General features: G+C 43.3%; 1 pseudogene; it reads left to right on the top strand.

The window, feature by feature from the left end:
• The first annotated feature begins 27,817 nt into the window (after window positions 1-27,817).
• LOC122401965 lies at window positions 27,818-58,202 on the top strand (annotated as a pseudogene).
• The last annotated feature ends 2,746 nt before the right edge of the window (window positions 58,203-60,948 follow it).

Raw genomic sequence — 60,948 nt, forward strand, 5'->3', positions numbered from 1 at the left:
ATCGAACGTTCCGCGTCTAGATCGTACAGCAACGGACGGATAATCATAATGGGAAGATTTTCAGGGATAATGCGCGTGCATACGAGATGCACTTGGTATCAGTATGCAAAGCATAGACGGAGAGTTAAATTTTGTCATCGCCCTGTGTTGAATACGTATTACTCTTCTTCCTACTGTCACCGGCGTTTGCATGAATTATTATACCGAGGTTTTCTAATTTAAATTACGTCACGCGATATAAAAATATTTTAAATTTTAATAAACGTTCGTGCTTCATGTAAAATTAAATATCTAGTAAAGAAACGATTACCAGAATGATTCCCAAATAATTTACGAGTAAATATAAAAACTGAGATACCGAAAGATTTTTGAAGATTATGACGGTGTTAAAAGATTGTGTCCTAATAATTCCAACATTTGTCAGAATGACAGTAAAAAGCACGATGGTAAGGCATTAAGCAAAATTCCACGCGGTCAAAATGTTAAATCTTGGTAATCGATGGGTAAAGCCGCTGGTATCCCATCGAGCATAAAGGAAATAAGAGTATCGAAAGGAAGAGAGGTACTCTTACCGATCACGTACAAAGCTGAGCTCAATCGAACGTGCCACGAACATCTGGATCGTAGAGTAACATAATCATAATGGGAAACGCTTTGCGGATAATTCGTGCGCGTAAGTACAGAGGATGTATCGATCCAGGTATACACACCGACACGCGTGCAACGAATAGTTCGAAGACGAGCGGTCGAAGTGTGCGGGATCACACGTACAGGTGGCCGTGGGGATCGGAAATGATCGTCATTCCCCGTGCCCCGTCCTTATTTTATTCTTTTTCCGTTGGTCATTTTATTAATCATCTCAATTGAAGATGAAGTCGGGATATAGACAAATAAGTTAGCAAAAAGTGTGAAATGATACATCGGGGGAGAGGAAAGTTGCTAGGGCGTGCAATGGCGTAGCCTGGAATTTAACTCCGCGGCTGTATCGTAACACCTTACGTATCGTATCGAAACTTATTTCTCTGAACACAGGTGTTACTGCGTTACATTATTACTGTATTTCACTCGAGGGAGTGGCGCTATACGTGTCTTGTGTAAACCCGAGTCTACTGATAAGAATCAATTTACAACTTCGTCGAACTTATTAAATGCACCGGTTCCTTGATAGCGGTGCTCTCAGATCGAGAGAAACAGCCACGCGAAACGAAATTAGAAGCTATCCAGGTGTTTACATTTTACGCGAGATCGCTCTTCGCTTTATAAAATTATAATGGACGAAGACATCTTTGACTAACTGTGCGTATAAACAGCTCCGCCATTTTAGGTTCGAGGTCAGAAAACAAAATGGTTCCGTTGAACCGTGAGAATACACGAGGTTCTATTCCAATAATTATTGAGAGATCCTTTCCTTCAAATTCATTTTTTAATTCGATCAAAACAAAAAACACAAAGGACAACAAAGAACGATCCCACCTTGAATGCCACCTTGAAAATTTTAATTTCGATATAAGGAGAGAACAACGATCTGGAATTAACGTCGATTCCCGCGAACGAGTCGCAGGATCGTTTAATTCCCAGGCCAGCTTAGATCCCTCAGCGAGGATTTACTGCGCCGTATTTTACATCGGTGGCAAGAAACTTCGGGGGTTAAACAAACGAAAAGCTACGAGCTTATAAATATTGACCGACGGCGCCTTGGGCCGCGTACGATTCCGCGCGCGTATGCGTGCACACGCGGAAAATCGCGCAGCGCCGTTCTCCCGCGCGCTCTCCCCTCCGCCCTTCTCGTCCCGTCGCCACCCCCTCCGGACTGACACGATGTGCACGTACGTTCCGCAGATGCATTGCCGTGCACCGGTGCACATATAAATAATTTGATATACGATTATGCATGTACGCCACGCGCAATGCCCTACACGCACACACGTTCGCTAATGGAATATTCGCGGCGACGGTGGAACGAAGACGGAGAGCAAAAGAGACGCGCGCGTCTTTACATTTCAAATAAGTCGACGCTCGTACTCTCTCGGGCTTCCCTCCCCCCCTCTCTCTCTTCGTCGCCGCGGGAGGGATGAGGGGCGAGAGGGGGGGAGTCAGGGGGGTTCCGTCCTCTTCCTTATACGTATTCATTATTGGTACGCGCCTGGTTATACCGCTCGAAACGTGCGTAGCCAGCCCGAATTCTCTTATTTGTCATAAATCAACGCCGGATCACGCAACAGTCCGAGAATTCGTGATTTCGGTCCGCCGCTGACGTGGGACGGATTTGCGATGCGAATTCTTACCGGCCAGGTATTCGATTGTTCTTTTTTCCTCCCCGCCCGCCCGCCCTCCCTGCCTCTCGCCCCCTCCTCGTTGCTCTTTTTCATTTTGATCGCACAGGAATTCGCGCGGTGCCTCCTCCTCTCCTCTCCACGCCATTTTATTTACCCTGCTCGAGGCTCCGCGTTCGCGGGACGGGCACCGAAGTGACGGAATGTCGAATTGATTCGACCGTAAGTGTTCGTCGATTCGTTAGGTTGACGAAACGGGATCGGAAATATGGGTTGACGGTCAGGGTCGCGGGTGCATTTTACTCGAAGAACGGATGAAAATCAGGAATAAATAAATCGAAACCAATGGGAAATTGTTTATCGGCTGAACGTAAAATATTTGTTCAAACTTTATCCTCGAAGTCTCGTCGTGTTTGCTTTTACGATTATTTTTTGTTGTTTACGAGTCGAAAATTAATCATTTCTCGAAACTAAATGTAGAGGAAGTGTTGACTTTTACGATTAACTTTTTTGTTAGATCGAATCGTTCAGTCGAAAATTAGTAATTTTCAAATAATCTCAAAATTAAATCCAAAATGCATAGAATTACGCTTCGATGGAACAATGCAAGAGAAATACCGATCTGCCCACGCGGAACCAGCGTAAAATAAATCTGTTGACTACTGTGTTCAAATGAACACGCTACTATATCGTAGATTCGTTTCGAAAGGTTCGCTTCTAACCGTTCTAGGAATTGTTTAAATCAGGGATTCTCAACGGGAGCCGCGTGGCCCCCCGATGGGACACGCTGTAATTCTCGGGGGGGCCCACGACTGAAAGATGTAAAAAATGGGAAGCCCAGAACTTCTGAATGGGCCACGAAAATTATTACCAAAATATTGTAAGAATACTATATACGCGAATAAAAATAACATCGTTTGGGGTAAATGCAGTCGAAGTTGACATCACGTTACAAGAATAAAAAACGTAATGCTCGACTAAAAGAATAATCTTAGTATCTTCGAATACACGTAGCAATTAATAATTTGAACTTTGAGTACACGGAAGGAGCACTGATTGAAAAAGTTCGAGAAACACTAGTTTAGGTTGTTTAAACGCGGTGTTCGGAAAAGTAGCGTCGTTTCTGTTCAATTTGGAGTCGACGAATTCCCGTCGTCGTTTCTTCCCCGCTAGTTGTTCGAATAAAATTGAAGAACTCGTGAGAGGGACTTGGTCTAACGAAGCCCAACCCAACTACCGTCGCCAAGGGTTGTCTCTTTATCTTTAACAGATAGCAAGCCCACCTCCGTACCCTCTCGAACCTCATTCGCTTTCCACGTGGAAGAGTCAGCTCCATAATCACGGGAATCCTTATTTATTGGGAATCGATCGTATTCAAATCCCCCCAGGTTCCTCCACGGACAAGAACTGACGGGAACTTCTTTCTACAGCCGGTTAAGGATTGTGGACCGGAAAAGAGATTTATCTTGTACCATAGCAGCCATTCCGGCTTTTCCCAAGCCCAGTCCAGAAGAAAAAAGTCTAAATCCACGTTGTAAGAGAGTCGATTCCAGAACGAGATCAGATTCCGCTGGTACTTCATCGATCGTTGGACAAACGACTGGGAACCGTCGAACGGTTTGCAATTTAACGCGACGTTTTAGGCGATCTGAGACAGAATCGAGTAGAATTTTACTCGGACAGGCAACCGACAAGGAACAATAACAATTTATCAGTAGTATTTAATAACGAAAGAAAAAAGGAAATCGTTCGAATGACCAGGAAAAATGTAAAAAGTTGGCGATTCATCTTTCGTTTGTCAATATTCGAATGATCTCGAATACTTCTTAAATCGTTCCCCTTCTATTTGAGACAACGTAGGCCGGTTCAAAGCCTTCGGCAATTCCCTACCACCTGATAAAATGCTTAAATTACTCGAATCGTAAAAAATTTCCTGTTTCGTGCAAATTATTCCATTTACCCCCGACGGACCTTGAAACCTCGATGCGACAAGGAACACAGCCGTGTCGTGGAAAAGAGCCATAAAATCACGTTCGCGCGGGACCGTGGAAATGTAAAACATAACGTGTTCGAGCCTGAAACAGAAGAACCGAGGCGGACGGCCATAAAACGTGATAAAGAATCCAATGTTATCTCACGGATTGTCGCTGTCCGGTCTTTTTACAGACTGGTAACGCTGAGGAGGCGCCTTTAAACGCGAATCTTACGCTTGAGCGACCGGATGACTGGTAAAGCAAAAAAAGAAACAAGAAAATAAAAAAGCACGCGCAAATCTCGGGGCATAATACGTCTATAATTGCGGTTTCTGTCGGGCCGGGTCGAGGCGAAGAAGAAATATTTTCACTGCACTCGGGACCCCGTAATATTTCGTAACTCGCCTTTGTCGAGTACGATTACCTCGTAAATGTCACGAAACTCCGCCGGAATACACCCGGAGATTCGTTAGGTGTCGCTTTTACGAGCTTTTCTAGAACGATTTTTCGAAAACCGGATCAACCGTGCTTGATAATTTGTTATCGGTCGAAATCTAATAAATTAAATCGGTACACGACTGTTTCTATGTTAAATACAGTCATAAATGAATATAAATGATCGGTATAATTAACAGTTTTCTACATACGTGTGGCGTAAAACGGAGAAGATGAAAAATTCCCGCCAGATTTCTACGATACTGACGCTATTATTCACGACTTGGTACGATACGAGATTCACGGAGAAAGTATCATTAACTCTACGAAACACGGTTCCCGTCTTAACTCTTCCAGCTGCAGTAAAAATTAATAAGAAGTTGATTTGTAAGTAACGTTTAACGTTGATAATGCTATTAGAGTCCCGTCAGTCGGATTAAAACTAATGGCATCGCAACAGCATCTCTATAATGAGATTCGTTACAGCGGTGTATAGGACTCCTCCGTTAATATGATATCGTAAACTATGGAAAACATTATTTCCGCTAATAAAGAATCAAGAATTTCCTATAATTAATATTACGTTTATAGAAATCTCTTATAAATAACAGTGTTTTCCTAGGTACAACTCTTAACTCACAATGATTGTCATTTAAACAGTCTTTGAGAATACTTGGCAGATTATAGTATAGATTCTGAATATTCTTATTGTTAGTATTTTTACGATTCGTACGGTAGAGAGACTCGTCTTTCGTTATTAGGCGAAAGTGAGTTTCGACCTTTTATATGGCGTAGTAGAGCCATTACTTGGCGCAACGACGTTCGCGAAACCCCTCGTCGCGCGTGGAAATATTATAAAATGGAGAAGAGGCGGCCGGGGGTGGGAAAGGGTCGCGAAAAGAAAATTGACTGAAGAAAAGCCGCGCTCGGAAGGCAGTCAGCCTCGGGACTCGTGCGTAAACTTTTCTGAATTTCTTCGGGCAAATATTGGCTCGACGCGCGTACAGGGGCGTAAAAGACGGCGGTTCTTAGGGGAGCCTTTAGGGCGAGGAAAATGAGATTTTTCTCCGAGAGCGGGGCTTCTTAGAGCGACTCCGTGGAAAGAACGAATTTGAAATTAACTCGCATCGTCCTCCGACGAAACGCATTATTCACGAGGCACGCGAGATCGGCGGTTCCTTGGCAGCGATCTAGACGTTGCACCCCTAACCACGACCACCTTAAAACCTCCATTGTTTGAGCACGAAAAATATATAAAAAAAAGAAATTATTCCAAAGTGTTCGTGCAAAGGTATTTTTGATTGGAATGAATCAGGTAGCAGAGGGAAGTAAGGGGCCATTCTACCTTGTAGGAACGAAAAATACGTGTTCTTTGTGATTTTTTTTTGCGGGCTATTAAAGAGCGATTAATTCCGTGTTTTGTAGATACATTTATTATATATTTAGCTATATTTACGAATTTTTGCAACGCATAATATCTATTGATTACGCTGGTTTTGTTGATCAACAAACAACAGTTTTTACGACAACGATACAACGATATTCTTAATGTAGATGAGTGTGGTTATAGCATGATTTAGGATCTTTTCAAAAAAAACAAAATATGGCAAAATGGCAGCTATTTTACGAAAAAATACTGAATATTTTCATATATTCGATTGCTTGTTTGTTAATAAAAGGAAAAGTATTGCATATATTGCAATTATCCTAGTTCATGCTACAAGGAGACCAGTTCTAAAGATACTGTATAAATTTCATGTTGATACCTTGAATAGTTTTTTCGTTATCACATACGCATTCGTTAGATTTTCAAATTTCAATTTAATATTTGGTAGATATATTTTCGAGACTACGTATTAAATGAAAACGCAAAAAAAAAATTCGATTTTTTAAATCCCACAAGGTAGAAAGGCCCCTTAAATCCCAAAATTAGAAACAATGTTCTGGAATTTATTTCCCTAGGAATAATCCTCGGTATTCTCCGCGTCCCTCGTGATCCACTCCATCGTTCACCGAAGGTTTTCTTTCATTATTGAAGGTCAACATAGCGAAGATACTTGAACAATAACCCGTAGGCGAATTTCTACAGACACGGGGAGGGGGAGGAAAGCCTGGATGACAGACAGGGAATAGCGTAGTGGCCGTGGTGGCTCCCGTGGGTGAGGGTTGTTGGTAGCTCGCCGTCAGGGCGGAGGGAACGGCAATCATCCCTACTTGATGAGTTTTTCTTATTTTCCCGACGGAGTTTTAAAAATGGCCGTTTGGCATGCAAGCCCGCGCTCACCCTGGTCTCCTGGATTTATTTCGATTACTTTTTTTTCTAACCCCTGTCGCTTCTCCCTCGCCGCGTGCCCGATCGAGAATGAAAGTTTTACTATCCGATCGGTTTGTCGAGGATCTACGTGCTCCCCCGCAGTTTAACGTCTCTCCGTACGTTTTTCACGGTGACGTATTCTTTCGTTTTCGTTTAAAAAATCTTCGAAACTTCTAACGTGACTCTTGTCTTTAAAAAAACTAATATTAGGATAATTGTCCTAGATCGAAAGTGAATTAACAGTTTGTTCCAAGTCAAAGTAAAAGGAGGATTTATACAATTTTAAGCAACGATATCATGGTATATTAATATATATAAAACCGTGTGTACCGTAGAAGGGGTTGATAAGTGATTCTGTGGCACCTGTGTAGACGTAAAAAAAATAAAGTTTCTCGATCATACATTCGTATCGAAGTGCAGAGCTCGCGGCTGTGGCCTGTCTGGCAATCATCGAGCATTGAACGAAAAATTACATTAGTAATAAGGCATTGATATTTCATAGGGTTGGATCCTGTAACGTGGCCCACATGTACGTACCATCGGCTCGCCGAACCTGCTCCCAAGAGATCTCAATCAAGGCGAAAAATAATTTTTATCCCAACCCACGCGAGGCAGCCTAATAATCTTCAGTGGGTCTGATCGAATTTCGTTGCGCGTTCAATGAAGCTTTACCGCCTGTTCGGAGAGGATATTTTATTCCCTTTTCTTTTTTTTCTCTCGCTCCAAGATGCCTTATTTACAGTTTCAAACCTCTCGCGTGCCCCGATACCCACTGCGTTTAGGAGCGCCTTGCTCCAAGTAGGGTCGAACAAAAAAATTTTTAATCCGATCGAGTACGAAATTTCCTCGCGAAAAATACCTCGCAACTTTACTCGTGAACGATTTTTACTGACCTTTGGAAATAATGAAAGATCTACTTATCTGATAGAAAAGAGATTGAAGAATTAGCTAAGTATCAAAATTCTAATGGACGAGCTTCGACTAACTTGACATGCTCAGAAAACAAAATGGTTCCGTTCGAATCCAGAACAAACTCACACAGTCGACATATATGAACACACGCGTTGATTTGTTTTGCGTTTAACCCTTAAGTGGACTCTCAATCTCAACAGAATTATTATACTTAATGTTGATTCTTATCAAATTGGCAAATGGAAATCAACTTTCCTTCAACACTAGATTTAACACTAGATTTAAAATACGATTTTTCTTTTAATTAGAATATGTATTCGTGCCATTGCGTCAAACAAATTGAACATAAGTTGTTAAAAAGTAATATTTACGCGTTCTGCAATTTTAAACATGGAATCTGACATCCGTCAAATTGACGGCTTCCGTAAATCTAGTGTTAAAGCATTTAAAAAATAATGAACTAACAGAGTTTCTTTCGATCCGCGGTATCGTGAAAATCCGACCCCGACGAACGCAGCCTCGATCTCAGCTGGTCGCGTACTATCCAATCAAGGAACATGACGGAACTATGAAATTGGATGAAATAAAAAGGACGTAAAAGTAGAGAGAGGGGGGGAGAGAGAGAAGAAAAATCAGGACGAAGAGAAAAAGGACGAATTTTCGAAGGAGCATTCTGCGTAGGTTGGAAAAAGCAAAAGACGCCAGAGGAAGGCGGACGGTTCCGATGGGTTCTTTCTCTGTTCCCTCTTCAGCCTTTCGTCACACCTCCACACCTCCTTTGTTTTAGCCGCTTCGCTTCGGTTTCGGCGCGGTTTTTCATCCGGCTTTTTGTCCGCGCGTTTCGCCACTTAACTCCGGTAGTGTCACGTCATCGCCGTGGCTGTCCAACAGCTACTAAGGACTCTGTGTGGAGATATTAAAGGTATGCGGACAGCGGCTGCTCCATCTCCTCCTCGAATTCATCCTGTCTTCCCTTCTTCATCTTCTTTCTCGGTTCCCTGTCCCCCCCCCCCCCTCTCAGCCGGGCCACTCGAACGATCCTAATTCCACAAAACAATGCCGATCCCCGGCTCGTTCCTGCCGATTAAACGCGATCGAGTCTTCCTTTCCACTCCCCTGGATTAAACGCATTCATCCAACAGTTGGGAGGAACTTCGATTTGACTATGAAACGACGGCCGATGGTTCCAAGAAATTTTTTGCCCGGCTGGTCGGTTTCCTGTTAGTCCCCGGTCCTCCTCAGGGTCGATATTTTTATTAGATTCACTTTACAAAGAAACTTTTACACTGCTTTTAGAAATCGTGTACCATATTTATTAAAAATCCGAATTTTTAGACTCGATGACAACTTAGATGGTCCTAACCCTTTGCACTCCTATGTCGAGTGTGAGTCGACATCAATTTTGATCTCAGGAGCTCACAAAATACAACAACAGTGTAAATAAAACAGATATTCTAACAGGTAAATTTCAAATAAAACACTTAAAAGCGTTGAGAGCTGCTGGTAACAAAATTGAAATATAATTCGGAGTGTAAAGGGTTAAGTGGACTCTCAATGTCAACTTCCCCTCAAAGCATTTAAAAAATAATGAAGTAACAGAGAATTACATAAATTTTCAAATAATTATTATTTCAAACTTTCCCAAACAATTCACAAGCCCCAATAAATAAGGGTTAACAAAATTCTATGGATGCTGTAGAATCCCATAGTTCAATTCATACAGTTTCGAAACTGTCGTTCGTTACGTGGCTTTATGTTATCGAGTAACGGAATGGGTGTTTGTTTAAAAAAAGAAATCATGGAGACTACATACCAAGAGCCCGGGACAGTTAGCTTAAGAACTATTGGCCTGATTGAGAAAAGGTTCGTTCAGGCGTTTGTCTGTCTGTTTGTGGGCATGCCTGACAACGTCGAGCATGGCCGTTTGAATGGGCCCTGGAATGTGGCACCCACATCACCGGTGTATTCCCTTTATACGCAAACACGTATGGCCGCTCACCCACGCCATCAATAAGTCCTATCAGCTACAGATAAAGACAAATCCTATCCACATGTTTCTTCCTATTAATTAATCAGGCTAACAAACCATTTGTAAAACGAAATTATCAACGATCAGTTTTATACGATCGATCGAGTCTACAAAGTAAAAATTTAATCGTGTGCGATGCAAAGTTATTTAATTTGCAATATAAAAAACGTCCTTCGTCTCTTGCAACTTTTCTGCAACTCCAAAAAGCTTAACTTCGTATTCCAGTACGCGTTCTAATACAAAGGAATCGAATTTCAAAGGCACCTTGGCTTTAAAAGTTTTTACAACTGGGCCAAAACTATTAGGGTACGGTAAATTGTTATTAAACTCTACTCGTTACCATCTCGTTTCGACATACAGCTACTTTTCCCTCGGCAAGAAGAAAATTAAGTTATTAGATTCGGTAATTTAGTAATTGTATAATGAAGGCGCACACGCATGTGCTTAACTTTCTAACTGTATAATGATTTTCAGAGGAAATACCATAATTTAGGTTGCAACGCAACCGCCGAAAGATTAATGTGCAGTTCTGCCCAACTTGAAAGTTTAAACGCAGCAATTGGACCGAACAGTTTAACTTGTCAAATAGAAAGATAATTGTCCTTCATCAAAATGATAGGCCGTCGCACGTAGCGATAAGTGTTCGAAAACAGTTCTACGAATGGAACTGGACTGTGCTGGATATATTTCTCTGACGGTTTGAAAAGGCGCGAAATATTACGAAGTCGTTCCACGAGAATTTTTTAATCCAATATCGCAAAGACGTAATGATTTTACTCACGAAACGATAGTTTTCGAATTTATGGAATAATTTCTCTTACTGCAATATGATTTGAAGAAATTGGTGTACAAAACTGGTGATCGTGGAGCAAAATAAAACGAACCACACGTTTGTACGGATGGTTCTCGTCGTATCTTTGATTCGCGGCAGAAACGAGTCCCACCCTGTATTAAAACGCGCCTTTGGAATGACGTACGAGTGGAAACGAACGCGATTCCGTAAAGAGATTCCAGTTCCCCGGCAGAGATCGAGTATCGGAACCCGAATACGTGCTAAGCCCGAAGCCGGATAAAACAAAACCGATTAGTTTTTTCGACCATGTAAATCGCAAGGTAGCCGCGTTTGATAGTGTGCCACTCGTTCTTCCCCCGTTCGTGCAAAACATCGACGGAGTAAGGGCAATTTTCACGACGCGTACATCCTGGGAAAGGAGGAAACTGCGCTCGTGACGACCGGCCAGACCAATTTTAGCAATGATCCTCGACTCACGGCGAATGGTTTCGCATTCATCGACGAAGATCGGCGTGGCCCGTCCTCGTAAAGCTGGGAACTACGGAATGCCGGCAGTCCTTTATAATAGCCTCTGGTGGCGCCCTGCGTGCCCAGCAGTCTAGTCCTTGTTGCGGCTTACCTTCGGGGTCCAGGAGGAAGCCACGGACCGACTCGTAACGCAGCTACGGGCACAGGGTTATGGTAGCCTAACCACTCTTCTTTTATCCCTTTGGACGCACCAGACTCCGGCAACAGATCGTTGCTACTTCTTACCGATTGAAATTTCATCCAAGAACATCTCGAATCAAGAATTCTAAAACATGCAGAGCCAAACTCTTAAGGGGGGAATATTTTATAATACATAATTATTTTTAAAAATCCGTAAGTGCATCTGAACCTACTGTCTCACAGTTTAAGAAAATTACATGATTTCTTGTTTCACAACTTGCAGTGAAAAATTGCACGTTTAATTTTTCGACGAAAAACAAAAATTTCAAATCGTTTTGGAAAAATTATTTTCAGTTGCAGGGGTCCATTACAATCATTTTTGGTGAATAGACATACGCCCGAAATCCTACGCAGTTTCGAGGAAAAAATTCAGGAATGTGCACAGATTTTTCGTCGAAAAAAAAAATTTCAATTCGTTCTGGAAAAATTATTTTTGGTTACGGTGGTCAATTACAATCATTTTTGGTGAACAGAGATATCCCCAAAATCTCACGCACTTTCGAGTAAAAAATTCAGGAAAGTTATATTATTTCAAGCCAGAAATGTTGCTCTGAAATTTCATGCCTGCGTTAAAAACATCATAACTCCTGAACGGATTGGACGATTTTCATTTTTCAAAATGCAAACGACGCGTATTTTGGTGAAGAATATGTAGAAATTCCAAGAATATTCAAAAAATTGTTCCTTAACCCTGTAAAGTGAGAAAACCCCCATAAAAGTTGTCCAATTTTCAAACGGCCATAACTCCTACAATAGTGAATATATTTCAATGAAATTTGAGGGGGAAGTAGGGCACATGGGTACCTATAAAAAAGTACGAAATAACTTTTCGGTAGATAAGATATTTACTTTTCGAGAACAAAATTTTTTATCGAAAATATACTCTGTAATCAGAAACGTTTCTCCGAAATTTCATGCGTATTTTTTAAAAATCATAACTTTTGGAAGAATCGAAGGATTTTAATGTTTAGCAGCAGCCCCAATGATCCACTTAAGGGTTAAACAATAATTTACATATCCCTTCGCTAGACGAATATAAATATCTCAACTTTTTCTTGCTTATTATCGATAATATAGTTAAATCTTGCCATGCTGAAAAATTCATATGCCCATTACATACGATACCATTTAAATAGCGATTGTTCCGTCTAAACATTTTGCGTGGAGAGGTTGTTTTAAAGTTTCGAAAGGTTGCGTCGAGTCCTGTTGAAAATCAGCGTTACAGGATTACGCATTCTTGGTTCCAGAACGTCTGGTCTCTTCCAATTATCCCGAAACTTTTGTCCTTCCGCTTCGGGGAGCCCTTGGTCTCGGTCAATACCTTTCCCAGCTCGGTTCCCCGCGAAAGGAGCACAAAGGAGCTGGTTCGTTCACGGTGGACCTACGATGCACTGATTAAAAATTATCACCCAACGGCTACAAAAGGGGCACTTGCCTGCTTTACGCTTGTCCTCTTTCTTGCTCGTCCGCCCGTTCCCCGTCTCTCTTTCTCCCTCGCGTCTTGACTCGCTCTCTTACACGATCCTTCTCTTTTTCTCGCCGTGACTTCTCCTTATTTATCTCCAACGAGTCCCCCGAAAGCTAAACACGCTGTAGTCGAGTTAGCCGGCGAAGAAACTTTTCGAACCGAGCGAAAGTTACCGCGGCGTACCGGTGGTTTCGAGGAGGGATGGAGGACCACCGAAAGGGTCGCGAAACGGTGGACAAATTTATGAATTTTACCATGTTTCAATGATTATTCGAGAAAATATCAATTAGAAATAAGCGACGATCATTTGGACAGAACAGTCTGTTTCAAAGAATCGTGAGATTAAAATTGTCTATATGGAACACTCGAAGAATCCCATAAAGTTGACCAAAATCATCCAAAGTATGTTATCGATTCCTTTTTTCCCTCGAAATATGAATACGTTGTATAAACGAGCGTTTTGTCGTCCAACCAGCCCCCCTGTTGATTCGGGGAATGGTTCTAGTGTTTGGCTGAAACAGTAGTATTTAAATTGCTCGCGCAAATGACGTCGGTCTTTTCCTAACACGTTGTTACGCGAACAATTGACCACTCGAATCGCGAACACACGACTACCTTCTGCCGCGACGTGATTCGAAATTTCAAAGTCCGCTCGAACGGCTGACTTTTACGCTCACGGAGATGATTACAATGTTACGGTCCCGCCTTCGGCAGTCCCTGTTACCGTCTGCTTAAACCACTCGCGCACGAACTTGCGCGTCGTTGCATTCAAAGAGGGGCATGTAAAAGTTCTGAATCACGTTACACTTTCCCGTCCCATCGTCGGGCTCGGAGCTTACCGTTGTCCTTCGATTGTTTCGGATGCGATTCAAACAGGGCGCGAACGGATCGCGAATAATAAAACAACGTCTCGTTACTTAACAACAACAACGTTTCTCATTGGATAATCTTTCAAATTATGTAAAAAATCAAACATTTGCTCCGTGTTTGGTTTGTTAAGTAATAAGAGAATTAATTTTTTAATTTACAAAATATGAACTGTGATACTTCGTAACGCAAATATGGATCCAATACGATCTGGTCTTCGAGTCGTTCTCGTGTTCCAATAAACTCAAAATGGCCGCCATCTGTCCTAGCGTGAGCCTGCAGTCGTCGAAGAGTTTCTTATGCTTCGAAAAAATTCTAGACGTTTGTCGCCTTGAGCGTGTTTTTTGAACGAACCCGTGTCTAAGAAGCGTTCATGTATTCTCTGAAACGTCCTCTCGTCTGGCAGACGTCTATCGGGGAGAAACGATTCGCATACAGACGCCATGCTTCGACTGAATTACATTCAGCGATTCTGTACACCAAATGCACGCCTGCCGTTTCCTGGTTTCGATGCTCATTGTCCCTTCTAACGTGCAACATATAGATGAATTACATTGTTTCCGTCTTCTTTGGTCGGCTCACAGGGGTGGATCTAGAAGACATAGAAATATATTCTTGAACCTTCTTTTGCTCCATTTAAAATTTCTCTCTGATCAAATATGTGAACTTTCTTCTCTGTTTTTATGTTTTCTCTACTACAAAGCACACTGTATAATCTTGAAACTGTTGTCACGTGTGTCACGATCTCTGTGTCGGTGCTTCTGGCTTGTCTATTACTCGTACGATGAAAATTTTCGTAGACGATCGTCGCAACGCTAAGTCTCGATCGATGGTTGACCGAAAACAACCGCGACAGTCTGTGAATCAATAAAAGAGGAGGGCCTAGCTACCACTGCCTCCGTAGGGATACTCGGTATTCGATCTTTTCAGATCGATTCTTCCTTTCGGACGTATACACGAATACGCCCATCGGCATTCACGAGCGCCGGTCACGAAAGGGGCCGTGACTCGCGACGTGATTCGCACGTATCGTTGCCCTCACGATAATCCCAATGCCAGTGAACTTTCAATCCCGAAGAAGCTTCGGGCTAATCTACGCTGAATTCTCGCGTCTCGGCCGATAGGTTCCTCCGTATGCTTCCTAAGTGGTATGATCCTCACGGCCGCTCGGCTAGGCACGATTCAATCGCGAGGATTATTCAAAGTGACCGTCCGCTAGCCAATCTAAAACTTTCTCGTCTGTTATTTTTTACACGGCCGCTGCGTTTCGAGCTGAAGAAGACAAATCTGATTCGTTATTTTATCAATTGTGCACCCCTACGAGAATCAACTTGAAAGTTCGATGCTGGTTGCTTGTTTTATTTTATTTCTCTTTCCTAAGGAGAACAACTATTGGTAACAGGGTAGTGAAGGAGGTAGATTGAGGGAAACTCGAGTAAAATGCTAACACGAGAAGTGATCTTTGGCAATTTTTTTTTATAACAGAAGACATATGTTCTTTAACCTTTCAAGATACAAATATTTCTTTTTCGTTACGTTTTATCGACTTTGGATGAAATAATTTTTACTTTGATCTAGAATAAAACATCGAACATTTTGTTCGTAATAGTAAAATTGTCGAAGATACACGACTTTGAACACAAAAAACTGATCCCTGCAATAAATTTCTAATTTTATTATGCAATAAACATAGTTTAAGTAATTATTATTGCAGAATTTAGTTACGCTGCACGCCATTAGATCTCCATAAATAGGCAATAAATGTTTGTGCACGTTGGGGAGGAAAGGAAGGGGGTGTCGATATCTTTTTTCATTTCCCACAGAGAGAATTTCACTTTGAAATTTGTACACAACATTCTCGAGAATGCAAAAGAATAAAAATTTTTTCGATCCGTTGCTCGAGTCTGCCCCCATAAACAGATCGTTCCGTGTCCCCCGCGCTTCGTCCGGCTCGGGGGCTCACGGAGCACGTGAATTTATTTCGGCGACTAAGTTTCGGGAAGTTGGCAGCCAGGAGATTTATTTTAAGAATCTCCGGCCCGGTGACGTGGAAGGACTCACTGACCGTCGGAATGTCTTCGGCGTGGAATTATCCTCCCGGATTGAAATGAGTTCTGGGAATCGGGGTACGAGAGCTGGCTGGCTCCGGGTACCGTTGCGGAGCCTAGAAAATTGATGGCTTCTCTAGTACTGCCCGGCTCTATTGTTCAACCTGCTAATTTTAGACGGGCGATTTGCTAGAAATATTTTTTTCGCGTCTCCTGCCCGCGGGCCGTAGGGTCGCCGCTTTTCGAACCGGGAAACGCGCGGAACCGCGTCCCGCGGAGGAGGTGCAGCGGCGGAAATCGCGGTACCAACGGTGTCAAATGCAAAGTTCTCGAGGCGGAGGATCTTAGCGCGATTTGGCAATGCGCGAGTCCGCCGCCACCTGGTCGCACTATAAAAATCTTATCGGGGATCTTCGTGCAGCTCGGGTGGGGACGTTTAATATTAATGTCTCCTCTCGCGCGGTGGTATCCTCGCATCCTTGCACACCGGGTGTCTAGGAAACGCGTTAACCCTCTTTTCCACAAACTTTCGTCTTTATTTCATCGCCAAACCTTACAGCAGCCTTCCTTATTCTACTCTTACAATTATTTGACTCTTTGCAAATCAAATTAAAAAAAGAAACTTGCTTCGATCGGAATAAATTAAGCGTAATGGGATACCAATCACGGCTCGACACGATTTTTCCCCTTCGAAAGTACTAACGATATAGAAAACAGATCGAAACCATTATCGATCTCCTGTAGCTTTGCTCCTCGAGCTCCACGCTCTGTCCGTTTAGTCCGCATGACTTTTACCTATAATTGCGAGTCATCTCGCCCAGGGAGTTTTCACAAGAGGGATCGTTGCACGCAAAGGTCGCCGTGTAATTTGCGAAGGAGCAAACATTCCTTCCAACCGGGATAATGAACTGGAAGAGCGACGCATGAGACACGTATTGGGGACGCGAGGTATAGCGCAGGGGCTGCGATCGACGAGGAACGGAGTCCTAGTTTCCTTTTCTCTTTTAGAAATCCATCGCATATATCAATTTAAACTTCATATATTTATTTGAAATTTATCATAGAAATTTGGGTAGAATAAAGGTGGACGATTCCAACGTTGTACCGATTAAATTAATTCCATCAACTTTGCCTTCCACGAGAATCTTTTCTCATGGTGAAGGAACGCGGATGCTCAGCGTCGCGTCCGGAACACCCGTTAGAAAATGTTAAAGACGAGCATGTAGGAGAACCGTGCACCAGGTACCAACGTCCCATATTCCCCGGTATAAAGTATGAACACCACAGGCTCGAGGTGGTATAGGAGTTTAATTGGTGGTAATATGAATCCGCGTAATATAAACCGCCATCAGTCTCTCGCCGGGAGAGTAAGCGAGCGAGAAACCCGGCAGAAGGCGAAAAGAAATGACGGAGATGAGAAACGACGGGGATCGAGGACGGAAACGATGTCTCCACCTTCGTAATACCGACGACTCTTTTTGTCACTGTCGCGAAACACGGTGCCCTTTGAGAGTGGCCCGGAGCAACGGGAGGACCGCTCGAAAAGCGAAAGTAACGGGGGCAATTTAGATCGGGCCGATCGCCTCCTCCGGGTCGAGAATTAGGCGTTCTTGTAGAAACGAAACGGGACCCGAGCTAGAGAGGAGCCAACAAGGTTTTCGAACGATTGCAAATCGATTCGCAATCGGAATCGTCCAGATTTATACGACTGCCACGTAATTCGAGCTCTTCGGGTTAGGGTGCCTCCTCGAACCGCTGATCAAATTGTTTTATTAAACCATTGCCGCGCTACTTTTTCACGATTCTTCCTTCATTGCATTTATTTTTATCGAACCCCGTCTTTTAATTAGAACATATACTTGTTTACGAGCTCTCTAACTGTTCCAGACATGTTGTTATTTTAGTTGCAACTGGTTTGATACAATTTTACATTGTATTTTAGTTTGTTCCCATATCGATGTCAAATTGCTCAACTTCTTCAGACAGTGGCATACATGCATTTAGTGAATGATACAAAAAATTGGACCTGTCATCATGGTGTACAAAGAAAATATCGGAGATCTTAATAACTTGTAAATGCATCAACGTTGGAAGATTAAGCCCTATTCGTGTATCAGTGTTACAAGACTAAGTCTTCTTCGTGTGTCGATGTTACAAGACTAAGTCTTCTTCTTGTGTCGCGAGACTTAGCCTCCTTCTTTCTTGTGCTTGATCTCGTAAGTACTGCAGGACAAGAACAGATTCAAAATATTCGCAATACACTTAAGAAGGTAATTTCCTTACTAATTTCTTGGGCAATCCAATAACCCTGTATAAGCTATTTTACACGCTATCAAAGTCAATTGTCAGTCTTCGTGAGCCATTAATTGAAGGTTCTTACGAAACGTTAAGAGAATTTCAGCCGGAATTCGGGCAAGGGTCGCGTGGACTTCCCGCAGCTGTAGCTTTCGCGATCGTAAGATAAATACTCGGTCAGAGGAGGATTCCAAAAGCGTTTCCCTGAGGGAACCGATCCCACCATCTCTCAGAGTCCATCTTTCCGCCCTCTTAGTTCCACGGCCACCCCTGCGCATTTTCTCTAATGTATTCACAAATCTTCGTTCTAGCGCGACGTTATCAGTCTCCGGGCAGCCCCGGGCATCGCTTCGGGAACGCCGATGTATCCGTGCATACGTGCGCGCGATAGAGCATCGGCGCGAGTGTGCGCGAGAGGGTGCTTCTTTTCTCCTCCCTTCGGTGAAGGGTGGAATTCATTTCGCGGCCCAACGCCCTCGTCGCCAGCTACCAGCGCCGTTCGATTGCTTCGATTATCCTTACCTTATTCCTCGAAGCTCACGGGCCCCTTTCCACCTTCCACCTAACTGCCATCAACCACCTTGACCCGGCAATCCTCTTTTTCTTCCTCGATCCTCGATTCTCCATTCTCGTTTCCAGGACGCCGACGGCCTATCGGTCGCGGCTCCTCACCCACCCCCTCCCCCGCCATTCTTACCGTACGACTTGGAAATCTATTCTTCAGGAGGGGGGTGCAGGTGCCCCAAAATCCCGGATGGCTCTCACCTACGTCGAAGGGCTGATTTTCTATCGTAAAAGATCCGTTCGAGCGACGAGATCCGGAATAGGGTTGAAATAGAAATCGAGGAACGAGCGTGATCCGAAAGGGGCGTAGACATTAGGGTGCGTCGAAATTCTTAGATCTCAGTTGGTACGAAGTAATTGTTGAATAATTGCATCGAACGTTTCGATCAATTTTCTGGTTGTGTTACGTTCCTTCTTATGCTTTAATTTGCCATACAGTGTTCTACACATGAGAACAATAAGAAAAGTTCATATAAACATACCTCCTATTCGACCTTGTTCTCGAGCTACGACAAGTCGTATGTTACTAAAAAATAGCGAAAGATTCTAATTAAAGTACATATTTTGTTGATATTCGACGATAACAAAGAGACTGAGAATGTACTATTCAGGCTCCCCTACTAATCTTCCGGCTGCAAGCGTGAGATTGAAGCGAGTAGCGCGTCCCGCTGGCTATAAAGCGTGAAATAAAGTAGCAATTTCCTCCGTTGGAACGAAGAATCTTCAAATTTCCACGCGGAGTGTCATTGAAGCCCGAGAAACGGGGTGGAAATTTATTCGTAATCAACGCGCGGACGTCGTCGGCCGGATCTCGAATATTTCGATGTTAGAAAGAATATCCCTCGCAAGAGCGGCGAGGCAGGGGTCGAGGGGTTGAAGTCGCGTCGTCATTCCAGAATATGAGATTTTCAGGAGCGTTACCAGGGTGGGGGGATGGTCGTAGGTAAGATCCGGGGTCAGGGGACGAGGGGGGGAATGTCCTAGCGAGAATTCGCGAGCGTGCGTCTGTACGTGAAAGGGAAGTTCAGGGGCGGGTAGAACGGGCGCCAAGGGAGCTGGTCTCCTCTGTACACCGCGTGCAACGCACACGTGGACGAATCTGGTGGCTCGTGCGGGAGAAAAAACGCGTACTCGTACGAAGAAAGCCGCTCGGGGACATTATTGGATTCTGAGCATTCCCCGAGTTATTAAAATTCGAAGCGAACCGCGAGCAAAGGACAGGAACACGCGGCCAGAACGAAAAATCCCCCGTCAAGAAGAGGGGTGGAGGAGTCTGTCGAAGAATATTAAAGTCCCGATACCCTCTCCGGCGTCCTTCCAGGAAAAGACGATGGTTTTCCTGTAAACCGTACCCCCGGGTTTCCTTGCGCGGTTTGTTAGCCACGAGGAGGGATGCACGAGGAGATTTTTCTGCTTCGGGAATTTCCATCCGAGGGGTTGCTAACACGAGGTCGATACGAAACATTCGGAAGAATGAAAATTTACTTGGGCGAACGCTTGTTATTGAAAACGTAGGACAGAAATGTTTTTTAATCTGCGATGGTTAGTGAATTTAAATATTGAGTTTTAGGGTGCAGAATTTGTGTTTTATCCTCTGTAATAAAATTATAAATCTCTGTAATTTCTTTTAGTAAGATAGAGAAGAACTTTTGTCAAAGAGAATTGCACGTAAGGGCTGAAACGTGCAATCTTTACTTCATCGAATTTTTCACTCGATTTAACGAGTACATTTTCCAAAGGTATAACTCTTATATCGACGCTCTGTATATTATTCTCTGTATAGATTTCGTGTGCTAATTTCTCGAGGAGCGCCCGTAATATCGCAATCGTTTTATCGGCCGTCTCCGCCTACCCTTTGTCGATACTATCAGGCGCTATTATCAAATCAAAATGATCAATCATCAGGGTCAATAACAAATACACGGCAAAAGTGGCTTTTTCGCCGATGTGGCAAACACAAAAGACGGCAGCCAGTTTTCAAGAGGGTCCGGTGAAAGGCGATAGAAGTCATCCGAGGGCGGATTTAGAGAGGGAAAGGTGGTGGCTTGTTCTCAAGCTCGGCCAGGGGTGTCTGTCATACGTGAGCAAATACAGGGATCGTCGACGTAATCTGTATAATCGTTCGCCCGGCCATCGATCACACTTCAACAATAAACTTAATAACATTTTGCGTCGAACAGCCTCGGAAAGTTGAATGCACTGAACACGATCTCACGTTACGCGCCATAGGAACGAACAATTTAACAAAATTTAGATTTTCTTTACCTTTGTAAACGTTAAAAACTTTTTATCGTCAAATTGCCAAGTCTAAATGAAAATTAGATGGGAAATAGTTAAGGGATGATCCTTTTTTAATGGAACAAATATATATATACAGCTATAAATGCTGTTCAAAACCTACTCTCGATAATAGACTGTACACAGTGATCCGATGAACTGTGTCGAGATATAGCTCTGTTCCAACTATAAAAAGAAAAAAATCACAGAGGAATATTTTGTATGATTTAATGACCTTCATTATCCTATGTTACGATCTCTCCTACTCTAAGTAAATCGGTGCACTTGCAGAATGCAATTGTACTTTTATGAAAATAGAACTACGGTACTTTTTTTCCATAAATCGATTCCTTGGGTCAATCAATGCGTAAGAGGTATATAAGCTACGATTATCGAAAATTCAATAATTTCAAACAGTCAAACATCGATTCCCACGAGTACGTTAATGATCGAAACTTAATAATCCCAGGAACACAACGAAAATCAAATATCTCCTACAATATTAAGTTTTCGATAACAATAAAATGGTTCCGCTTCTCACACGAGTGCAATCGCCCTTTACGAGTACCTCGATGAACTTGAGTAAAAATAGTACCATGAGATAATAGAGGTCATTAACCTCAGGAAAACTGTCCTCCACTATTCTCCGTTTCTATCTGGAACGGAACTATGTATAGCCCAATCAAGTTTCTAGAATTACACCAGACACTAATTGCAAAAAAGTTTCCAACGATACGAACACTGGAACGACAAATGTAATTTAAATTCTATTAACGCGTCAGAATACGACAAATCTGATAAATCGAATAAAAATAATCTTTTGGGTCGCACAAAAAATCTCGACGCTATTGTCCGCCACGGTCCATTCGAGATAAAAAGATGAATCGACGAGCGCCAGAAATCAAATAGCCGGTTTCGTGCGCTAACGAACAAATAAAAAAAATCTCTTCCGCGTGTTACGTTTTCCGGCGCATTAGTCGCGCACAATGCTTCCGGGAAAGGCAGGTCCGCTAATGGCGCAACGGCATATAACGAGCGCCAAGAAAAAAGGCAAACAATTTTCCCGCGTCGACGAATATAAATAAATTAAACGCGAGCCGCATTAGCGTGCAAACACGGGCCGGCCCGCGCGCAAATAAAAACCTAAGGATTAAAGATGGCCCGGCTAGGGGGCCGCGGAAACAAGGAACGGGGGGAAAAACGAGCAGCTCTCCCGTTTGATTTTTGGTTTGCATTGCTGCTCGTCGGCCCGTAAGAAAAGCCTTTAGAGGGTTTTTCCACCTGGGGAAGCTGGTCGAATATTCCGCGTCCGCGAGCCGCGAGGGCGACTCTATTCAATCCGCTCTTTCATTTCCGTGATTGCTGTTTTAAATAATTGCATCTCTGTACCATCCACGTAACCATCCCGTCGTCGCATTTCGGCCCCGACTCGTTTGCGCAAAATATTTGAAATCGGCCACGCCCTCCACGCGCCCCCCTCTCCACCCCTCTGCGGAACCGTAGCGATGTTTTTCATCGAACCCCCGGGCACGGACTTCGACGGTTCGCGATTTTTAATTAAATGCTACCCTGACGGCACGGTATCGATGAAAAAGAAAATTTTTGGCATCGGGTCGCGACCGCGACACGTTGCCAAACGAGCGGGAGAGGGGGGGGATTCGTAAAAATTGGCTATCGGCCTGGCCGTGTACACGCCGCCATGGAAAGAGTCGTTTGCGGGATTGAAATAGAAATTCGATCGAGTCCGCGTTCCCGCGAGTATTTAACCGCGAACGACCCGGGGACAATGGAATCCGATGGTTAGACGGATTTTCTTTTCACGCAAATTATAACGACTCCCGGGGCAAAAGTTCAACGAAAACCCTGGGCAGCCCGGACGCTTCGCTGAGGGACCTTTCGGGTTTTGAGGGCGTCGAGCCCTCGTCATTGGATATTTTTTAACGAGCCGGGGGGGGAAAATATCATATTTCTGTAAAGGCTCCCCTCATTCGTTAATTCCCCTTGAATTTCAGTCACCATCTCGAGCCAACGAACGATCGATCGCTTTGGTAACGTCTCCTGTTCATTGTCTTCGGCACCCCGAGGATAAAGGGCGGAAAGCTGTTAGAAAGCTTGCGTTTTGCCATCGCGAGCACGTGAGATTTAAATGACGACGGATGTTAAGGCGCAGTTTCATGTAAACGGTGCAAAATTTAATCATCTTTGTTAATTCTTTTTAAGTAAATGTTACGTCCAACGTTGTAATTCATTTTGGCAGTTTATTTAACTATCTTTTGGGAATACAAAATAAATTTTTATTGACTTGTCGTGTTGTTATCACGCCCGCGGTAAACGTGTGTTTAAACACTGACGTAGGCGATTGCAAGTGAACTTAAATTAAAAATTGCAAAATTTTGTCATTTTTTCCGCAACTTTTTAACAAAAGAATGTGATAAACTCATTATAAAAATATAATTTTGGTCCGGGCGAAAGCTATTAGTACGTGGAACAACGTGTAAAAATTTCAGAGCAATCGAACGTATAATTTTTGAGATTTTATTTGCGCCAGTTAATCAATTCGAAATACTAATTAACCCCTTAACGTTCATATTTTTCGAGTTAATGATCAGGCCTCTTTATTGGATTTGTTCCTAAGCTATATTAAAATACGGTTTTTGTTAATTACAATGTTGTATCTAACGTATAATTTGAAGGGAAACAAATATTGTCATCCCTTAAACCGTTATATTAAGCAAATATCGTTTATCAAAGCCAGACTCGGGCATGAACGTTGAGGGGTTAATCCCAGCTCCATACAGAATTCCTTCTAGAGAGTTGGCACCCTATATGGCACAAATGCTAGAATTTCGACTTTTAAAGACAGCAGATGTCTCTTGATCCTCTCGAAATAATAATGTCTGTAAAAAAATGTTCCACAATCCCCAAACGTGACATTTACCTATCAAAATTTAACTCACACGAAACTGCCCCCTTAAATTTGTAAATCTTACGAAATATTGACGATGGAAAGTAAACGTAAATATTAATTTCTTGCGCCGAATACGAGATCGTCTGCTGGTAACCTCCAAATAATGGGGGGAGGCTGTGGTCTCCCGGATTCCGAAATAACACTCTGCGACGCAAATCCGCGGCCGTAGGCGTCGTTCTTTACCGAATCTACGCCGGCAACCGTGTCTCCGTGTTACGGTGGAGATTACGACCGGTCACGGTGTTACGAACGATAAGGGAGAGGCACAACGGCGCCGAGGCAAGAGACAAGGCCTCGTTCGATCTTCCGTTGAAATCGCTGACCACTCCTGGCGTTTCTCGAAAACGCCAAGGAGCAGGAAAGCGCGATCGACGAGGCGTCAAGAAAAATAGAAAACGTTCCAGCGAAACTGGGTCCGCGGAGTCGGGGGGGCGTCGAGAGTCGAAAAGCTCGCAAAAATGCGATATACCGCGCGTGGAAAAGGGGGGGCGAAGGTGGAGGGATTGTAGGGGAGCGGCTCGTCACGTATCACGCAGTGGCGGCTGTCGTGTTTCGTGCGAACCGGCCCTTATGATTCGAAATCGTTCGGTGGAAGCGGCGACGAGAGACAACGGGCAACCGCGAAAAGAAGAAAAGGATAAGGACGGAGACGAAGGAGAAAAGCGAGAAAGCGGGGTCTCAGGAAAGAGAGGATAAACGAAACGAACGGGGGGGGGAGGGGGCACAGAAAGAGAGAGAAAGGAAAAGAAGCCTGGAGTGCTAAGCCCGATGCGAGAGTGGCCAGGCTAAGCCCAAGGCAGAAAGAAAGGTTTTATCTGCTCGCAGTTATTTATCGCTTTCCGTTGTAGCGCTGTCGTCGGGGCACGACCAATCAGAAGTCAGTATCCCCGGGTACCAGTCCGCGCCATCCGCATACATTATCGTGCGGAGCCTCGGCCATTGTCTTTCCACCGTTGTAAATCACATTTTATTCCCTCGCTTACGGTTTCGTTTTATTTATTTGTCGGAGAAACGTATCGCTACCGTACTCGTGGCCGAGGGGCTCGCGCGCGCGCGCGCACACGGCGCTGCGCTCGCGTTCCCCGCGCTGCAAACGCTATAAACGCACACAGCGCCGCGGACGGCCAACGGGGAGGGACACACTCTCGTCCCGTGAAATCCGTGCAAAGGGGAACAACACAGACGCTGGTCCGAGGGTACTGTCGTGGGCTCTTTGGTTCGCCTCCACGGCCACAGAACGTGTGAGAGGGGTTGGGGGCAGCAACGAACGACTTCGATTTTTATTAAGCACCCGGACCGACCGACGTCCTCGTCCTCGTCGTCGTACCCGACGACGACTGTTTAACTAAATTCCATCGCGGGATCACCCTGCTGCTTCGTGATCTCTCTAGACCCCCGCCTTACTTTTTTCGTCCCACCCGTCCTCCTCTTTCTTTCGAGACTTTTTTTCTGCACGCTTCGAAGAATAAAAGTGAATGGATGCCTCGCATGATTTACGGAAACGTAGCTGATGGAATTGCTTTTAGATACGTTCACGGATCGCCCGGGACCTCGGTAGCGGTCCTCGCGTTTCGTTGCTCGACTTCATTAATACCGAGCGTGGATAATTCCTGGACCTTTGTTGTTTAGCTTTCGTTCGTTATCCAACATTTTTTAAACCAAGTTTCACTCGCCTCTGTTAGATAGGAGAAACCAGGGTCAATAGTACCTTTTTTGACTTTGGAATACGATAACTCAAAAACTTCTTTTTGTTAACCGATATGTAGGTTGGGATGTATACTCGTTAACACGATTGCGCCTGAAACGACCAAATGAATTTGAATGAATAACATAGGATGATCACTCATAGAAAAATAAACAAATAACGTACGATATAATCTTTTAATACGAGCTATTGTTTTCAAGAATCCCAGTTTCGAAGATTGCTTACGCTTGCGATGCATTACGACTTGGGTAACGTGTCTGTCTATTGCCGACTGTTTCTACTTGTGTCGACGTTTGTGATACAATATCATCCGTTTACCCTTACTCTTACTATTTTTTAAGTACTTATCAATACCATTAATGTTTAAAAACATCGACGTAAGTAAAAATAACATGTAATAAATAGACTTCTTTATGCAAATTCACATTTTTATTAATAGAATTAACGAAACGGAAGCTTCGCAGAGGGCTGTCTAAACCCCTAAACATAATAATTCGTATCTTACTTTAAGTATTTCTTATATTTTTGCATATTAAATTGCATTATGTAGTTTTTTGAGGATTAAAATTTCCCATAAATGCATAAACATCCGCAGTCTAGTAATAAATCTCGTACCAAAAGATTCTATCCTGTACTTTCGATTTAGTTTTACGCGAGGAATCACCCTATGTCTGGTTATACTGTGAGTTATATTCACCACCCTGTATAGTCTAGATTAGAAACTTCAATTTGTATAACAAATTCCTGCAGCATTGCATATATTATGATCGAAGGTGCAATTTCCCAACGGAAGTGCGCATATTTGAACACTCCTCTTACCACTATGAATAATATTACTAGAAAAAGTTTTAATAGTACAAATATCGATCCGGAATAAATGGCCAGCAATTTACTTTTTGCTGCAATTAGCCCGCAACAAGAATATCTAACACGTTAATGTTAATGTCTAATACGTTACAACGAATCCAGTCTAAGAAACTACATTGACTCGTTTCAAACGTTTATTAATTTGTTAATAAATCGTCTCGATAAATCGTACGACTCTCTTCGTTCTTTTTTCTGTCGTTTTATTACAAAATATTTAGGACTGCATGATTACTCGCAGCGTCGATGAGAGTTCACTGAATATTGATATTTTGCGGCTAACGATACAAGCATAGAACACTTTGCTTAACGTCCTTTATCGACCAGCGATTTTATATGCGCACTTTGCGTTGCATGTTAATTACGGGTTACCGTTACCTTGCGCCGATACGTAAATATAGTGTTGCCATTCCACCAAGATGAAATACTTTGCTCATAGAGAGTCCAAGTTTTGAAAATTTTGCAGCAAGAAAAATAACGTCTTCCTTTATGGAAAAGGACGCGTTTAGATTTCTTGAATTACAGAGATAGAACGTCTTATATTATCTTTCCTTAGTGAGAATCAAAGTTTACGCGTAATCTGCCAAAATAAGCGTTATGATGCGACACGTGGCCATCGAACACGTACACGCGAAGCAATCGAGCCCCAAACCGTGGTATAAATTTCACTTGAATTGCTGGATGTTTAACAAACTACGCCTACGTACACTGCTCTATCGACGCGTTTATTACGTGCTCTCTTACCAAACGAAATGCGTATGTATAAATCACTGAACGCTAAAGTTTTCGCGGTCGTAATAAACCCGTACCCTGCGTGCCAAGAATGAAACAACAATCGACCATAATACGAACACGACGGAGTAGAATTATTGATCTGTACTACTTGAACGATCAGCGTTCAATGTTTATTGCCGGTGCAACGTCGATGCGCGCCAAAGCGCGGCTTAAAAGTTTCGTATAGAAGCGTAAGGAATGAAACGGCTGTAAAAGAATTCTACACGTTGACGACGGAGGCGTCGGTCCGAGGCAGGAGAGAGTCTGGCCTGCTCTGTAGTTTCTCCAAATCGGTCAAAACAATTACAATAACGCGACCAATCGCAATTGCCATAACGCGTTTCTCGAATTACTTTTTCAAGTCGTTGGAGTTCCACGGCAAATACGAGCTTTCTAGACGTTGGATCCTAACCCCCCGCTCTAATGTTCAAAAAAAATTGTGCGAATAGAAAAGTAAAGAGAAAAAAAAAAGATAGAAATTTAAAGAAACTCCATCACGACCGAATAAAATACCAAATGCTTGTGATAGTTTCAGCGGTGCAAGTAGACCATGCAGGCCAGGTTCTCTCCCAGCCTCAGTCGCGTCCTGGCCATCAACAGGTCAGTAACAACGATGAACATTATTAAAACTTATACGTAGAGTCCGTTAGAACTGCGCTGAATTGTTATTGTTGCTTCTCGCTGTGCTTTTAACGCGTTATGGATAAGCTAATTGAAGTGTACAAGACCGATGCGTGGATTGCATGTCACGTACCACGCGTCTTTAACTCCTAGGCGGCCATTGTTGTCCTCAGAATGATGTTCGTATCCATTAATGCAAAATTACTTTTTATAATACTCAATATTTTTAAATACGGAATAGTTGAAATTTCTGAAAGATAAATAGGAGGAAAATTCTATTCGAAATTTGTTTTTTTGATACGATGTTATTAAGTATCACTAGATTTCCAATAACTTATTAATGCTTCTTTAAAAATTTTATTCGGATCGCTTATAATATAAATCATTCTAGACGATGGATGGCCGAGATCGCTAAAGCTATCCATAATACGTTAAGGTTTAATGATTGCGTAGGAATAAATTGTCGATACGTTTCGCAAGCGCGATAGAAAATCACGACGAGCAATTACAGCGCGTGAGCGCAATTGTTTATTTAATCGGCGAAGGAGAAAGTTGGCGAGCACGTTCGTGCCAGTTCTGATACGTTACGTGTCGTGGCTTTATCGGATATCCTTCTGTAAAGCAGCCTTTTGCTGTTCAGTTGTTCTAACTTCGTTCCCCGCGTTTCACGCGGAAACGCGTGGCCGGCGAGGAACTCTCGAACAAAGAAAACGTTTAATCGGTAGGCGGTGAAGGAAAGTTCGAAACTTCTGCTTTTAATTTTTTTTTTTCAATTCTATACCTAGCGACGCGCGTGGTCGAACGGTGGCATATTTAAAACGCTGGAAACTTTGCTTTCGCGCCAACCTCGACGCTCCGGAGGGTGAAAAAGGGGCGAAGAACGAGACTCGATGGGCGTTGGGAAATAAACGAAACCTCAATTCGTTTGTCACGGACGTTTTCGGGAGGCCATCCGTGGAAAAACATCCCCCACGTCCGCGTGCATTTTTTTTTTTTTTATCCTCGAGCTGGGCCGTGCAGTCGAGCCCCGACCGACTTTTTTTTATCGCGTGCAAAATTAGCCTAACCTCAAATTACCACCCCGCCTACCCTCGAGTTCTCCCCATGCATATTTTCCTGTTTCTTTTTTTTTTTTGCACCGAAACTCGAAACCCGCGCGGTGAGTTTGTTTTGAATCGCGTCGCACGACCAGAAGTTTTTTTCCCTTCCCCTCCCTTTGAACGGGCACTCTGGGGTGCCCCATCCTCCATGCAAATGAGCGTATCGCGGATCTTCCGCACCCCGTGCCAAGGGCGTACACCCAGCCTCGTTTAGAAAGGAAATACACTCCCGGCGAACAGTTAAACGTCTCTCTTTGTGGGTTTGTTAATGTCCTCATTTAGCTGGGGGTTCGACTGATTAACCTGTCGCGTGACAAATGCAAACCATAACCGATTCGTGTGAACGATAAATAACGGGAGTAGGGTATTTCGCTAATGCACACCATAAGCTGCCAGTACAAATGGCGAATAAAAGGAACGGAAACTTAAATGGGATTCAAATTAAATTAATACGAGAAAATGTTGGAATTTGCCTAGTTTCGTTGAGACTGTTACGTTGCAAGGAGGAGAGAAAGGATTAAGAGAATTAGAATAAACGCAACGCGAGGTCTGGGTTAGGTTCACAAATACGCTCGCATAAAAATCGTCTCAGGCGTCACCTCGACCCTTAACACGACCCAAAAACCGTCAAGTCTGCCCGTTGTCATGTAAATTCGTAATCTTCCGCATTGTACCAAACAATGGGCGTATTGAGCCCCGAGAATAGTGTGAATGGTTATTAAAGTCATGCTGGTATTCACCGCGTTTAGTCTTTTCCGAAACCTTTGCACGCGATCGACAAAATATGTTCTGATATAAAGAATGCATTAACAAAGAGATACGAATTGCCCGCGGTATTTGCAGAATGATTAACTGTTTGCGTACTTATTATGGTCTCGTTTTGAAAACGCATCTTTGAAAAAAACATAATTCTTCGTCCTGTCGAAGAGTCATACGTTTTCCTAACTCTGATTTTTCCGAGAGGAACAGATTCTTAAATGTCTATACGTCTATTAAACGCGATTACAATAACTAATATGCGTTTTTCGAAAAAATGTTTTCATATTGGCATGAATACAGTGAAGGCAAGCAAATGATATGTACGATTATTTTACTGCTGGGACAAGATAAACTATCTGATCGATATCTATAGCCCCTCAGTATGTATGCAGCAACAATGCTGCACTGCTCGGCTATTCAATGATTTATAACCCCACTTATGAACCAAATCGATTTCCCTCGAAGACACTATATACTCTGATGCCTACATGTTCTTTTAATGCGTATAAATTCAAATATCTTTGCTATTTTCTATAATTTTCGTCCTGTTTGGGGTACACAATATCTGTCTACAGGGATTAGAAACCAACGAGAGGAAGAAATTTCCCCCTCTGCTGATTTTGTCTTTAACAAATTATTAATATACGTAATGACAGCACGTAAAATGATATTTTTAGAGAATTTATAGACAAAGGAAATAAAACTCTCGACGGCATACATGTTGGTACAACAGTTTCTAAATCAACCCTAGAATATTATAGCGAGCTATGGCATTGTTTGCTATCGATTTGTTTGCAATCCTCATCAAGGGTGTTTATACCTTCCTGGTCAATAAACTATAAAGTTTTACTTAGTACTTTAGCACGTATGTAGTTATAATTTCGTAAGAATAAAATAACTGTTTTCGACCACTTAAATTTTACGTTTACTTTTATAAAGAAGGCTGATGTTTATTTTATTTCTGTCCTCAAAAAAAATGAGATTAACACGAATTCTCGTCTCGACTACGGTTTGCAAGTGTCACTTTAGATCCCTGCAGCGCGAGAATAACGAAACTTAATTTCGACGAGTCCTCTAATAAACGTTTCGCAAGGGATTATAAGATTGGAAGGGTTCTCGATTGTCGCCTAGTCAGGGTATTCGATCGAGCTGGAATTGCAAAAATAAATTCCTTCGCAGAGCCAGGGGTTTGTCGACGGAAGGGGCTGCAGTGTCAAGAAAGCGGAAAGTCCAATAATAAGACGTCCTCGCTTTGAACATCGAGACGACGATTGTTGCTGTCGATGTTCGATCCGCAAGAAATGAGGCGCGTCCGATGAGAAACGACAATAAAAGGGAAGGGACGAAAACGACGTAGGATGAAGATATAGCCTGTTAGGCGGTAGAAATTATTATTTCTGGAAAATCACGTACACCGAACCTCCCCGGTCGCGCGACGATCGTACTGACATATCGACTAAACAGCGTATCACGTTCGAAAATAAACGGGACGGAGCGTGAAAACGACTTTCCGATCGAAACACTTCCATCCTCCTCCTCCCCCCTGGCGGTATTTTCGCAATCGTTTCTCGGTGATATCTCGTGACTGTTGGAACCCCGTCTAGGTGGGCCAATTCCGACGTGTATCAAAATGTCACGGCAAGACACGACGGGTCGTCGTCCGGATTAAAACGTCTTACCACGGAAACGATAGTAATTGCTCGCGAATAACCGTCCCGTTCAATTTTTTTAAGGAACGACGCGTCACCGTCTGCCGAATAAACAACGTCCTCCATTGCACGCCAAATATCACGCGAATTAAAACGATTGCATAAGACGACGAAAACGTCGCAGAGTACTTGTGAACGCGCAATTTCAAAAATCTTATATCCTACGATATGAAATTCTAAAAATTGAATCCTAAGAATTGAAATACACGAACATTTGTCTTTGGTTAAAAGAACGAGTAAAACCTCGATTTAACGAATTCCGATGTATCGAATGGAATTCTACTATATCTACATCTGTATTACAATGTATGACAGGTATGGTGGGACCTTGAAGAAGCATTCCTTGCACCTAAATTATGAAAACGTGTTATACGAACCATAGGTCCGGATATTCTTCATTTCCTCGTTAGACCTCTTTTCCTAATAATCTCTATGCATTGTGACCGCGTCGACGATGGACATTTCGACCCTATTTTTTTTACAAAACCTATTTACCTATTTAAAAGCATTAATAAAGCTTCCGGCATGGGGATCGTTGAACTCCACGAATATCTAATTAAACGATCGATGATCTTTTTGATGAATCATAAAAGTTTTCTGACGTCATGATTATTTTATTTCGTGATAGTCAGCACCTGCAGCATGCACGATCGCCAGGGCGTATGACCCTTTCCGCGCGTTGCCCAAGGTCGTTCCTGACCCTGCCACGCGCTCCACCCTTTGGAAAAAAGTTTCTAATGTTCGTTCGTGACACGAAACTATTTTTTTTTTCGACGCCTCCCACCGTAAGGACCCGGAGCAAACGTACCTCGCTATACAAGACAGCACGAAGAAGGCGTATAATCGGAATACATTTGTTAGAATCACTGGGGTGCATTCCCCTACGTTATACTTCCGATAATAAAGGGTGTCTGCAAGGAAGCGTAGGATAACTAATTTACCTCCTCTACGTACGGGCAACCGGTTGTAACAAAGGATTAACAAAAGACATGTATCTTTAAAGAAAACCGCGACGAATTATTTATTGCGTCTGTTTCTCGCGACTCGCAAAATTATGGAGACTCTGGCTTTATGCATGGCCCTTTCCAAGCAAACTTTACTTTTCAATTTCAATTTCTATATTTCGAAATGCACCTTCGCTGACGTTCGTGCGTACAAAAATCGATAACAGTTCCATCTCGCGATGGAAATAAATAATGAAAGACGAAGTTCAACATAATCATTTCGAAAAATGGAATATTGTCCTCTCGAATAACAAGTAGCACGCATGTTTTTTCCACGGTGTATCAAGGTTCTTTGTCGTACGTAATACGCAGAAAGAGAATCGATAACAATTTTACCTTGCAAAAGAATAAATAATGGTAGACCAAGTTCAATATAATCATTTTGAAAAATAGAATAGCATCTACTTGCTACACAAAGTAGCATAGAACCTTTGCCACTGTTATTCTAAGCCCCTTTCTTAGGGGTACGCGACCTATCATTGACCTACCCTTGCCAGTACGGCAGCAACCCCTAGCTGTACCTCGTCATTACACCTAACAGGCTTAAGTTTATTCGTGCATGACATTGAATAAGAGGAAACATTTCGTTTCTGTGAAGATAGTTTCTCTGGCGAATTAGTACCCTTCGTACAGTCGCATATGTTAAGTTGGCGCGCATAAAATGTCGTTCTTTTTCCTCCGGCCAACGGTCAAACGGACGTAACTTCTTTTTTAACCTGCGCCCACCTATTCAACTCGAACAGTTTCCATACGCTTCTCCACTATTACCAACGATCTGACTTTATTATTCCAGCTCAAAAATTACACGAAAGTTAAGAGTTTCGGGGGTTGAAATTTACTAATATTCAATAAATCGATTAATTGCTTTGCCACGCGCGCGAAAAATCAAACGCTCGACGGTCCCTTCGATCGACGAGGAAGAGAAAAGTTGCGACGATCGTTCTGAAAATAAATGCACCGCGCGTTGCAACAGTTTGTTCTCCTCGGGATTCACAACAAAGTTTGTCTTCGAATGCGTCGCACGGAAAATAATCCAACGGGCGTCAAGTCCGGGGAACGCAACGGGTACAGAAATACTTCGCGGCGATCAATCCACCGCTTATAGAACTGTCTACGGAGACAGTTGTTACTCTTGACTGTCGTGCATAATGTGCAAGCCAACCACCGTGTTGGTACCACATCACTACACGGTTATTTAGAATAGTGGCACGGAGTTCCCCGGTAAAACTGACAATGTCTGCATCAGGGAAATTGAGTGCTTTCAGCCTGTCAAATGCCCATAAATAAAATACGCTTCAATTATTTGATTACCGAGCGCACTGGTACTGTACCATATGTAAACACTCTGTTGTCGTTGACGTTCAATTTCTCGAAACCAACGAGGCCGAACTGGTGCCCAACAGCGCATGCTTTTCGAATTAAAGTGGTCGGCAAATTGGCTGCATCATCGTTAAAAATAAAACATTTTGCAAAAATACGGACAAAACCATAATAGAATGCTCGTACAAAAATAAAACACCGTGCTCGTAGTCGTTGAACTCACGTGTACACGGTTTGTAACTATAATAAATTTCGAATAGTTCTGAAACGGAATTCGGTGCGATTTACAGTCTAGTATGCCCAGGCTTTATAATACCGATGATAGAATGGCAACAATGTTCTTTTTATTCCCAACACGTTTCAAACGTTCCCGTAACGTTAAAAGTAGCAGTTACACGAAGAATTTCAGTCGTTACATTCCCATCGCACGCACCGCAAATAAGGATCATGTTCGACTTTTCAATTTGTTCCCGCTTTCTAGTTCGGTAATTATTGGCAATTACATTTTCTATTTCCCGATTCTGCGGAATAAGAAAAGAAGGTTTTTATCGTACAATGGTACAACGAAGTTTATAAAGATTTGTGAGAATACAAAGAATCTTTGCCCCTTATTGTTGAAAACTAAAATTTAGTTTTATGGTCTCAGTTTTGAAATTTAGTGATTTCAGGAATGAATTTTGACTATTTCTGTTCGCTGAAAGTTCTGAGCGTTTCAACTTACGCGGAACCGACTTGTCTTTTTTAGCTCGCCAATCTTTGCCAAGCAACGAACGATCGTTGAATGACTAACATTCAAACAGTTTTACGCGGATTAGTTTCGACAATTTCTCTTTCCCAATTTTCTCCTTTCGTTTCCAACGACATGCACTGTCGCTCGAAAGTTTGGCACACCCTTCGATCTTTAAAATAAACGAACCTTCTTTCGTACATTTGATGGAGCATCAGGCAATCATAATTCGAGATGAAAATTCAATTGCATTTGAAAACCCACGCTAACGATACGAAATCGAAGACATCGTCTAAAGCGATCTCGAAGAACGCGATTACTAATTAATAAAATCGAATTGAAATTTAAGCCAAGGCGATACGAGACCAGAATGCGTTTCGTAAGAGGGCAGATTCGAAAAAAAATAGAACCACCCCGTGCTGTGTATAGACAGCCCCTCGAAATAAGTTTTTTTTACCCCACGGAATATCCTCGCCCACCCCATAATTCGACTCTTCTCGCTCTGCGTGACTATCGCGTATGGTTATTACCAAAAAAAAGGGGGGGTTACATTAGTGCCACCTTCCCTCTCCCCTCCGCAACGCCATAAATATAAAAATATCCCTCACCCCTGGGATAACTTCCTATCATCCGTGCGGGAAAAATGTGGAGCGTGGAAAATACGATTCGAAACTTACGAACGATTCTTCCACGCGCGAAAAAATATTACTTTTCATCGCTACAACGCGAATACAAGATTACAGTGTCTATAATAATCTCAGTGAATGTTGAAAATGAAGTTGAAAGCATCGCAGAGCCGTTTGGCATTTTATTAAACAACGCGACAAATTTCAAGTTCCACGAGAATCTGCTGAAAGGCCTCGAGATAGGCGATATCTGAGTGTCCCTTTCTGCGCCCTGAAATAGGGTCTGGCGAAGGGTGAGGAAATCACCCCTTCCACATGCTTCTATCTGTTGCCAGAGGCGATAGTAAAAAATAACCAAGATATACCGCGTAGCCAGCAGTGCCTCCGGGAGTATAACTCCGCTAATGTATCCCACTGAAACTTATTGTACGCCATGCTCTTTCCCTCTCGTCCCTTTTTCTCTTAGACCCTCCGCAACCCCTAAACCATCCACGTTCATTCAGATACAAAATCTACGAATTCTCTTTCCCTTTGGGTCAATTACAAACAAATTAAAACGTACAATAATTTTCAATGTCTACTGAATACGTCTTCGTGACAAAAGTAAACAAATACAGTGAAAACGTAATAAATTTATACAGCGTAAACAAACTGCCGAAGCTGTTGTAGCATATTGAAATGTAAATGTTGTAGTTTTTGGTTTATTATAAGTAGACTGCGGATGTTTATGCATTTATGGGAAATTTTAATTTTCAAAAAACTACAGAATTCAGTTAATATGCAAGAATATAAGAAATACTTAAAATAAGGTACGAATTATTATATCTAGGGGTTGAGACAACCCTCTACAAAGCTCCAATTTCATTAATTTTATTAATAAAAATATGAATTTGCATGAAGATCCGCAGTCTAATTATAAGTAAATTTATTTAACACAGTTTGCACAAAGAGTCGCTGTTGTGTTTACAACTCGGCTGACGAGACGAAATTGAGCGATGAAGAGTACAGAGCCGGAAATCGGAATGTTGTAATAACGCAAAGATCACGTGACACATTACATGGAGTTTATTTTAAGAGATTTATTGCTAAGAGATGTCACGATTAGTATGATTAGTAAAAACAGAAAATGAAGTCGCGATCGTTCGAAGTTTGAAAAGAACAAATGTATATCAATTGTCGTATCGATTCTGAAATTAGTCGGTGTGATCACGTGAGCCATCAAATATGAATGGTCGGATATTGTCGCAAAACCGCAGACGTTACCGTCTCGAATGTTTCCCCAGCGATTTGGGCATTAATTGCCCGCGGTGTAACGGGTGTTGCGAAAAGAAAAAAAGGGGCGACGGTCTGACAAAGGCTGCGGGAAGAAGCGGCCGCTATGGAGTCATAAACGTGAGTTATGTTAGCCGTTAGATAGTTGAATCTCAGTATTCCGTGGCACGCTTTCGGTCCGTTAATATCTTCATTACTAAATCATCCCCGCCTTCAGCGGCGTTCACGACTCCTCGTGCAGAAGCTGAGATAGACAATCGCGTGGTCGGGAATTTCTGGATTCTACCCCAAGTACGACCATTTCCATCCACGGCACATCTCCGGCTTATATGGCCAGCTATATCCGATGGCGGGAAGACTGTGCTCTTTCTTACCAAATTTCTCGAGAATCCGGAAAGAAACCGACTAGCTTCGAACGTAGAACGCTAACGCGTGGGTGGTGGCTGGACTTTCGATCTCGTTGCCCCAAACAGTACGGAAATGGTACTTTTTGTAGACACTTCTACGTAGATTGTGGATGTTTACGCGATGGCGGGAAGACTGTGCTCTTTCTTACCAAATTTCTCGAGAATCCGGGAAGAAACCGACTAGCTTCGAACGTAGAACGCTAACGCGTGGGTAGTGGCTGGACTTTCGATCTCGTTGCCTCAAACAATACGAAAATGGCACTTTTTGTAGACACTTCTACGTGCATTGTGCATATTTACGCGATGGCGGGAAGACTGTGCTCTTTCTTACCCTCGAGAATCCGGAAAGAAACCTACTAGCTTCGAACGTAGAACGCTAACGCGTGGGTGGTGGCTGGACTTTCGATCTCGTTGCCTCAAACAGTACGAAAATGACACTTTTTGTAGACACTTCTACGTGCATTGTGGATGTTTACGCGTGTGATGTATGCAGAGAACATGTTCCATTTATGCACGTAAGTTATGCAAAGAATATGTGACATTCGTGCACGTACGTACCGAAAAATATGCAAACTATACGAGCAATACGTACGGTGTACATTTATCGTGTAAAACATCGTTGGAACCGTTATGACGTTTTATTAAACCTTTTCGAGTATTTAACAACATTTTACTAATCAATTCCTATTTGACTGATCCGGATCGAGAATTATTTCTAATTACGATTCCTGGAGTACTTTGTCTTGGATCTAAGTTTATCAAACCTGTCACGAATCGGTGTCGTAAGAAATAGCGGAAATCTGATTATTCATTCCTCTTGTCGAGGAGGGATTATTATACAGTAAAGTTCGGTGCCCTAGGAAAGCACGCGGAAAAGAATTTCCGTGATGTTTTACTGTCCACGGTAAACAAAGGCTTGAGTTTAAAGTGGTCTCGATCGAGCGAGTATTGTGAAAAATCGCATGAAAAGTACGTGTTCGGCCGACGAACGAGTCGAAAGTAACGGGACGCTCGAGTTCAGAAAAGCATTCTTTCTATTTATTTTACCCGTTTCCCTCCGCGCGCGCGCTTTCTACCAGGAATGAAACCTGGCGACCTTAAATTAAACCGTTCATACGAGCTGTACGTAAAGCCTGACACTCGCGATAATTCACGTCGACCCGCGTTGACAGCGCCACCGTGTCGCATACGAATGGCGAAAATTCGTATAGTCGTGACCTCTCCGCGTAAAATGGAAAAAAAAAGAACGTTTCCCCATTCACGATGGACGACACGATTCTTCGTAGTGGAAACGGAATATCTCAGCCCTCGAATCGATTTTCAAAAATGTCAAGAACCACCCGTTTTGCTAATTGCGTCGTTTAACGCGGTAAGGAAAAGAGAAAGGGAACGAAACGTTTGCGGGCACGGTTTAAAATAAATTTGCTCGATGACGGACGCGTCCCCGTCGAGGACGCGATAACAGGCGGGGAAAGAAGCAAGCGGGCGGATTCGAGCGAGCGTTTGAAGCTCATTAAAAACCAGAGTACTTTCTCGACCGGATAAAAGGGCAGAAAAGATCGCGTTAACGACGTGCTCGACAATTAACCCGCGACGGAAGGGAAAAGAGGTCTTCCTGTCGGGTCGACGACGGCCAGGCCGGGACAATTAATTAACGCCAGTTCGGGACGTGAAACGAGTTGAATCCCGGCTTGCGGAGAGCAGTCTGTACAAACGTCTCCTGTTACAACCTGTTGCTAGGGAACAGGAGAGGTGGTAGAAGACGAGTAAACGGACGGGGTAGGTTGATGACCGTGATAGGGGGTGGCGGTGATGCTGCGAGCTGGCAATTAAGCCATCAACCCTTAATGAATGAACTCCGTTCACAGACACCGACCCCGGCAACCCCATTAACTAACTAACCCCGAGTTATTTGCATATCTGTCGACGAGGGTGGGTCGTTCAGATTCACCGAGACAATTACCAGTGACTTTATGGTCAGGTGCTTAAAGGCTTAAAGCCGAGGAACCCTTAAAGAATCCATTGACGCGGGCCACAGAAACGCTCTGAATCGTTCGGATAACGAACCCGGCCGAAACAGGATGCTTTAATTGTAATTAATTCGCTCCACGAGAGCGTCGATGTTTTCGCGAATCGACGTGCAGTTATTTCGCGAACTGCTTTGTATATTTACACGGTTAATTACGACGAACGCTTTGAACGACGTTTAATTAATTAGTCGCTTCCTGGTAGCGGACAATGTCGGCGAATTACGAGTACGCGTGGTCAAAAATATTTTCAAAGTATTTTGAAAATTTTAAGTTTTATTCACAATTTGATAAATTAGAAATCGATTTTATCGTTAATCTATTCCTGTTTGTCGGTGCTCAATTAAATGTAATTGTTACGATTGATGAATTTTTCGAAACAGATTTATAAATACTCCATACGTTTGTAAGAGGCAGAAGTAATGAGGCTTAAACACAAATTGGACATCCGATATACGTGCACAACAACCCGTGTCAGCGCATGGGTGGTAAAAGTGATGAACTACGTACTTCCGGTCGGAGTTAAGGAGCAGTTAATTGGTACAAGTTAACACACTCGTCTATCGTCCTCCTCAATTTCACACGCGAACGTACCCTTTACGGGCACGGAATGAAAGATTCTGTCTTGGGGCGTGAAAAACACGATGAGATAGTTCAGCTCTTTTACCACGTGGGTCGGTTTATCTTCGACGAAGATCGCAGGACACAGTTCGAGCAAATTCTTTTCACGAGGGTTCCCCCTAGAGGGTAAAAAATTGTCTTCGTGCGTGTACCAGTTACGCGCCATTAAGTTTTATTTCCACTCTCCTCGCGAAATTAAATATTTACCGATCGATTCGTAAAATACGCCGATTGCTATTGGTACGTTATTTCGTCACGCTTTTCGGTACTTGCACAAAACGTGGCGTCTTATTCAAGTAGAAACAACTCTGATATTCAAATCAACATAAAATTTTTAATTATTCTTAATCAATTTTAGAATATATTATTATAGTTGAATTTATTTTAGAATATATTATTATAGTCGAATTTATTTTAGAATATATTATTACAGTTGAATTTATTTTAGAATATATTATTATAGTTGAATTTATTTTAGAATATATTATTATAGTTGAATTTATTTTACAATATATTTTCTGAAAATTCTAATAGTAATGTTGACTAACTTTCTCGATATTGACTAGCTTGCTTAACTATTATATTATTATGCATTAAGTATATTTTTTAAACAAAATTCTTTAGAAAAATTTAATACAAAGAGGGTCGATTTCCTGGGTAGGATTCGTGGTAGAATGACCCCCTGAGTTCCGTATAAAATTTACGTTAGAATATATTATTACAGTTGAATTTATTTTAAAATATATTTTCTGTAAATTCGAATAGTAATGTTGACTAACTTTCTCGATATTGAATAACTTGCTTAACTATTATATTATTATGCATTAAGTATATTTTTTAAACAAAATTCTTTAGAAAAATTTAATACAAAGAGGGTCGATTTCCTGGGTAGGGTTCGTGGTAGAATGACCCCCTGAGTTTCGTATAAAATTTAGGTTAGAATATATTATTACAGTTGAATTTATTTTAAAATATATTTTCTGTAAATTCGAATAGTAATGTTGACTAACTTTCTCGATATTGACTAGCTTGCTTAACTATTATATTACTATACATTAAGTATACTTTTTAAACGAAATTTGTTAGAAAAATTTGAAACAAAGAGGGTCGATTTCCTGGATAGGGTTCGCGATAGAGTGGCCCCCTGAGTTCCGTATAAAATTTACGTTAGAATATATTATTATAGTTGAATTTATTTTAAAATATATTTTCTGAAAATTCTAATAGTAATGTTGACTAACTTTCTCGATATTGACTAGCTTGCTTAACTATTATATTACTATACATTAAGTATACTTTTTAAACGAAATTCGTTAGAAAAATTTGAAACAAAGAGGGTCGATTTCCTGGGTAGAGTTTGCGATAGAGTGGCCCCCTGAGTTCCGTATAAAATTTACGTTAGAATATATTATTATAGTTGAATTTATTTTAAAATATATTTTCTGTAAATTCGAATAGTAATGTTGACTAACTTTCTCGATATTGACTAGCTTGCTTAACTATTATATTATTATGCATTAAGTATATTTTTTAAGCGAAATTCTATGGAAAAATTTAAAACAAAGAGGGTCGATTTCGTGGAGGGTTCGCGGTAGTGGCCCCCTGAGTTTCGTATAAAATTTACGTTTTCGGAATTAAACGCGTCGAATCGTTCTGCTCGGGACTGAAACTCCGCTTCAAAGGATATTCCGCGAGTATAAAAAGTATAATGGAAGCGATGGTGTCGGATTGATCGAGAGGGGAATCTCCTAGGGATGAGTGTGCATCGTATCTGCATCATTCCGGGGCATCGCGTGTCGAGACGCACTTTGTCCCGCTAACTCCCTATACCTTATCCAGTCCTTAGCGCGGGAACGCTAATTCGTTGATTATCCTAATGACTGTCAGGGAACCAGCAGGAAAGAGGAAAACCACGTACCGTGACCCCTTTCCTTAATTTATTCCGAGTAGCCCCTTTGAACTCACCGACAACGTTTGCATATTCTATGAATTTCGAGCCCCGTTCAGTTCCCCCCATTCGCCGATATGATTACGCCGTGCCCGCTTTTGTAATTCGCAATTAATTAGACATGGAATCAATATCGAGGAATCGGGCCTGCCATCGGCGTCGCGTACTGCACTTTACCCTGGAAATCTTCATTCCTTATTACGGTATCGAGCCATCTAATAGTTACATGCTCGAGTCTTGATCACGATAGGGCTTCTTAATCTTTCCAGACAAATCTGACGTCCCAGTTTCTTACTTCCTGTCGTCTGCGCTTTATTACGCTGCGCGTCAAACCCGAGAAATTACTGGGAGTAAATTATCATGTTTCTTAAATTACTCGGACACGCGTCGACTAAATGTCCAACGTAGCGAAACGTTCCCAGAAATTAGATTCACCAAAAAATTAATATGTTAATTTAATTGCGTATGCATCTCTAGTGTCAAGATATGCTGCTATCGAGTCTAAATTTTAAGTACCACGAAGGGGTTGGAATATCGTTGCAACGATAAGCAGATCAGAATATACAATAATTTTAATCAACATCATGGATGGAAAGGCCATTCCCAGAGGTCGATTATGCGAGAACAAAATGTTAAACGGTTTGAAGAGGTTGAGGAACTTGTACGTAATCTGCGGGAGAGGGGGACGTGTACGGCGACGCGATGAAAACACGTGAAAGTTGTTCGAGAACCCTTAATTCGAACTCAGCCGATGAGAGCACGGTGTATAAATGCGAATTTAAATTATACGGGTACCGGTCGCCATCTCGATAGGGTTTCTTAATCCCCTCTGGAAAACACTAACGCCCTATTTTTATACACTCGCCATCCCGGCCCCGGCTTAATTACTTTAATCACGTTTCGGTGTCGCGTGGATCGACCAATCGGCGAACAGATTTAATGCTCGGTTACGGGAAAAATTTCTGAAAACGAAGTCGAATGAAGGAAGACCCTGGTGTGCACGAGGCAAACTCCATTTCTCGTGTAAGTACCATCGTTCATCCAATTAACGCCTCGAAGCACTTTGATTACAGGGCGTAACTGCCGTTTTATTTCTTAATTTCAGTCCAGTTGGCGGTGATTGTTACGCCTCGACAGATATTCTCCTCTTTTAGCGTCTCGAATTACCGCGTTCAAACGTTCCACGACGCTTCAGGAGATTAATTAATTGTACTCGTATCGTTACCTCTTTAATATTTACTCGTTACCATTCTATTAAGTTTCTATTCGTTTATTTATCGGGTGGCTCCGCCTCTGCGTGGCACTTCAAAGGCAAAACAAACAATTAAAATCGCTATTATCGATATCTAACCTCGTTCGGTCTCAGCGTTACAGTTAGATGCGAAAACAAGATACGCGGAATATTTTACGAGCTTTGTAAACTGCATCGCCCGATGGTAACTCGTGTATTCCGCGACAACCAATTCCTCCACTCTTCGTACGTGTATATCTAGATTTTTTACGAGTCAACCTATTTATACCGAGTGGCAAAAACAAATAAGCGGGTAATTATAACTCAAGCTCGCGTCGCGCCGGCGTATTTGTCGTAAAATTCACACTCGTCTTATTCTACAGACGATACAGTAATTAAACCCGCGTATCGATTACCTGTTCAACAAGTTCCGCGAGACTTCCTTATTGGCACATAATTTAAAGTTAGTTACATCGTAGAAAACGACCTGCCTACGCGATGGAATTTCGACGAATAATCTTGCGTGCTTCAAGGTAAATAGAAACACGCGAGTATCGAGCTTTTGGCGATTTATTTAACGCAGAAACGCAACGGGTATATATTTACGCATATTTCATCATAGTTTCGGTATTAATAACTAATGCAGCAAATAATTCTTTGCTTTTTAAAACAGGAGTACTTAACCCCTTGACGCTCATATTTTTCGGGTTAACCAACAATGATCAGTTTTCTTTATTCAGTTTTGTTAATTACAATGTTGTATCTAACGTGTAATTTGAAGGAAAACAAATATTATCATCCCTTAAACCGTTGGATTAAACAAATATTGTTTTTCAAAGCAGTCAGACTCGAGCATGAACGTTAAGGGGTTAAAACAGGACTACTCCTAGTAGTCTCAGGTCAGTCTATGTCAGACTTCTCCCGAACAGAGTGTATCCTGAAAATTCGTAAAAGATTTTTAACGAAGTCTCGATACAAAGAGTCGAAAACGAAAATGCTTGACGGGAATAAACTTTTAACGAATAATCGTCAATCGCGGATCGTTTCCTTATTCCGGCAAACCATAAATTACGGGGATCGAGATTCCTCCAATGCCGCGCGGCGCTCGTTGTTTTCCTTTGCGACGGAAATAAGGGAGTGATAATAACGGTCGAAGCCTTGGATATTAAAATCTTTCTCCTCGGGAGGACCTCGAGTGTCTCGCAAAGACGAGGAACCGCTGCTTCTAGTATTGTTTGCGGATCCGACTCCGGATCCTCCTAATTAGAAAATTCTCGTAGCGACCCCGTCTTCGCGTGCGTCTTCTTCCTCCCGCGAACCTTTTTATTATACGAGGGCGTAACAAGGGCCAGAGGGGGGGTGCCTCCGGTAATTATTATTCAAATATTTTTCTTTGCCCCGAGCTCGCCGCATTAATATTTACAATGCTACCCAGTCATCCTTCGTCGCGAGGGGTTTACGCAACCAACCGCCCCTCCGCAAAGACGACCGTGCGTTTCTCTTTCTGCTCCCCCTCTCGTCTGAACGTGCCAAATTCCGATCCGACGTCGATCTGGATCTTTATCATTTCTATCCGTCCGTCTGAAAAGTTATTACGTTGCGTTGTTCTCGTTCCGTGATGTTTCCTTTCTATATGAATACAAAACAAAGGACCCCGCACAGATCTTATGGAAAATGGCCCCCGGTTAAATTAGCTGAACTTTTGATACGATGTAGTTCATTATGTCTTGATGAAAAGTTCCAATGGGCCCAAGCTCGTAAATTGAACAGTTTCCGAGATATAGGGGATCAAATGTCAATAATAGTGCTTCATGTTTGTACATTGAAAAAGAGAACCATTTTTTACCTTTTTGGCGTCATTTTATTTTTACTCCTGAGGGAGAGTCAGAGGGTCAGAGGATCAAGGGGTAATATTTAAGGGCCCACAGTACTACTATTGAGTTTGAAGAAGTCAAATAAATGAACAGTGTACAACAGTGCTTCTTACACTCAAATATGCTCAAACATGGTAGTCTAAAATAAGGCATACTATTATTGACTTTTGATCCTCCGTATCTCGGAAACTGTTCAATTTACTAGCTTGGCCCATTGGAACTTTTCATCAAGACATAATGAACTACATCATATCAAAAGTTCAGCTAATTTAACCGGGGGCCATTACATAATAGCTAGACAAAATACCACGTCTTAGTTTTCGTTCGATCAGCCAATAAAATAGCAAAAGGATCGGGAAACGTGTAAACGCGCGATGGTTTCGCTAGCCATGGTATTAAAGGGTTACGTAACCGTCGTTGCTCTTATAAGGTTTAGTCTAGGTTGATGTATACCACGCAGACGTGAATACAAACAACGCGGCGCGTTCCTTCGCTAAAAATTCAATTCCGAGCGCGTCCGATCTGCGTAACAAGCGATGCACGGCCCCGTTAGTTGAACCGGAGCCTCGAGAATCCACCTTCCGTGCCTTCACCCTCTCTCGATCGAACGAAAAAAAAAAAAGAAGAAGAAGAAGAAGAAGAAGAAGGAAAAACGCGCACCCCCTTTCGGGCTTCCTAACGATGTGCTAACAAAATACGGACCGCGGATAAAGAGCCGCTCGAGGAGGAACGTAAGCAGATTGACGAGAAGGAGACCGTTGTGCGCGAAGATTGAATAAAAAAAGAGAGAAGGGAACGCGAAGGCAAATATAAGAGGTTCGGGGAGTTAGGTCTAAGAAACAGACCGTGGAAATCGTTCCTCCTCCGGCAAAGAAAAATATTCCCTCGCCATCCGAGGGGTGGTCTCTCCACCCCTTAATTATCCGACTGACAATTATTTTTAACGACTCCGCGATATCCTAACGAGACCTAATCCGCCGACGTGGCGTCAGTTAAAGAACCCGACCATCCTCGTGGAATGGTAAACGGGGATGTCGCTAAAGGGGTGTTCCTTCCTATCGCGTCGCTTCTTCTTTTTTTTAATACCGAAATCTCCTCTTAATTCCGCGTCGCGACGTTTCCCGTCGATGCTCACCCCTTTCCGAAGACCTGTCGTTACTCTTTTCGACGCGTTCGGAGCGTCGTTTTTCCGTCCAACGGCATAGCAATCATCGGTAATAATAGTCGACGTCGTTCATGAACGATCACTCGTTGCTAAACGAATTGCTGAACACTGTAATTACACCAGTGTCTCGCACGAAAAGATATCTTTAAAGCCAATGTGTATCTCTGTTGGAAATAATTTAACGCGTACCGTCGCGATCATCGACGTTGTGGTGTTCATTCTCATCTGTTCCCACGTTTCAGGCGCCGTCAGCCATTGCTGCGATTTCGTAAAACGATCTCGTTGTCGCGTACCCGAGCGCAAAGTGGCGAAGCGGTCACATGCCCGTAGTCCACTCCTGTTCTCGATCCCTATTACAACACGATAATTACCGCACGATAGACGACTTCCCACGTCCGGCACGCCTCGCTCATTAAATCCTCGCTTAATGATAGTTACAATCGTTCTATGCCCGTTATGGTCACGGTGACGTACGCGGTCATAACAGTCACGATGTATAGTTAATCTTATTTCATTAATTATCGGAACAAGCAGGCAGTATTTATCGTTCGGTGCTCAGCAACATCTACCTTCGCGCTCTTACGCTATTTATCCGCCATTCTTAACACACTGCTCGAGGGGAAATTATCGCGTAACCGCCCTTCGACCAATTGATATTTATACATTTTTTTGAAACCAAAGTATCGCTAATATAGATTGAACCACTTACAGGGAAAATATTTTTCTTATCTCGATTCTTCTCGTTCATTAATTTTTCCAGAATCTTGTTAACCTCTTTTACCACGCAACCCCTATTTATATCTCGCGTCCGCCATAAAATCTTTATAAAATTAGACGGTTCGCGTTGATATCGAACCGGTTTTCAAAGTTCAAAAAATGGAAGATTGAACAGTTTATAACGTTGAAAAGAATATTAAAAATTACAAGACATAAATAGACATCTTAATATCGAGACCTATTCTAAATTCTCCCACTCCGTTTTCGACAAAAGCGGGCAATTAAGCGCGCGGAATGATTAATTGCGTTTGAAACGATTTATAATGGCGACGAGCGGAATAATATTGATATTACGATCGTCTTTCAGACATCTGTTGACGTCGACAAGTTAAAATGCCGGACGCACTTCCTCGTTCCACGGGGGCAGAGAGTTATGAAAACCTTTTTATTTGCCCGCGTAGCAGTTAAGAATCGTCGAGCCAAGTCTTCCAAGGGTATTGGTTTCAGCGTATCAGGGCGGTACGCGGTTACAGAGACAAATATCAGATCGTTATCGGATATACTGCTCGCGTCCATCGAAATTGCCCGCGTTCCCGACGTATCACCTTTGCGAGCAGGCCTGAATGGAGTAATCACGATTTACCAAATTGGCTCACATTGCGTACTCCAGTTTCGTTAAAACGAACATTTTTCCCGCCGTGCCAAGAAATGGTCTGGCACGGCAATCGCCACGTTAGCCTATAATTCGAATCGTTCCTAACCTATTAACCCATTTGCAACGAGAAGCGAAACGCGTCTGGTTACCCACGTCGCCCGATGCTGAATAATCCGCAAACGACGGCTCTTTTAAACCTCGTTGGCATCGATGATCTAAATATGCCACGAGCTTCTCTGCTCCCTGTTCACGATACACAGAACCAGCTAAATTCGTATCTAGATACTTTGAGAATAAAAAATTTACAAATAAATTCACGAATAAATCAACAGGTGTCTTGTGATCGAATTAAAAGCTGTTTAAGGTGATTAGCAAAGAAACTTGGCGCACGGATCAGGGTTAAAAGCTGGAAACGATCATCGCGGTGACGAACGAGACGGTTCTTCGAAAGGAATTTGAGAAATACGCGAGCAGATCGGAGGTGAATCTGCGCGGACGAGATCCGCCCCTGACTTTGGAGGCTCCGTGTTGCTCTGCATTTAAATAATTAAAGATCCGACGGGACGGATGGACGCACGGACCCGTCGTATTAATGGGATAATCGAGCGTTCAACGTCGAGAGAGAAGCAACGGCTGGGAGGGATGGAGGGGGGAAGGTTGGTGGTTGGTGACGGTGGTGGTGGACGGGTGATAATGATTTTATAGTCAGCTGAACTGCCCGGGGGAGGAGGGTGAGAGACAATTGACTCGATAATACGGGTCTTCCTGCCTGGCACCCGTTGATACCGACGGCGAATCAAGTGCGAACACCCGACCAAGAGAAAGAGAAGAAGCGACAAAGAGGGACAAGGATAAATGTTCCGTTCGCTAATGACCCTGGTGCCTCTTTAGGGACTGCTTCTCGACTTAGGCTACCGGTCGAAGACCTCTCTACCTCTTCGTTACGGGCAGAGGAATCGGGTACCTGACAGCAAACTCCACCTTCTGGCTTCTGCGGCACCCTACGCGTTATGCAGACTCAATACGGGCCCAGCTTTCGGTGGATCCCGCTGACGATCGTGCGAAGAAAGATCTCCGGAACACTGTCATAGGACGCGAGTCTTGGTCAAGCCGACTCTCGCTATGGGAAAATCCTTAATAACCTGGCTACTCGGTGCACCCTGAAACGCGTATTCCGACGTGGGGGGAATAACGATGACACTGCAATTAGAGGATACGATCCTAGGCGCGTATTAAAATACACGCGCAGCCGTGAAAATCATCCCAGGGAACACGGCTAGACGCTAATGCCCCTTATTTCGCGTGACGCGGATATACGGAAGCTCGGATACACGCTCGTGGTCTCTTGATTCGAGTGCATTTAAGGGAGAATTCTTTTTAAGTCTTTTCTCGTCGTTTCTAATCTTTCTGAGTGATTTTGAGGACTCGAGCGACCCATCCCTTAATTTCAACGCTACTTTTATTTGTTTTATGTATTCGTATAGTGTTGCAAGATTGACGTGGGTCCGTTTTGACACGTATTTTATTTTTATCATCAGATGATTCCACAGATGGGTTAGATTTTGAAAAAGAATCAAGATATCACGCTGTGGAAATATGAAATAAAAAATAGTCGTATTCGTAATGTCGTTGCTATAATTTTGTGGATAAATTGTAAATTTATAAATATGTGATCTTCCATGAACAACTGAACTGCGATTTAAGATGTTAAAAATTGAAAAATAGTTGCGAACATATTACCTCGAAAGTAAAACAGGAATGACAAAATGGCTAACGCACAAAGATAATAATGCGTGTTGAAATACGTTGAATCCTGAACACGCGTGTATTAAATGTACGTGAAATAAGGCGCTGCAGCCTTGAAATCACCTGTTGCAATGCGTACAACTTCAATTTCACGCGAAATGGGGGCTCTAGTTGCAATGTCACGTGAATCGTAACTAAATGTTGCCAGTCGAAAGTATTTTTATATTTCATTTGATAAATCAAGTTCGTACGTGATATTCGATGATATATAATTTTACACATTGCCCTCTAGTACCTCAAATATGTATTATTATATCATTACATACGTGACTTCAGATATGACTCCTAATACCTAACGCGATTCTGACTCATATCTATTCGTACATGAAACATATGTTCTATTTCGTTCCGTATTTAACCATCTTTTTCGATGGAGTTTCCGTTCATCGAATATTTTTCTAACGCGTAGGTGCCTGAATTTTTCGGCGAAAAAAAAAAATTTCAAATCGTTCTGGAAAAATTATTTTCAATTGCAGAGGCCAATTTCAATCATTTTTGGTCAATAGACATACACCCGAAATCGTACGCATTTTCGAGAAAAAAATTCGAGTAGGTGAACAAATTTTTCGACAAAATTAAAAAATTTCAAATCGTTCTGGAAAAATTATTCTCGGTTGCAAGGGTCAATTACAATCATTTTCGGTGAATAAACGTAACCCCGAAATCGTACGTATTTTTGAGAAAAAAATTCTTTTCCTAAAAGATTATATTCCTCGTTTTTATCACTTCATACGCAGGTATAGTCTAATTTTCCAGCATTGATCCAGTCCGGAGTATGCCAAATAATCGGAATTCAACTCTATCGTAATATTCGAATATTAGAGTAATTGTATATATGAATAAAAAATTGAACTTTAACGAAAATTAGATTAATTTTGAAGCGTGGTGTCCTTTTGTCCAGCAATGTACCGTCGCGAGAGGCCCTAAATCACTCGACCACCGTTCTCAGATATCAATCGGCAGTTAAGCAGGAATTCATTAATGAGTGACACGAAAGTACAGGTGGTGCAGCGTTCTTAAATTTCGGACAACAGACTCGCACGCTCGACAGCCAGTATTTCTCTCCATCCTGCCTATGCAACGCGACGTAATTCAACGATAAGGCGGCCGACTATCGATACGCGAATTAATATCGCGTCGCGTAAAGTATTTAACGAATGGGCACTTGCATCTCCCTCGGTGCTCGTAAAAAAAATGTTTGCTTAATCCCTACCGTTCGGTCGACACGGTGTACACAGATGTCGAGAAAACAACACCTGCCTCGAAATCGCCCGGGAATTTGCATCGAACAATATCCGAGATTCGGTGTCGCGAGTACGACGTAATCGTTGCTTTCCATTATCCGGACGCGCGACACTTGTTCAGATCGAGACGAACTTTCACGCCGCGATTACGTCTAATGAATGGACCGATCGTTGCGTCTTCGAGGCGCGTGAAAGTAAGCGTGCCCCAATAAGTTATGAAAGCCACCGCTTTAAATAATACTCGAACGATAAATTATCGAACGGGGCGAAATTAATGGCTCGATGTGGAGCAAGAAGCGCGATGGCTCAATCTTGCGTACACAGGTACACTAACCGCGTTACAGCAGGAAAAGCGAAGACAGTTGCTACTACATCGACTTTTGTTCACAGTTAATTTTATGAAAGAAGCGCTTACTGTACTTTTCCATTGCAAATCGAAAATCGAATCATCGAGAAATGCAAATGGCTACAGGCGTTGAATTTTTATCTACGGTAATAATTTCTGTTTGTTATACGCAATAACAGCCAGGGGAGGTAAAAGAAAATAGTCGAGAGATAAACGCGTCGAATAATTCTCGCCGCCCACAAAGGGGACAAACACGATTTAGTCCGGAATGGGAATTAAGTAAAAGAAAGATAGGAAAAGAGGGACCCGTCTACCTTCGCATGCGATGGACGCGAAAATAGCCCCGGGACACGTCAATAATTAATTAACGGAATTTATCGATACGGCGCCGCCGTTATCTTGTCCGATACGCGTACGAAACGATTTTGTAGCCGTTCAGGGAGATAAGCCGTCGTCGATTCATTCGGCTGCCTCGTTCTCGTAGAAATTACGACTTCCTCGTGATCCTCGACATCCAACATTTCCTGAGGGATGCGCTGGGAGACCCTACAACGAACGTCGTACTCGGTATCGACGTCAAACTGCTGGCCAGGTGACTCGGAACCGTCCAACCCAAATTTGGGCCCTTCGACACGAACGTCGTCCGTTTACTAACATAAATTACTACTCTGGAATTTATTAAAGCGCTTATCTCACGATAAAAGCGAGCTATGGGTTGCTCCAAATATTTTATATCGGTATTTTACATGCTAGCCATCGATGAAATTTGTTTCAATTGAAAAGTCCAGAGAGTATGGTTCCAACAAAAAGTAACCGTGTCAGTTTATTGTCCAAGTTTTTAACTCAACCTGGATAATACATACGATCTATGGATCGTCAGTCTTGGAACAGTCGTCCAATTATATATCGACATATAAATTCGATAGGAAAAATATGTCGCGTAGTTTTCGTAGGGGTTTCCGAGAAGCGAAGTCAAAATGCAGGTACAGGTGGACAATTGCGGATCGAGGGGAGAATTTTTTTGTTACGAGAGACCGTTCCACGGGCCCATCTACTGCCATCTCAATCAGAACCGGACCGTTTCTAACGAAGTACCATTCGCTGATCCGGAGATACGTTCAGCGAAAGAAGAAGAGCGTGGAAGAAGAGAGAGGAACGGAACGGAGAACGAGCAAAGAGCCATTGATCCTGGCGTTGGGACACGGCTGAAACCGTGTCCGGGCAGCAGTTCGAAGACTCGGACATCGGTCCCTTGACGTCTCAAGCGGGAGGGTCTCGCGTCGGGCGAGATAACGAAATTAGCCCGGTCGCTAATTTATTTCCTAATTCTCGCGGGAGCGGAGGTGTGAAACAGCCGTTCTGGGCCGTGGTATCCACGATAACGGGCCAGGATGTGGAATAAAAAGAGGAGGAAGGGTTCCTCTCGTAGGAAGGCGATCGACGGAAAGGGAGGGGGACGGGAAGGAGGACGGGTTACCAGGGGCCCCCGCGGTCCCGACGGAGACAGAAAATGAAAGAGAGTGAAGAGGAGATAATGCGAAGGCAGGAATGCACGCCCACGTTCGCACCGTGTTTTCCTACGTCGGTGTGCGGTGGTCACCACGTGAGAACACGCCAGCGAGCATATGTGGAATGCACAGTTGTTGCATACTTCGCGTACCATAGTTATGGATGCGCGGATGCATCGATCCCGACCGTGGCATTGACTCCACGCCGCTCTCCGGCGATCCTACGCCGGTCGATCTCGCGTCGATCAACCATTCGAAGATTGCGCGAAAATTAATACCGTACGGACCACCATCGTCAGGCCGGATCAAATTGTACGAATTTCGTACTGGGCCCCGATAACTTGCCGTGTGAATGACCCTTAACCTGTTCGCGGTCCTGGTTTTTACCCACGCGGAAGCGAAAATAGAATTATAGTCGACGATCTGGTAGAACATCGAGACGAGTATGCAGAGTGCTTCAAGAAGCGTTATTATTTGGAACAATAGACGTTTCCTTCAGGGTTTTTTGTAGTGAAAATCACAGAACTCTGCAGAGATTAATCAAACGTTAAATTAAAATTACGATGACTGTAAATGTCTAGCTCAGGGTCAAGAATACAAATAAAATGAAATTATTGTGGCTTCTTGTTTTCTGAAAACATAGTAGAATAATAAAAAGAAGTCACGTTAATCCTATTAGAGTATTGAGTCTATTGTACATATATTTTATCAAAAATACTTACAGATAATTGATTTAAGCACTTTTTCTAAATTACACCAGCAGTTGCATCAGACGTTTCCGGAATTCAGAGCCCGACAGATTTGTAATTTTCTTTTAACGTAATGCTGCGCGTAATTATCATAAGCAGATCCCGAGTTTCGACTTCTCTCTCTAATAATTAAATACGAATCTTTCGCAATCTACGATCGGAAAGTCACCGTTGGGTACCAATTCGAAAGAATTATATTCCCATCAAGGCGCGTAAAAAAAATTCTATAAATTTTCAGAGGCCCGAGCTACGTTAATTACGCTCACGCGAAACCTATTAAAATTGCATCTGAAATCCAGGTTAATCGCAGTTGCTCGATAGCGGATTCGAGGGTATTCGGTCGGCTTAGCAAACCAGATTCAATTTGACAAACTCCGGCTTGTCGTTACGCTCCTCCAGGACATCCATTAAAATTCCTGAAGGCGCTAACGACATTCCCGATTATTTTGTTCGACGCCCTTCGAATGCGAGTTTATAGCTGTCAGGATATACAGACATACATATACCTACTTACCAGCGGAGCCCACGGTATTGCGTCTGACACGGAAACTCGCTCGTAAATTCCCGCCGAACAAATTTCCAGCATGTGTCGCGGCTATCTTAGTCTCAGTGCTCCTCAACCCGTTAAACGTAATGATTCATTTAGGAATCCTTAAAAATCTATTTACGATAATTATCTCTCCTCGACTCTACGTTCACAATTGCGCCAAAAACTGATCGACCAACGTTCAGCTAATTTGGTGCCTTAAAGCTTCGAGCAAGCAAAACGATTTGAAATTCGGTATTTAACAATTTCTTCTGTAATATATAATCTAATCTTGTGTTTATATTTTGAAAAGAAAATTTGGCGGATAATTGAAATTTTTGCACATGGTCTTTAATGAAGTATCAATGATGAACATAGCTTAAAATTAAGACGATCTTTGGAGTGAAGTTTAAAATTCTTCTACCATCGATTGTTTTCACGGTTTAAAAATATAGAATGTTTGACAGTATAAATTTTTAAATTCGTATAATTGGGGGGTCAATAAATATTATTATTCAAATCCCTATCGAAGAACGATGAAGTTCATTTAGAAATTTCTTAATAGTAGAATTGAGAAAAAATGTAGTTTCGTCTGAGGACGCGTAGACGTGGAGTTTGAGAACCGTTGGAAGTTGGGAGCGGCCGGCAATCAGAATCTCGTACGTAGTCACACATTTAAACAAAAACACACATCGAGGTGGTACCGAAGCACTACTATCTCAATCCGTACGCAAATGAGCTCCTCTGCCCTCTAAGAAGACGAGGCAAGAGCGATGCGCGTGTAAAACCGTCTATCCGTTCGCGTGTGCTGGTGCGTCCCGGAACGTGTGTTTTACGCGCATAAATTGAACACACGTGCGGCGATACGTACACAATACACGTAACGCGATGTTGATCGTGAGCGCAGCAGGCGTGGAAGAGCAGGAGATTGGGCAGAAGGGAGGACAAATCAAAGCCACTCAAAGAAATAACCAGTGCTCATTAAGAGTAATAACCCTCTCTTCGGTCGGACCGATTGTTTCAAGGGTGTCACACGGATCGGGCAGCTGCGATACTGCGCGTTACTTAACGGTCTTCCTTATTATATTATTTGATTCGGGGTTGCAAACGGGGGTCCAGGCGGTGGCCTTGGCGAGAGAAGATGCCTGTTAACGAGCCAATCTTACGAAACGTTCACTGACTCTCGCTTCCTTTCGTTCGGGCAGACCGATCGGCGCGTATTACGTAAAGATCGTTTCTCGAAACATACTGGCAGCGTCGTCGCGTTCGAGGAAACTATCGACGCGTCGACGTCGAGACGGTGCGGCGTCGTCGACGCGATTAACCAGTTACCGGGTCTCGCGTTTCCTCTTAATCCGCGATAGAATTTCAATTCCTTAATAATATCCATCCAGCCGTGGCGAGTTACGAGCAATTCGCGGCGATCGCCGGTCAGAACGATCACAGGGAAGAGGGAAAATCGAATCGCCGCGACGTCTCACGCGGCAGATTAGCCCGCGACTCCGTAACGCGTTCGCTGTAAACGCCACGGTGCACCGGGGATCGGAAGAGCCCGGCAGAACTATGCCGTGGCCAGTGTCGTTCCGCTAATCCCGCCATTTATCCGTAACACTTTTCACCTTTCTTTACTACACGGCCTCACCTTCGCGAAAAAACGATCCCTTCGACGACGGGGACATAAAAACGCGGATTATTTGCTCTTACGATCGCGGCGGACCATAATCCGGACGGCCGCGAGGTAACCAGAAAGAAGCGTTAGTCAAACAGAGCGCGTCCATGCGCGCCAGGGGTTCTCATCGTCGCGCGGTACGAGAAATCGTTCCGAGTCCTCGGGGTCCCGACAACTATCAATTCCATTGTTCCCGTTGAATAGACGTATCGAGGGAGAGCGACGTGGATAATTTCCTGCCCGATTCTCCGCTCTCGTCCAGGCTGCACCGCGACCCACCAAGCTCGATAATTACAAGCGAGCGGGCAGCGAATGAGCAGGGGTATCATTAACACTTCCTGCCTCGTAACGACTCCTCGTCTGATACACGATACGCGATATAACCATGCGCGTCACTGCGTAAACCTGTCAACCCGTCTAATCGACGCCGAACAACAACGTCCTCTCCTTCTCACGCTCCTCGTCCCCGCCCGTTACGTGAAAATGTTTACTACCCTCGCGATCGCCTACCAAACGACGCGACATTCCCTTCGCGCGACCAGAAGACGATCCGAACGATCGAACCGCCTTGACGATAATTGATATATCCCGATCCGTCGACTCGACACAGGGGAATGCCACGGACCTCGACTCGCGTGAATTATTCCGTTAATACGCGTTCTCGCCCCGCCGACGGGCTAATAACCGACCGATTTACCTGTCCCGCCGAACCGAGCAACGGTTCCGCGTTAATTCTTCGCCCGGTTGCATCGGTGGTCTTATTATCACAACTATGTTGCCTCGAATCGATCATAACCGTTCGCCGTTGCGCGATTTTTCACGCTCGCGATCAATTTTTAAGGATCGAGAGAAATTCTCACGCAGTGTTTAATTTTGGGATTGAAATTTTTATCAACTCTTCTACAGAGGGATCTGTTTATATTTTTGTAAGGCAGATATAATTTCGAAGTTTGTGTACATATTGGTATTAAAATATTTACGATCGCGTAGAGAGTATTTTTTCGACCGTACTGGAACCTCAGTCCGCTTGTCCCCGATGTCTTTCTTAAAGAAGATAAGAAATTGTGTAAAACTTTCTGTTTGGTACCGGTGTTTATTAAATGTTTCCATGTTGCTACATCGTCGCGGTGACCGTTATTTCGGTAATTTTGCGACCAACGTTGCAAGAGCTTTCTACCAGTTGGTAGGACTCGGTTTGCATAACTGTCCGCGGCAAGTAATCGATACGAGTCGTTTTATCTGCGCAGCCTTGGCTCATATTCTGATATTAACAACGGACTTATTAAATTTGATTCGCGCCCGTTCCATTTTATCTATATCGTTCTGTAGAGCGATTATGTATAGGCGCGGTGAAATATAATTTCCCCAGTTTCAGGCGTCTGTCAAAATATATCGAAACAAATGAACGCAATTGCAAAATATTTCTAGAATACTAAAACCTTTGAACCTGGTCTGAACGACAAGCAAGATGTTGTATTCCTCTTAATAACACTCTATTAGGTTGTGTGGTGCAAAAACAATTGGCTATTCGTAGTCTTAGACTAAAACTTTGCGCGTTCGTGAAACTGCCAAGAATCAGAATCTTCATCTAGGGAAAAGTGCAGGATATATATATGCAGGGTTGGAAAAGAGGGAAAGGGCGAGACAGAGAGAGCTTCCAAAAATAAGTCAGTGGTCAAGATTCAGGTGTGAGTCAGGGTAAACTGATCACTGAGGAAAGGAATTTGAGATGTTTTGTAGTTTTGTATGAAGAGTATATGCGAAACCTAACTCGTTAATAGCCCTTTCGAAGGGAACTCTTTCACCGATGTCCCGACTAGGCAGTTCGGATCCTTAGAGTGCAACAACATTTAATGAAAGTACCAACGAGACTAATAGAGTCGGGTGCTTCGTTCCTGGAACCCCTCCAACCAAGTCAATTATTTCATTTGCCGGACCATAGACAATACCATGTCGGACCAAAAACCAATTGACTCTCGTAGCGAGGAAAGCTGAAAACCCCCCTCAGAATATTCAGATTCACTTTTCGTAGAAATAAATGATGAAATAAGTGTTTGTACGCGCAACTGCATGCTGTGTTCCTCAAGAATTTCCTAACGTATGTCTAAAATGATAAGCAGCAAAAATGAAATGGAACCTTTTCAGCCTATTTTATATAAATCTACAGGTTCCATTTCTTTTTGTCGCTTTGCTGCTATTCGCTTTACCGCTCTCAATGTGGCCACGGCCTTAGAGTATATCGTTTACATAGTTCCGTATCTAGAAAGAATTAAAAATTCTGGCGCAGAAAATGATCGAAATCGTGAGAACTACTCGCCACTCAACTGTTTCAACTCCTTGCTAGCTAGTTAGCTACCTAGCTCACTCCTTGCTTGCTAGCTAGCTAGCTCATTCCTTGCTTGCTAGCTACCTAGTTCACTCCTTGCTAGCTAGCTACCGAAATAAAAATATTAACGGAACTATGGAAACTTCGCTAAGCGCGTGACCAAGTATAATATATCTTAAATCCTGCGTGAGCTGTAATGACAGTTTCCTAACAGCGTCGATCCGTCGTTTGGTTTCAGTAGCGGCTCCAGGTTTAAGCGGCGGCATTCACGGGAATGGTCTGATGTCCTTGCACGTGGAAGGCGGTACGCAGGTCCAGGTGCCGCGGTCTCTGATGCAGGCCTTCCTGCAACAGGACCCGAATCACCCTGGATTGGAGACGATTCGATTGCCGACGCCTCCGTACGGCTCCGATGAGAACGGCCCGCCGCAGCACTGTCGCGAAGTGGAAACCGAATTGTGTCTTGTATGTCGCCGATGCGGCCGAGCTTATCCTCAGGAGTCGACGCTGCTCGCGCACCAGCGCTCCTGTTATCTGGGCAACCAGCAGCGTCGCGGCGCGCTGCGTCTCGTGCAATCTCGTTACGGCTGCACGTTGTGCGAGGGGAACACACCAGCTCGGACCTACGCGACCGTCGAGGAATGCCGTCGTCACGCGGAGACGTTGCAGCATCGAGCGCGGCTCGAGGCCAGCCAGGAACGCCACCAGCAACAGCAGCAACAACACCAGCGTCAACAGCAGTTCGGTAATATTGACGGGGAATCTGGGGCGCAGTGCGACGAGGAGGTGCATCCGCTCACAGACGAGATGGAGGACGTCGTCAATCAGATCACCTTGCTGGCTGCTCGTGCGGCCGCTGAGAGCACGACCGGCCAATCCCAGGGTAACGAGAGATCGAACCCGGACAATAACAACGCTCCGGACGTGAAGAGGCAGAAGCTGGTCCAGGAGGTGGCCGCTTTGGCCGGGGCGCGCTAAATGCACGGGCCAGCTGGGAAGCGTTCGCGGAGGGATGGCGACAGGATGTGCGATTGGAACTTGTGAAATGCCTGATCCCGTCCCGATGCGATTCTTCCGGATCGGACGAACAAGAGCGAAGAAAGAGGAATATGGGCCGAGAGTGTTCGATGGGTGCTCATCGAGAGAGGTACTCGATAACGAAAAAATAACGTTCCTAACCGGCTAGACAACGGGCAGGGGGGTTCCAACCTAGACAGAGACCGTCGGTGTGAAACGAGGGTGGGTTTTGGGGATGAGGGTTGGGGGAGGAGAGCGTTTTTTTCTTCCGCTCCGGGCATCGCGGAATCTCCGGCTCCAGGTACTCGCGCGCGCGTGGACGGTGGACCAATCACGACGAGGGCGCACGCGAACCTCTCTTGTTTCATTATTAAGTTACGTTGCGCACTGCCACTGTCGCGCACTACCAGTTCGACTAATTAGTTTTTATTGCGGCGACTGCGACTGGCGCGCCACCAAGCAGCGCGCGCTCACCAAAGTTCCTTCGATTGAAAATAATTAAAAAAAGAGAGATTCGAGAACAAAATGAAGAGAGAGAGAAAAAAAAAAAACGATACGAGTAAAACGAACAAAGAAAACGTAAACGGTAACGAACGACGTGTGTCGCACGGATCGGGGAGAGCTTTCTTTGGCGGATCGCCCGTTAAACCGATATAACGAATCCATCGATCGTGAAAGTATGGTTTGTTCGCTTCGTAGTGCGGGGAGAAAGACTCGACCGACACGGGAAAACGAGAGACGAGGAGAAAATATGGTGGGGTAAGAGAAACTATCCCTTGACGACGCTGGTTGACGCGTCGAGGTGGGCTGACTTAAACGTTCCTATGTAAAGTAATAATAAAAATTTAATGAAGAAAAAAAAAAGTTACTAAGAAAGAGCAGACATTAAGGCGCGCGGCGATTATAGGGTAGATTGCGCGACGTTCGCGCGACTGACGCGCCGCGATCATTACGAATACGTACGTACATATTCATCTGAATCTTCACTCTCTGTCTCTCTATCTCTCTCTTTCTTTTTTTACGTGCTTGTGTATGGGTGGTTGAAACGCGAAAGTGTATGTCAGAAGGATGCGAGGGGATGCGTCGTTGACGACAATGACCACGCGAACGCCTTTGCTGTTGAAGCGCACCGGTTCTCGAGCGCGGTGACGCCGCCGCCGCCGCGTTCCTTTATACTCGATCGAGGTAAAAAAAAAAAGAAAAATGGCGCGAATTAGAACGATACTGTGGCGCCGTCGGTTCAAGGACGGACCTACGACCCTCGAAATTACGGTGGCAGGAGGAATCTTCGAACGAAAGCCCACGCGCACATGTGCACGCTAGCACGCACTCGCTCGACATGTACACACGTGCATACACGCGTTTCGTAAGTATAGTATACATGTATACGTGTATACATTTAAAAATACACACACACACATACACAGAGATACACACACATAGACACAGAGACGGTGAGGGCACGGCAACCCCGTAGCTGGATGGCGTTTTAGCAGATACGACGTTTCGCTATCGACGCGCGAGTTTTAACGTATTCTCCTTTCTTTTTCCCTTTTTCTGGGTGAGAACGACGCGACGACGCACGGAGAGAAAAACGATGTCGAGGACGTTTTTTCGAAAATGCTATACACAGACACAACAGACACACGCGAGAAACGGAGACGGTTGGAAACGCGAGCGGGCAACGTTGCTCCGATGCCCGACTGGCGACGCGGTTCGCGTTCTACGAACGAGCAAGACCCAGCAACATGGTTCCTATATTTAATAAATTATATTTAATAACGCTAAACAACAAAAAAACGATTAATAATAATATTAATGATAATAATAAACATAGTAATAATAATGATAGTAATAAAGTAATAGTTATAGCTGTCGATAGCTGTAATAATCATTGCTAGTGAACGGTCGACGATCGAATCGGTCAGGCGTTATCAAACCGCGATCGGAGGTCAGTGCTGAGATCGACGACGGCGAGGAACGAACGCTCAGGCGTTCTTCGTCCTTCCTCTTCCGGGGAAGGACCGACGTGTGCTCGGCGCGAAAAACGACGGGAGTATCGGACGCGTTTCGCGCTTTAAAAGAAAAGAAGGGAAACAAGACGACGCGGTGCGAGACTAGAACACGAACAGCACTGGGATTAACGCGGGGGGTGGGAGAACGTCGTCTCTCGATCGACGGATAAAGGGTTTTGTAAAGGTCTGTTCGGAGATTACGAAGAATTCACTATTAGCTCGTAAGTTACGGTTAATTAACAACTAAACTGTAGAATTAAGGGGATGGGAGGATATGCATTTGTAGACAACACACAGACACACACACACACGTGCATAAGTATATATATATATATGAAAATTATATATATATACATATATATATAAATAAAATGAATAAAATGATTGAATAAAATATATATATATTTAAGTAGATAAATATATATGTGTGTGATATATATATTGTATATATATATGTATGTATATGTATCATATATATATATCATATATATATGATGTTGTAACGTACTAGAATCCTCGCGGGTACTATCCGAAACGATAACGTGTATACACGCGTACGTACGTCGCGTTTATTACGTTTAAAATGAAAAGAAAGAGATGCTTCGCGCCCGATAACGCTAAGAACGATGGCAATCACGTGATAGAATCGGACGATCGAACCGACGAGGGGTAGTTGCGCGCGATCGGCACAA

This window comes from Colletes gigas, unplaced genomic scaffold (assembly GCF_013123115.1).
Source record: "Colletes gigas isolate AHSC1104 unplaced genomic scaffold, ASM1312311v1 Colletes_gigas_Sc00030, whole genome shotgun sequence".
Classification (NCBI taxonomy): domain Eukaryota; kingdom Metazoa; phylum Arthropoda; class Insecta; order Hymenoptera; family Colletidae; genus Colletes; species Colletes gigas.